The sequence below is a fragment of the Emys orbicularis genome, chromosome 1, assembly GCF_028017835.1.
Source record: "Emys orbicularis isolate rEmyOrb1 chromosome 1, rEmyOrb1.hap1, whole genome shotgun sequence".
NCBI lineage: Eukaryota > Metazoa > Chordata > Testudines > Emydidae > Emys > Emys orbicularis.
In genome coordinates this window covers 251091038-251159371 of record NC_088683.1, presented here as the reverse complement: position 1 = coordinate 251159371, position 68334 = coordinate 251091038, and the positions used below count along the sequence as shown (strand labels likewise).

The 68334-nt window shown below is 42.6% G+C and overlaps 2 protein-coding genes across 2 annotated transcripts; one reads left to right on the top strand and one right to left on the bottom strand.

The window, feature by feature from the left end:
• The first annotated feature begins 15949 nt into the window (after window positions 1-15949).
• MFSD9 (major facilitator superfamily domain containing 9) lies at window positions 15950-25367 on the top strand. Its single transcript, XM_065406068.1, has 5 exons — window positions 15950-16037; window positions 17069-17112; window positions 19076-19205; window positions 20553-20762; window positions 21337-25367. The coding sequence occupies exons 1-5, from the start codon at window positions 15968-15970 to the stop codon at window positions 22122-22124; spliced, it is 1242 nt and encodes a 413-aa protein (XP_065262140.1). The 5' UTR covers window positions 15950-15967; the 3' UTR covers window positions 22125-25367.
• Window positions 25368-29043: 3676 nt separating this feature from the next.
• SLC9A2 (solute carrier family 9 member A2) lies at window positions 29044-66798 on the bottom strand. The gene is made up of 12 exons (XM_065406054.1): window positions 66534-66798; window positions 57898-58361; window positions 55103-55353; window positions 45741-45958; window positions 43039-43241; window positions 42068-42157; window positions 40681-40751; window positions 39492-39653; window positions 38543-38639; window positions 37505-37636; window positions 35705-35795; window positions 29044-29414 (listed from the first exon to the last, which is right to left on the bottom strand). The coding sequence occupies exons 1-12, from the start codon at window positions 66796-66798 to the stop codon at window positions 29044-29046; spliced, it is 2415 nt and encodes an 804-aa protein (XP_065262126.1).
• Between the last annotated feature and the right edge of the window lie 1536 nt (window positions 66799-68334).

Below are 68334 nucleotides of genomic sequence, written 5' to 3'. Positions count from 1 at the left end.
AGCCTGACAGATGGAAAGGCCCTTCTATTTTAGGACATTGATGGAAGAGCTTTACTCTGTTTCTCTATCAAGGCGTGGCCAGTCAAAAATAGCTGACCTTCCCCTAACTATCCAGAGAGACAGGGAGTGACTTGAAATATTATTGCAGTTGGTGCATCAACAACAGTGGAAGGGAGATGAAGTTGCAGCGCCCTCATCATTCCACCTGGGCTGGATTACAGCACATAGTTACAAGCACTTCCAATGTGTAAATTTGGCAGTGAACACTTCTCTTGCCATTAGCAGGAAAGAGAACACACACAAAATCCCAACTTGAATGAAAACTTTTGTTGTAAATTCAGTTTGCTTTAAAAGGGAATATTTTACAATTAGCTTCAGTTAATTATGCTGGATTAAGTCTTCAATTGCTTTACTTATTTATTCAGATTTATATACAATATTTAATAGCACCTATCCAAGGCACTCAGCCCCCTATATATATTCAACTGCAACACTGTATAACGAAAGCAGTCTCCAAAACCAGAAAGAGAATCAAATCCCTGCAGCCACAGGTCCCAGTCCCTGCTGCATAAATGTTAGCCCTTCTAAAAATGCCCTGAAGGCCAACTGAATATGACAAGGGAATGAATTCCTAAATTCCAAGTCCCTCACCGAGAAAGCCCCACCAGCACCCTTCTCTTTTGATGCCAAGTGAGCATTCCCAAGAATATATGGCACAACATGAGTACACGGAACATTCCCAAGAGCGGGTGCTGATATGGCACAATGCACCAAATCCTCCAATCCTTACTCAAGCAAAACTCCATTGACTTCCCATCCTGGGAAACCGTGAAGTCAAGGGAGCTATGACAGTGTACCCCAGCAGAGGATCAGCCCCAGAGAACCCTTTTATTTTGGATAAGCTAGCTACCCCGCCACAGGGTCACTGCTGTCAGCAATCTTTCTGGATCTTCCACAGGCGTGTTTGGGGAAAGAAAGTGAAAGAGGCTCCCAGTGCCAACCAACATCAAACCCATAGCAGAAAAACCCACCGCTGAGTGGTAAATGTTTTTTCAGTGTCTTTCAGGATAAGATTTTACACAATTAGTATATCTAACCAATGCCACATCTGCAGGTTGTTAGAAGAGATATTTACTGCAAACCTGATATATATTTATAAAGTTAGAATAGTGCAAAATGTAAGTGTGATATTCTTTTATGGCAATGGCCCTTTTACATTGGACAACTTAGACACATGAAAGTAAATGCATTTTTCAATCAAACAGATTCTATGTCAGTATTTCCTTTTCTTTAGAATCACTGATACTATTTACTTTGTCGCACTACAAAGAGGCCTGTGCAGTGAATGTGGTTCAATTATAAAAGAAAGTAAAGCAACTTTTATTAAGGGATTAGTCCTGGATTAGAATGGTGTGTTCTACTAACAGAACCATGGAAAGTGTCATGAAACAGTTATTTGAAGTTAAAGTTATCCTATTACCTTGGGAACTATTAATTTACAAATCATTTATGCCCAAAGCTCAACAAATCTTGATCTCGCTACCACTGAAGTCAGTGGGGGCAGGGGTGTTGCCATTGACTACAGTAGATCTAAAATCATGCAAGTTCCTACCATAAGTAAAACTTTCCAACATTGTCTTACACATATTCTATTATTTGTATTCTTTTTTTTTCCAGACTGATGAAATGTGTTGTAATACAATCTATTATGATGTAAAGCTTTATTTAATAACTGGACACAAAAGGTCAAAGTGAGCTGATGTGAAATTCATTTTGATTTGCTGTACATCATAGATTGCCTTAAAGAATATTAATTCCCAATTTTATGAAATATAAATGTATTTCCAATTTTATTAATTTATCCCATCAAACATATCAGTTGGACAACACTGGTGCCTGTATTGAGAAGTATCAGAGGGGTAGCCGTGTTAGTCTGGATCTGTAAAAAGCGACAAAGAGTCCTGTGGCACCTTATAGACTAACAGACGTATGACAAAGTGGGTATTCACCCACGAAAGCTTATGCTCCAATACGTCTGTTAGTCTATAAGGTGCCACAGGACTCTTTGTCGCTTGTATTGAGAAGGTGAACAAGCCTGAATTTGGTCTTCTTTACGATATTACTCAGTGAAAATAATAATATTAATACTTACAGGGGGTCCCCGGTATACTTCGGGGTTGCGTTCTTGAAAAGGGTGATGGATATCGAAACGACAGATACCAGGGAATTTTTCCCCATAAGAAATAATGGCCCACCCTGCCTCCTTCCACCCAGCCACCCCTGCCCCGCCTCTTCCCACCCAATTCCGCCCTCTCCTCCAAGTGCGCCCCATCCCTGCTCCTTCCCCTCCCTCTCAGCACCTCCTGCACACGGGGGAACAGCTGTTTCATGGCGTGCAGGAGGCACTGGGAGGGAGGTGGAGGAGCACGGCCACTGGCAGAAAGGAGACTCTGGGGAGTGGGGAGTGCTGGCTGCCAGTGGGTGCTAAGCAGCCACATAAAAACCACACAAAAGGTGAAGCGACGGATATGCAGATCGGGACCGACGTTAATCAGAACACATTCCCCTACTGATGAGCAATGGATATGTGAAATGATGGATAAGGGGGAGACGTATACAGGGACCCCCAGTATATAGTTGATTTCTTCCATACATCTCAAATCATTTTATGAAGATGGATAAGCATAATTATTCCTATTTTTACAACTGAGGAAAGTGCAATTGCTTATCCAAAGTTACAGAGTGAGTTAATGCCAGAGCAAGGAATAGAACTCAGGTCTCCTGACCCCAAGTTTTGTAAAGGGTTTTGAAAGTAATAAAATGCTTAGTTTAATTCTTGTTATATAAGCCTGTGCAAGAGACACAGGCTAGGAGCATCTTCAGTGCCTCCCCTGCCCCTCCATTTGTTAATTTTTTTAATACCTTATTTTTATGCATTTATAGCCCATGTCATGACACTGATGCACAACTTGCATGCATGATTTATCCCTGTCATATAAGAAGATAAATTTGCATGCTGGGATATGTAAATCTGTATTTATTCATGCCATATATACACAAATAAAAAAAATTCGTTTCCTCTAAGCTTACAGAAACTTTTTTTAATTTTAAGAATAACTAAAATATTCTAACATCAAGAAATTTAACTGCGCACCAACATTGGGTTGACCAGTATTTAATAATGTTACAGTAGGTGACAGCCTTGGAATGTTAACCCTAGCCCTTTTGTTCAGAAGGTCGCTTTTCTCACCTTTGCGCTGACAAACTGAAGCACAGCATCAGAGAGATCCAAAGACTGGCCAATAGCATTTTCAAGCAATAAAATAGCAAGCCATGTCAGTCTCTCATTAGCCATCATTGAGCGAAGATATGTTTTAATGAGCTTGTGCTTCAGAAAGCTAGGCTCACCACTCGCAACTGTGACTGGCAGCATGAGCAGAGTCCTCAAAGCTATCCACACATTAGAAAATGTGTCCTTCAGCTCTGCATCATGAAAGAATTGGAGAACTTGAAGTGGAGAGTGCTTCCCGTGTGGCAAAATGTGATGGATGTTGTCCAATTCTACATAGACATCTTTGTCATCGACATCCAAACATTCCCCATGTGTCAGCATCCAATGAAGGTCCATACAATTGTTTAAGAGTGTTTTCCTGTCCGCCGTCAGCTTACTAAGGTCATACCAAACCTCCCAGATCTTTTCTTGGTGCTTCATTTGTCTGAACCTTTCTCTGATGGACACTCGAGCAGTGTCAATGAGCGAGCAAAAAAACTCCCTCTAGAATTTTTCTTCCACGCTTCCCATCACCTCAACTCTGCCCTCGTAACCAAACTGTCTCTTCTTCCAATGAATACGAGTTTCCTGGAAGACAGGCTCAACTCCCAAGTTTTCCGCCATTCCTTTGCAGCAGAGATGGCATCTTCAAATCCATTGTCTCTGTAGGCCACAACAAAATTAAGGCAGCTTCTCATCAAAGTAGTAGCAGTTGCGATGTCCACTGACTGAGTTTGTAATGCCTTGTTTACAACATTTACTTGTAACAGGATATCGTGCCAAACCACAACTGAGACCAGAAATTTGAAGTTAGTGATCTGGTTTGCCAGCCTTTCCGCTTTGTGTCTGATTTTGGCCTCAGCTTTACTTGACTGTGCTAGTTCCATCAGGGCATCATAGATCTCAGTCACTTAGTACCTCACTGGCCTTATGCTGTCAATGCGGCTCTCCCATAGAGTGTCACTTAGCAACTTTATGGTCAGATTTGTAACATTGTCCATGAGGATCTTCCACCTGATAGTTGATGCTGTAAACAGGATGTATACCCTTTGCTGTATTCCGAAGAAAGATACGGAATCTACAGAAGATGAAGCTGCATCTGACACAACCAGGTAAGGGAATGGCAACCAGAAGGCATGAAGAAAGATTCAGCACGAGGATCCTTGCCTGGGTGCCACTGTTTCTTCCCTTCATGTTCACACCACTGTCATAGCCTCAATAAATCTGCTAATTCCTTAGTAATAGGACTTCCATCATTTACGCTTCACTCCTCAATTTCTTCTGCATGAGACAATCACTCCTGCCTAAAGCGCAGTCTATGTTGTTCTGTTTCAGATATTGTCCCATCAAATTTGCCCCTTGCTGCAAACTATATTGCAATTGAACTTTTCGCTTCCTATACGGAGCTCCTGAAGGTTTCTTTGGGGGCATCTTTTATTTTCTGTGGGGGGAAACAGACAGTATGAGGGAGAGCAAAAGTCTATGTTCCGCAGTCTTAGAAAGTCATTACACATTACGTGTTAAGCATGACAAAAGAAGTAACAGTATTTCTTTTATATTGTTGCATAGAAATGGGTTTGATAGATATCTCTAGCATCTCATTAAATATGTCCTTTATTAGTCGCTACTTATACTCTTCAATTCTTAAAACACAAGTACACTTTCACAATTACACAATAAAACAAGGTTCACAATATTGCAGCTGGGCTCTTGCTTCACTTCAGTTCGTCCTTATATCTCACTGACTCACTGGACACGCCACGCCACGCCCCTTACATACCTGCAAGGGCATGGATGACAATATTCTAAGAGGTTCAAGGAAAATGTAGTTCTCAGAAAGTCTGCAAGGTTCCCCAAGGTTCCCCAAAGGTCCACAACATTCTAGGAGGTTAGTGAAAAATTAATCCACACATGGAATACCTGAAACATTTTACCTCAAACATTCTATTTTCCCTTTTGTTGCTAACAATAGAAACAACACCCTAAGCCTGGCACCCCCCAAGCCCAGCACCCCAGGTGATCGCCTGGGTCGCCTGCCCCTAAATTCAGCCTTTCTTGTAGCAGAAAGAAGGAGCGATACCTATGGCTCTAATCCTGCAAGCACTTCCACATGTGAGTAACTTCACTCATATGAATAGTTCGGTTGAACTCAATTGACAGCTACATCATTCGCTATGCAGTTCAAGTGTTTATTTTTAAAATACTGTACATGTTGTGTTTTGGTTCTTAATTTAGAATGTTCATTCTGAGAGGCCCTAATTTAATTATTCTCTTCTTTATTTATGGCATGTTCTCTGGTGTTCATATCTTCCAAATACTCTAACATCTTTGGTATTATGCCTTTCTAAATTGGGAATGAATCAGAAGCCATATTAAGACTTGTTATGTCCTAATGAAAATTCATGTTGTCCACCACTTGAATACTTGCATTAAACCCTGAAGGTTCATCATTAGAAAGTAAAATCAATCAAGGCAAAGAAAAGAATCTCAGTCTTATCAAAATAAAACAATCATTCTTTTGAATCTTATTGTAAGGTCAGTCATTGATTCATAATATCTAATGCCCATAAGTGTCTGTAGTAAGACTAGGATTTTAAAAACAAAAAGTTAACTGGGCCAAATTCATCCCTGCTATAAAAAATTCCACTGAGTCAAATGAGTTTATTCTAGGGATCAATTTCTCCCATTATGTCTAATTTTTGTTAACTGATTTTGTTACTTTTTTAGTGTGGCAGACTGTAGTGAAGGACCTAATAGAAAGGATTAATTCAGACATATCATTTAAGAAAACTGACAACATTTTTATGATTCAGTCTGTTTTGAATAAGCCTACAACTGACTCCTAACTCTGCATGTTTCTATCTATTTATGTGTTTCTATGGCTCTACTGTAAGTGCAGCATCTTAACACCTCCCGAGAATTTAGAAGTGAAATAACAATAGCAGTCTGCCTCTTTTTTTCTTTTCCAGTCAGTAGGAGAAATGGCTTGATTAGTCCAGTTGGGGAGAGGGGGTATTTGTTTGCTTGTTTATGTTTGTGTGTGATTGAGTCAATGTTTTGTGTGTATGTTTAGATTTGGCAAGCAGCTCCTTATCTGTGCTGGCAGATACATCCATGATCTAAAAACAGCATTTTATACTGGCTTGTGTCTCAACATATACCAAGAAACTATTATTGCAGTTGCTGAGAAAATTGCTCCTGCAGTTGAATCCTCCGAGGACCTCATAGCCCATTAACTGCTAAAGAAAGACATGTTAAATAGCGTTGGAAGGTCTCGCTTACTCATACAGAAACTAGTCCACAGGAACCATCCCCGATTGGATTATATGTTATCCATTCCATCATATTCAGAATACTGGGCATGCACGCTGGGTGAAAATCATCTGGCCTAGGGACCTCTTAATGTCTATGGAGTTAGGCTATAAGTCATTACAACAAGGCTTAAACAAGAATGAAGTGGTGCATAGGCTGTGTGCTGGTCCTCTGCAACAGGGTGAATGTAACCCGTTCACATAAGGATTTGCAAGTGGTTCAATCCTCAGCCATGCTGAACTCATACTTGATGCAGCTTATAAAGAAATAAAGATTGCCCTGAAGTTCCTTTATTTTTCCCTAATCCTGGGCACAAAACCAGCCTTCTATACAAGTTAAAGCTGCTCTAACATGCATCAACAGGAGATCAGCAGAACACATCACACTTTGGCCCTGTCCCCGTCACATCCCCTCTCCACCCAGGGATACCCCACTCCAGCTGGGATGCTGGGGGAATCCTCAGCTGCCTCTTTGCAGTAGCTTTAAGATCACTTGGCACTGTCTGGAAGCACAAAGTGACCTTTGTCAGACTCAGGATCCTTCCCTATATGTTTATATGAGATAGGTATCATAAATTGGATTAATATTTTGTGTAGGCACTGCTCCCAGCAAATGCCACTGTGGGCACTAGCTATCTGACAGGTGAAAAGTTTCCCAGTGTGAATCCATGTTATAGCCATATGCAAGGCAGATGTTAACAAAATGTGTCTGAGAAGTGAAGACATTAATACTCCTGTGATGGAAGTGGAACTGCTCTGTAATAATTTATGAGTGCTGTCTGCTAACCTGATTACTGAATGAATGAATGTAGGATGAACAGGACTACAGCAGTTTCAAAATGGTTGAGGGCAAGTTGTTTGGGGGAACCAGATTAAGACACAGGCACCTGCTGGGATGTCTGCCTGGGCTACCATCAAGGAGGAGTAATACTTCAGGTAAGACACTGTTATTCTAAAGTCCTTTCTCACTAAATGTTTTGTTCCTATTATTAATACAAACAATACTTTGGTTTAAGCAGGCTGTCTGATCGCTATATACTGCTGGCCAAAGACTCCCACAAAGAAGAATCACAGGTGTCTGAACTCAGTCAGAGATGCCTGGTAAGCACCGTTGATACACGGAATACTGTAGCCCCAAGCCCAGCCTAGGAGTGGGAAAATTGTGGAATTCCACCCCAAGATAGGTAAAGGCAGAAAGCCTGACGCCTGAGGTGTGTTCATAGCGTCCAGAAAACGGGCAAAAGTGCAGCCCTGTAATCATGACAACTCTATCCTAAGATGTCCTTAAGATGCTTCATGAAAGTTTGAAAAGTGACACAATCTATTTGCCTTCCTGAAGGATTATATTCTGTTCAAATAAATGATTAATAAATTAGTAATGTCAACAAAATAACGTAGCCTATTTAGTTCAGATTTGTGTTGCTGGGACAAAGAGGGTTTACTGTTGTTCTTTAATCTCTGAGGTAACATAAAATTTATCTCAGATCTGTAGCAAGCAAGAGAACAGGCAATGTTGTATAACACCTCAACCTCTAGAAATCTTAATGATCTAACTGAAATGTAGTTGGAGAAGCAGGGCCTGCAACAGCTCATACCTCAACTGTTGAAACATTGTTGATATCATGTACCAATCGCTTGTACCCAAGCTATTATTTCAAAGGTACTCTTAGGCTACCTTTAAATTTTATTTTTGCTCATCCAGCAACTCTGCCCTAGAAAAAGTGGCCATAGTTCTCAAATTTTGTTTTAGGACAAGCACATCCTTTGGTGTTTCTAGGACTGTAGCATCATTCCATAGTCTTAACTATATGCTTGGGACTCTAGGATTTCCTGGTTGTCCTGTCAGAGATCCCTAGATACCATCTTCTGATGTGATATGTGACATGGAGTCAGCAGGATCCCCAGAGCTCCAAGCATAAAATGCACAGATTCAAGGTGCGTAGTTTAAAAAAATAGTTCTAACTTATTAACACACACAAAAATAGATAAAGAGACAAAAGTTGGTTCCCTAATTGGGCCTAGATCCCTTCAGTGTCTGCAGCCTACCTAATTAAGCTTCTTCTGCTAGGATTTCTCTTTATACACAGGGAAGATTCTCATCATGCCTCACTCCGAAAAGGCACTGTCATTTCCCTGAAGGCACCATTATTCCCTTATGCAGAACTCCTGAAGAACAGAAGTATGTTGGTTAATATTTTTGATAGACATAGAAAAAGAAACAGAGGACAAAGGTAACTGCTATACTCAACTCTAGTTACACTAGGAGTGAAAACACCAGAAGAGGGGAGAAAGCTGAACTGGGCTATATCTGTGAAATAATTCCTTCCATTAACCAGATTTTAAAAAAAAAAAACCTTCTAAGTCACTCTGTCACTAGAGTGACCACCAGTCCTGAACTGGGCGGGACAGTCCCAAAATGCAGAGTTCAAGTCCCAATGCCAGGCTGAATGATGCCAGGACTGCATTTGTCCCAGATTCCTTGTAGCGCTGCTCTGCGCTTACCAAAGGCTCAGGGTCGGTGGAGGGAGGGGAGGCTGAGGTGAGCCTTAGCCCCCCTCGCCACAAGGCCCTGGCCCTGCTCCTCCTCTTCCCCCTGAGGCCCTGCCCCCGGCCAGACCAGAAGCTGGAGGTTGCCCGGGCCGTGATAAAAGCTGCCTAGGGAGCCCAGGCCACTGTGGGGAGCTCCGGACCTTCCACCTGCCCTGGGCGATGGGCCAGGTGCCTGAGGGTAGCCCCCAGCCCATGTCCCCATCCCCTGGGGTGTGCTGCCCAGGGAAGGTGGAGGGTCCAGGGCTTCCCACAGCGGCCTGGGCTCCCTAGGCAGCTTTTACCACAGCCCAGCTCCAGCTTCCAGCCTGGCCAGGGGGTAAGGCCTCAGGGGGAAGAGGAGGAGCAGGGGGCAGGGCCTCGGAGGGAGGGGGTCAGAGCTCCTGCATGTATCCCACTTTGCCTTTTGAAAAAGGGGTCACCCTATCTGTCACACTCACCAAAATGTATAACTTTGAGGTTGCAGTCACTAAAAAGACTAATTTTCATGTCTCAGATGTGTAGATAAGAACATAAGAATGGCCCTACAGGTCCATCTAGCCCAGTATCCTGTCTTCTGACAGTGGCCAGTGCCAGGTGCCCCAGAGGGAATGAACAGAACAGAACAGGTAATCATCAAGTGATCCATCCCCTGTTGCTCATTCCCAGATCTTTTAGAAAAGATTACTCTTCAGATACTATTAGTATGATCAGCAGTTTTAAAACTCCAATCCATTTACAGTGCCTCAAAATTTTCTGGACCAGTGGATTGTAAGTTTTTCTTCTGGGCTCAATCTGTATATGAAAAGTTGAAATGACTGCTAAATACACCCTAATGATTTGAAGTTGTAAACCAGAATGAAATAAGTCATTGTTAGATTTGGTAAGTTTGATGATAAATGGTACATTTGGGGGTCTTGATCTTGCCTATTTGTAATGCTGAAATCCAAGAATATGTTCCATTTACTGCAATAAATTGCATTCGTTGTCTTAGATCTGTCTCACAAAATGATTTTAAGAACTTTAGTTGAAAATTTATAAGGCTTAAAATGTTGTCTCTCTTGCTGAGGGACTGAATATGTTCTCAAAACTTTGTTAACTGTTAGGATGTGACTGTGATGGGGGTTCTGAGGGCCGGGCAGTGGTTAGCGCACCTGACTTCCAGCCTTTTGCCTCTGTCAGGGCTGTAGAGAAACCAGTTCCTGATCTCAGGGTGGGAATCTTCAGCTTTCCACCCACATCTGGGCCTCCTTGGCCCTTAAGGTTACATATCTGGGAGTTTGGATTGTCTTCTTCTTATCTTCAGGTCTTGTTCTCAGAAGACAAACACAACTCCATCTCCTACTGTGTACCCTATTCTTGATCAAGACCGTAACTCTGTAACTGACTGTTTAAAAACACATGAAGATATATTTTATCGAGTTCGCAGGGACACATCAATTGTTCATTTCTTTTGTCAAACATCAACTTCCATTCATGGTTTTACCAAGTGGCTAGAGTAAATTAGTAAACTGATAAGGACTGACCCAATTAATTTAGGAGGACATATTCTGTAAGAGAGGTTATGGCTAGTGAGGTGATGGTAATAGGTGTTAGGACAGATTGTATCCTGAAAGATGCTTCAGGTCCAGAGGACTCTTTAACCATAGTTATAGCACAAGCCTAATGTGGAGTCTAATTCTTCTTAAGACATTATTGCAGGCTTTGAAGCATTGTCCAAGACTTTAATATTTTAAAATAGGTTTTGTTTTATAAAGAGTTTATGCTTAAAGTAAAAATATTGAGCTGCTGTTCCTTCAAATTTCTTAAGTTTTCAGAAAGTATAGCCTTCCTGGTTGATTCCTGACCAAGTGGCTGAATTAGGAAATCTCTTCTGGTTTTAACATAATAATAATACTTTGCATTATATAGCAATTTTCATTTTAGGATCTCAAAATGCTTTACAAATGTTATTTTATGTATTTGAATTGAAAGGCAGCAAAAAACAATGCCTACCAAAATCTTGACATTCAGAAATAAATACAAAAATACAAATACAGAGCCAAAACAGCAGCACAGCTTCTGTATTACAAGCCAGAACAAGATGAGAGCCATTTCAGATTACTGGGTGGGAGGACATGAGAAATTTTCTACATAAGAATGGCCATACTGGGTTAGACCAAAGGTCCATCTAGCCCAGTATCCTGTCTTCCAACAGTGGCCAATGCCAGGTGCCTTGGAGGGAATGAACAGAACAGGTAATCATCAAGTTATCCATTCCCTGTCGCCCATTCCCAGCTTCTGGCAAACAGAGGCTAGGGACACCATCCCTGCCCATCCTGGCTAATAGCCATTGATGGACCTATCCTCCATGAATTTCTCCTCAAGGAGCCAGACTTATAGGTTTATAGTTTGTGTGGTCAGATTCTTCTTTTCAGGGCTGGGTGCAAAAAAGTGTGTATGCGCTGGGGGAGGGGTGGCTTTAAGCCATCTTTAGTGCCCCTTGAGTTTTGGCTTCAGGGCTGCTCTAAGATGTATTGGCTCCTAAGGACCATGAGTGTGCTGTCACACACCTTTACAAACTAGCTGTAGCATAGTGTGCTCTCATCAAGACCTACTCCTGCCCTTTCTTTTCTCCGACACAACCCTTAAGCCAGAGCTGTTATATTGACCCACAGAGAATCCCCACACCCCATGCTGGGGGCCATCAGCACAGCCACAGCCCGGTGTTTGACATGGGTGCAAAAGTGCAGGGCCGGCTCTAGGCACCAGCGTTCCAAGCAGCGGCGGCTCCAGGCACCAGTGCTCCGCGGGGGGCGCCCTACCGGTCCCTGCGAGGGCGGCAGTCAGGAAGCCTTCGGCGGCTTGCCTGCAGGAGGTCCGCCAGTCCCGCGGATTCGGCGGCAATTCGGCAGTGGGTACGCCGAAGCTGCGGGACTGGCGGACCTCCCGCAGGCATGCCGCCAAAGGGGCGGCAAAAAAGCTAGAGCCGCCCCTGGTTCCAAGCATATGCGTGGGGCGGCATTCCGGCTTTTTTTTTTTTTTTTGCTTGGGTCGGCAAAAAACCTGGAGCCGGCCCTACAAAAGTGGGACTGCAGGAAGTGAGAAAGGGTACGCACAATGGCATCCTTTCATCTGGCCTAACAGGTGCAGTCTGGTGTTGGACACCTCAGGAAGGTACTGACAAGGTTGGTCCCCTCCAGTGCCTGGTATCACCCACCTCTTAAAGCCCCAGCTCCTGGAATCCTGGGGCAATCCCAGCGGGGGTCCAGCTGCTGGGCAGGGGACTAGAGAAAAGCTGGCGAACACGATCCTCAAAGGCTTCAAGCCCTGATGGCAAATCAACCCCACCTCCACTTATCACTCGTGTGAGATCATAGTTGACCTGATCGCTGAAGGTCTGACCGCGGCGGCTGTACCGGACCGCCCGGGCTCAGCCAAGCCGGGGCCCTTCCCAGCCCCGCCCCGTCCCAGGCCTCAGCCCGCCCGCCCTCCTCGCGCTGCGCATGCTCGTCGCCGGGCCTGGCTGGAGAATGGGGGCCTCGGAGCCGTGGCCAGCCCCGCGGCCGGGCCCGGCGGCTCCTCCTGCTCCGCGCGGGGCCGGGCCCAGCCGCTTCGTGCGGTGCCTCTACCTGGTGGGCTTCCTGGTGAGTGCGGGGCGTTTGGCAGGAGCATCAGTCACCTGCCTGCCTGGCGGGGGGTGGGTGTGTCCGTCCTGCCCGGGGGCTGTGTGTGTGTAAATGTAAAAAAGCAAATACTATCTGGCCTGTAGGTGAACCAGGGCCACGGTGGTGTCTCTGCCGCTTGTCTCCACTGGAACACTCAGAAACCCCTGAGACAGGATCCTCGGCTCCATTGCCAGGCCCTCCTGCAGCCCATGGCAGATCTTCTCTGCTGTTTGTAGGGGTGGGGAATGTATAACAAATGTGACCTTAAATATGTGTAATCCACATATAAAATATATTCTATCCCATACTGTAAATGACCCTAGAGCATCCGGGTTCGAGAGCTGCCTTTTTATTGCCTGTCCGGACACCACCCATTTCTCCTGTGTTTGTATCTAACGTCACTGTCATGGTTGAAGCTCCCCTGGCCTTGACAATAATAGCAACTACCTGGCCAAAAAAGCCCTGAGATTCCTGAGGGAGCCCTAAGGGACTGGAAAAATTCCTCCAAATGTCTGAGCATAGACAATCTGTTCTGTTCAGTACTCAAGTATTCACCGCAGTGGTGTGCTGTTTACTCTTAATTCAGTTTGGACAATGGTGTCTCTTTCACTTTCAAGTTGGCTTGCTAATACTGCAGTGCAGGGTTTACTTCCAAACAAAAAAATTTGTTAATTGGAGTTTACTGAAGACAATTTGTCAGACACTTTTATTGAACTAAATCATGTGAAATCTTGCTTTCAGAGCAGCTCTTGTTAAGGGATTGAGTGGTTTGTTCTGTGGACTCAGAAAGGGAGCTGCATTCAGGAACTCTTCAGTTCTAATCCAGGCTCTGTCACTGACTTCCTGTGTGGCCTTGGATGAGTCTCTTAAGTTTTCTGGGTCTGATTCTGCTTTGGCTGTAGAACTTCCAGCCCTGCCCTATTTCCAAATCTCCCCCTGCATGCAGCCATGCAAGATGCCCCTGTTGAGCGGAGTATTCTGGATGGGGAGTGCACTCACCAAATTCTGTTCAGCCCCTTGGAAAGTGGTACCACAGTGGTTTCATGCAAAGAGAGCCATCTGCACATGTAGGAGAGACATAAGGATTTGCCCTGTTACTAAATTAAAGTACTATGTTTATACAGTCTATTAACATAGGCAAACTAACCATTCATGTTTGGGACCTTGAGTGCTTTCAGTTCAATTAGCCAGTGTGATAGTTTAATTCAGAAATAAGCATTTAAGATTGATAAAACAGGGGGGAAATGTTTTTGTATGTGCATGTATTACTGCAAGTTACTTTGTTTAAACTAGCCGAAGAGAACTGACATTTTTCTTTCATATCTTTTATATTGTTTTCCCATCATTTCCGCCCTTGATAAATCTGTCTCATTTTTGCTTCTTTTCCTTTGTGCTTCCTCTTTGGCTCTGTCTTTCTCCTTACAAGTCTGAAAAAGCAGTAGGCACTAGTGCTCCATAGAGCTTGTCTGTTTTGCTTTAAATAGATAATGCTTACATTTATATTTGCAATGTTTCATAAACTTTCTTATACTCATTATAGGTAATAATTAGAACCCTTCAAATACTGAGGTAAATTTACTCTGCCATAGAAGGCAATTGGCACATTTCTAAGGGTGACCGCTGTGAATAGTAGCTGAAAGATGTCACTGAGCTGTTGTCTGCTACATAACCTTCCCATAGCCAGTAAATTAGAGTTTAGAATAACATACACTTCTCTCTTTAAAATAAGAAATAATTACTGTTCTTCACTGACATGCAAATGCTAGTAACAATTACTGGGCTTAAAGATTGTGTTACTTAAGAAGTACCAGGGATCAACTATGGGTATTATTAGACTTATGCTAATAAATATTCAATAGTTTTGTGAGTGTATGTATATATAAAAATTAGCCATGACTGCTTAATGAGGTATTTGAAGCATTTGACTGAATGGTATATATAATGACATCTCTATTCTAGTTTTGGACGGACTATTATGGACGTTTAGTCCAACTGCAGTAGTCTCTCATAAAAGGTGATACTGCTTCAGTAGTCCCCTTCAGCACAGTTCCACTCTGATGTAGAAGTGGCATGCAAGCAGCATTGTACAGTAAAGAATTAGCAGGTCAATGTGGTAAGTTAACAAAAGATAAAAATTTGAAAGGACAGGCCTGGAGATCCTTGTACAGTATAGGAGTGTAGAACCCCCACATGCTGTCTCGCCTTCCTCTGATGCTATTGAGGAAATCTCTGCTTCCCTTATGCTTTGCCTTGCCTCTGTACTGTATCCTGTATAACACTTTGCCATTGTAATGCAAGAAAAATAATGTAATCTACTTACAGGAGTGGGCTGTCTTGAAAGCCTCTCTTCCCATTGTAGATGATGTTTTTCAACTGAAAGACTGTACTTTACATGCATTTTTCAAAGTGCTTTAAATGTTTGTTTTCATAACTTAATTATTTGTACAGAGAGGAGCTTTTCTCATATTTGCATGATACACCAGACTATTTATATTGCTGAATTAAAAATGCTATTAGTGCAAACCTATCATTTTGAAAATTCAGAATAATTATTCAACTTCAAATATATATATTAAGCATTAAATATTTCTTAACTAGGTCTTCTGAAAGAGTGTAGCTTTCTTCATGTATTTAGAACCATTCAGAAGATAAGTAGTTCCTGTAATAGTTTTTAGCTTAAAAAATTGTAGTTTGTGAACATACCAGTCAAATTGCAAGGATTATGCAATGCACCACAACACTTTCTCTGTCATGCAAAACTTTTTATTTCTTGTAGACCAGGTCTATGTTACAAACTTTTGGTCATGTGTGTGATGAAAGTGTGATTTGTGATCAGCATAACTGTGCCGTCTAGAACCCCTAGTGTAGATGCAGTCATACCAGCAAAACTGTGCCGTCTAGAACCCCTAGTGTAGATGCAGTCATACCAGCAAAACTGTGCTTTTACCAGTATAGCTTGTTTCACTCAGGGCAGCTAGGATAAGCTGCATCCACACTAGAAGCACTTGACCAGGATAATATGCTGGTATATCTGTATGGGTGGAGCCTTCCAAATGTAGACCTGATCCTAGATTTTTATTTAATTAAAATATTATACCCTTTTAAAATACAGAATCACTTATTCTAAATCTTGACTTTCTGTATCTTTGTAAATATGCTCAATTACTGAAACTCCATTCTCCCTATTCTTTCAGGACTTCTTTGGTGTAAGTATGGTTGTGCCTCTGTTAAGCCTTCATATCAAGTCTCTAGGAGCAAGTCCAACTGTTGCAGGAGTAGTAGGTGAGTACAGCATGGGTACTGATTACCCAGGACATGAGGTAGAAGTCAGATATGTATCATAACTAACCTTCAGTAGCCACACAGTGGAAAACAATGGCAAGCTCTAAGCAAGATAGACATTTTTCTGCAGCTGATTCTTCCCCCTTATAATCATGATTGTCCCACTATTAAGTAATTGTATTTCTTCATAGTTGTCTTCAGAAGCTACTGTATGGTGGGTTCCAAATGATGACCTTTTTGAGTTCTGTAGCTTCCTCTCCTCCACTGAAGTGATTCTGGGGTGCTGGCTTGTAACACAAATACAGGTCTAGTGCACTGTTTATAAATAGTAATGATGATATAAATGTCGTCTTTATATCCAGATTTTTTATATCCTGCCTTTTCAGTTTGCCTGGAATAGAGCTCCTTCTGATGCTAATCCCAGTTCTGAGTTTGGTTGACAGAAATGTTTTTTATGCAGTAACTTTAGTGTACAGTATGTTATCACCTCTACGCTCTGCATTGACTTTAAGCATTCAAAAAGCCAGGGAGCTGGGGTGTCCTTTAATCAGTAAAAGAGACTGACAAATATTGTACTGTTGGCTCCATGCTGGAATTGTTGTTTTCTTTCTGTTCCTTCTCTCCTACTGCCAATTGCTGCTAGGTTCTTACCCTTCATTTTGAAGGGTAGGATTTGCAATTTCTTCCAGGCCTACTGCTACAATGCCCTGTCATGTTTGGTGTAGGATGCCAAATGTCCCAGTTTCAGTTATTTCCCCTGGCAAAGCAGCATACTTCTGCTTCCACACTTCTCAGTTGAATAGTATTGCAATTTTGAGACACCCAGTAAAAGAGGAAAATTCATCCATCAAAGTGGTGAAACTCTTTTTCATGCTGTACCCCGCCCCTGCTTTTCCCTATTGCCTCTTCCTGTACTTCTAATGAATTATTTTGTTAATTTTCCCACTTTGCAGAACCATTTTAAAGCCAGTTTCACAAGTCTGTTCATACTTAATTCTCAGTGTCTTTTTTTTCCACTATTTTTTTATTAGGATCTTTTTATGGTTTACTGCAGCTCTTTTCCAGCACGTTTGTGGTAAGTTTTGAATACTGAATCTTAAATATATATTGGTGTTTCTATTAACTTTGTAGGAAAATTGATAACATTAATGGTAATATTTTGGGGAATGTGAAACTGTACATTTGCTAGTGTAACCCGCACACCTCCTGTCCCATCTAGTGGCACTGAGACCACTTAGAGAGAGAGAAAGAGATTGAGTCTGATCTACAGCCTTAGCTAACAGCCAGTTGACTTTTGGCTCATGCACTAAGCTCCAGAGGTCCTGGGTTCGATCCTGCCTGCCGACGACCGAGGTCTGTCAGCGTTACACTAGTGTTTACACAAACCCTTGAGGTTGGAGGAACTGTTCTTACTCTCTGTGGAACTTTTTGTTTCAGTTATAGGGACTAATCAAATCCTAGTACACAAGATGAAATTTTTAGCTGAAAACCAAATCTCTGCCTAGATTTGAAAGTAGTAGTTTAAGCATTCAAATATTACTATGCATCAGTCATGCAACATTCTGTTTAATGTTGTGTTGCTATTAGAGCAATTTTCTTTAACGCAGTAGTCTAAATACAAGAAATAGCATCATGGACCAGATCTCTGAAATTATGTTATCTGTGTTTGCTATTCTGTGATTAATATGGAGTCTGTTGTAATTTGCCAGATAGCCTTAATTTATGCAATGTCTCTCAAACTTTATTTTTTCCCCCATAGGTTATGCTTTTCCCTCTACTTTCCCAAAACAAATATGCACAAGGACACAACCCCAAGGCCAGGAATGTATACTGTACCTGCCAACATTCAAATCTGTACTTTGGAGCCAGTGCTCCTAGGTTTCATCCACCCGTTTGGCACACAGTCACCTTTTCCTCTGTCTCTTGCAGCTTCCCTGAACTTATGTGTAAGGCTCCTACCCTTCCTACTTAAAGACCCTGTTCTGCCATGCTGCATGTAGTGAATTAAGCTGACTTATTGTATATAGGTTACCTTTTAATTTCCCCCTTCCCATGACCTCTCTCTGTTTGTCTGCCCTCAGAGTGATATCTCCCTCAAGCCGGGACTGCCCTCTCTGAGTGTTTGGCAGGCATCTAGCTCACAGTAGTTACTATTGTAAATAAATAATAGTGGTCAGTGCAGGGCCGGCTCCAGGCACCAGCCTACCAAGCAGGTGCTTGGGGCGGCACCTGGAGGGGGGCGGCGCTCAGGCCCGAGAGCGGGGCCGCGACTGGGCTCGCTGCCCTCCCCGCGGCGCTCCGGCCACCGGGGAGAGCGGAGCCGCAGCGGGCTTGCCGCCCTCCCCCGGCGCTCCAGCCGGCCGGGGAGAGTGGGGCCCCGGCCGGGCTCGCCGCCCTCCCCCCGGCGCTCCAGCCGCCGGGGAGAGCGGAGCTGCGGCGGGCTCGCTGCCCTCCTCCCGGCGCTCTGGCCGGTCGGGGAGAGCGGGGCCCGCAGTGGGCTCACCGCCCTCCTCCCGGCGCTCCGGCCGGTCGGGGAGAGTGGGGCCCGCAGTGGGCTCGCCGCCCTCCCCTGCCGCGCTCCCCGCCGGAGGGGCGGAGGGGGCGGCGGGAGGCTTTTTTGCCTGGGGCGGCAAAAAAGCCAGAGCCGGCCCTGGGTCAGTGTTGGTGTGATGGCATTTTCATTAGACTGTCGCCCATGATATTTCACTAAATTGTCACGAGTTTACATAAAATTAAGATGAGACATTAAATTAAATTAAGCTTGGCTTTCATATCTCATCTAGTAAAATTAATTCATGGTGCAAGCAGGTGCTTCTCCCATTGACTTCAGGGTTGAATTTAGTCCGGGGTGTCCAGCATCTGGCATCTAGACGCAATACTATTATGAATGTTATCTAATCTGTTTATGAATGTTTCCACTGATGGTCCCTCAGGGACCTCTCTTTTGAGAGGAGAAGTAATCAATTTAATTCAGACATGCATATTGTTCACAATGGGTAGTTCAGTACTATAAAAGCACTCATTTATTGTCTTACCAGGGCTGCTGGAGTGATGTAATAGGAAGACAATATTCCCTGCTTGCCTGTATCCTCTTCAGTGCACTGGGTTATTTGCTACTTGGCATGTCCACCAGTGTGTGTTTATTTGCCATTGCAAGGGTACCTGTAGGTGAGTAATTGACTTGGTACTTGGATTTATATTCAGTCCAATGTTAGTTTGAGAATTATTGCTGCGGAAGTTATGATATTTAGATATGGGGACAAGCTGGATAGCAGCTTTGAACAGTTTTACTTATCACAGGTGCAATGGTTCTTGGGCACCTATGGAACCCCAGCTTTGAAAAGACCTCTAAGTTGATCTTTTTACTGAATTTTTCATTTACTTTTTTTTTTTTAATTGAGAAATGTACCAGTGATTTTTCAGGGCTTGTGGGGGTTTTTTGAGGGTGGGGGAGGGGGTGAACAACTTCTGAGACACCTTAGTGCAGGGACTGTTTTTTCAAAGGGATGGGTGCTTATCACTTCCTGAAAATCAGGCCACTTTAATGTTTCTCAAGTTGAGCACCCAAAGTCACTAGTAACTTCTAAAAATGTTAGTCTGTGTGCACCACATAATATGATATATATTATCTTCAGTATATTGTTGTCATACTGAACATATATTTCCAAATAGGAGATCATCTAAAAGCTTGGCTCACTACTTAATGGGCTGTGTATGTTGTGTAAAAGCATATTTGTTAGTGCCACTAACACTAAGTTTCCATCAACATATCTGTATTATAAAACTCAGATAATAGGTTTTTAAAATTCTGACTGACTAGCCTCATTCCAAAGAAAACTTTTTTGTTTCCTTGATAGAGGAGGCAGTGGTTTTTTTGGTATGATAAAGGAACTTCAGTGGTTTGTTTGATAAATCTTTAAAATTTTAACTACCTCTTTAGAGGTTTTTGTAATGCTCCTATATTGCCAATGGTTGTGGACTGTGGTGGTGTAAGGTAATCCTTTTGTGAGGAAGGAGCAGAGAGAGAGATTTTATTGTGCACGTGTGGCATTTTTAGAATGCCCCAGAATTCATATTAATTACTGCTTCTCTCGGCCTGTCAATACCTACTGTTTAACAATCTGGGATTGTACTGTACCAATTGCAAGTATCTGTAGCCTGCCGTATCATTCTTTCCCCAGCACTGACCACAAGATTCAGTGTCTCTGGCAGTTGCCTCACCTCTACTGGGATCCACCATTCAGAGGTGCTGCTTCTATTCTATTTGAGCTGTTTTGCTCACTTGACACAGATCTCTGTTTAACATGATTCCTAGGTCCCAACCCTCAACTAGCCGAGGGAATGGTTGCTGCCAGACTCGTCACATGCCCAGGACACAACCTCTATAGCTCTGGCGTTGGATAATTTGTAGCTTTTGGAATTTTCAAACAATAATTAAACACAACCTTATGAATTACATCACATGCTAAATAAATATGATATCGTTTTCCTGTATGTTTTTATGTTAACTTGCAGGTATTTTCAAACACACACTCTCCATTTCAAAAGCTCTTCTTTCTGACTTGGTTTCTGAGAGAGAGCGCCCTCTTGTAATAGGACATTTCAATGCAGCCTCCAGTGTTGGTTTCATCCTGGGTCCTGTAGTTGGTGGCTACTTCACAGAGCTAGAGAGTGGCTTTTACCTGACATCTTTCATCTGTTCTTTTATCTTCATTCTGAATGCTGGTAAGTTGTATGTAGTATTTTGTGCTTCAGGCTTTTTCAAGCGATACGTGTTCATGCTGTTTGTACAGTAATATGATTGTAATCCCCTTCTGTTCTGTGTATTCAGACTGCTCTTTGAATGTAAACTTCTTCTGACTTTTTGAAAATAGTTCATTTAAGACAGCCCTCCCCCTATTTATTTATTTTTTACATCCAGATACAAGAGATGGAGTGTTGTTTTTGTGTCTAGAGCTGGAGAATGGGAGTTTGAATCCTGGGTTCAGTTCTCAGATCTGCTATGTATATGCTGCATGAGCAAGTCACTTAACCTTTCTCTCTCTCTTATTATAGAGCCCCATTTAAAATATGGGGAAACCAATAGTAACTACATGGGTTATGTTGTGCTTAATTTTTGTAAACTGTTTTGTGATTATTTTAAGATGAAATGTTGCCAACAAAGTGCAAAATACTTTCATGTCTTTGATTTCTACAATTAGAGACATCATTAAAACATAACAGTAACTTACATGTTTGAGTATGGGGTAAAGAGCGTAACTGTCTACAATTAACTGATTGTAATGCTTTACCTCTACAGGCCTGGTCTGGATGTTACCATGGAGTGAGGAACACACAGATAGTAATGAAAACGAACAGACCACCAGTAACAGTAAAGTGACAGCAAAGGCAAACTATGACCTGCAGGTTCAATCACTAGCTAATGGAACAATGAAATATGATACTCCCCTCCAGTCCCTATGGATTCCAGTTGTGTCAGTGCTGAAGAGGATTAAAAGCATTGCATGCTCTGATCTGTGGGATATATTTTTAGTACGGTTACTAATGTCTGTAGCTGTAATGCTGTATTATAGCAATTTTGTTCTGGCAATTGAAGAGAGATTTGGGGTGAAACCTAAGCTCACAGGGTACCTCATAAGCTATAGTAGCACCGTTGGAGCACTTGCTGGTTTTCTACTTGGACCAATAACAAGACTCTATCAACATAACTCTTATGCACTTTTATTACATTCCACTGTTCTCACCTGTGTATTGATAATGCTATATTCCACAGCACTCAGCATATGGGCGGTCATTTTATCGTCAACATTTTTAGCGTTTTCAACCACTGTAGGACGCACTTGCATCACTGACCTTGAGTTGACCCTGGGTGGGAATCAGGCCAGTGGCACGCTCATAGGAGTTGGTCAGTCTGTGACATCTGTGGGACGCATAATTGCCCCTCTTCTCTCAGGAATTGCACAGGAGTTCAGTCCCTGTGGCCCTCCAAGTCTTGGTGTGGGGCTGGCACTGGTGGCTATTCTGATAATGCTCATGAACACACCACGATATTGCAGTGGTAGAAATGCTAAATTAAAAAGTGAATAGCAGCTTATTTTGGACAGGCTGGTGCATCGTCAATAAAATGCAAAGTAATTCAAATAGCTGGGGATACTTTATACTAAAGAATGGTGAGCACTAAAGAAACCTGTATTGCAGCAACAGGCTGTTTTCTAAAAGAAATGGTACAAGTTCAAGGGGAGGCCAGCCTGACTGACCCCTCAGATTCATACAGACTTGTCTGCTGCAGGATCATATGTCAATACAGGAATGCTCAGAGCTGTAGTTCAGAGAAATTCTCTTTCAAAGGTGCAGATATCATTTAAAACCTTTCGTAAATTGAGCGTTGTATTTTCTTTGTGCTAATAAGGTTGAAATCCCTTCAAGAAAAATGATTCTGACTCTGAATATATAAATGGCTGATGAATAATCCAGTTTGCAGCCCCACATTGAAGCATGATGGTTAGACTGATAGGCTCTTTGACTGAGAGAGACAGACAAGTGAATTTTTTATTTAAACAAGTAAAATTTGTTATGTTCACTTATCAGTATGAGAAATGAAGGCTGACCTGGATAAACCATTGGCCTCCTGTGACAATGGTTTGTTGATAAATCAGAGGTTCCACATATAACTTGTGACGCATGCTCTGCCTAGAAGTTTTCCCATGCAGCATAATTAACCATTCCCAACTGGCTGACTGACATTCTGCTTTCACTCCTCTGTCCCAGCATTTCTGGTAAATAGAGCTGTGTATGCTCTAGCACATATGTTTCTTTTATATATAATATAGAAGGTAGTTTAAGAGAAAATGCCATCGTGCAGAGTAAGGGTGATTGAAGATGAGACAATGTAAATTACAGTGAAATTTGCACTAGTGGTACCTGGACTATTGAACACCTCCATCTGGCAACCTTCTGTCTTAAGTGAGTATTTTAAGGAACTCCCAGAACTTCCTGTGCAATTTTGTTCCATCTTCATTTTAAGAATAACCGCTCCTTCCTGTTCTTTAGATGGTTGTTTAAGACACATTTTGGAAAATCTAGTGATGTTTTAAAGTGTTCGTTCCATGTAGGATTAATCCAGTATTTTTCATCTCTGAAGACATACATTTAAATCCCAGTTTAGGTAACCAGGGAAAATGTGTGTGTTTGGCAGCTTAGTCTTTGTTTGTTTGCATCCATTTTAGCAGGCCAAAGCTAATGGAGGTTGATGCAGGTAAAGATTGAAATGCATTGACAGACTTATGGGGATGGTTTCCATAGCAGTGACCCATACTATACCAGGTTCAAGTCAGTGTTACTAGTCTGTCACTTTTCTGAGCATTACATTTGATCCACTAGTTTAAAAAAAAGTTTGTTCTTATAGTGCCTTTTATCTGAAAGTTTCATAGCACTTCCCGTTTAATTATTTGATGTAGTATACAGAGCCTCTCTGCTGATTTTTTTAAATTGAATTTAGCATGTATGATGTGCACATGCAACTTTAAATGTTACTTTATAGCCGTCACAGATGGTGTTTTGTAATTTTGTTTTTAAATCAACTTTTCCTTCCTTCTTACAGAGTGCCTGTTCTTGTTTGAAATCGGTGGCAAAATCCCATTGATCTCAGTAAAAGCACAATGGGAGCACATACATATATTTTAATTACTTGAAATTGTATAGGCGGACACAGTGAGACTAGTCTATATATGTGCTTGTTTTTGGGAGGTCCCCTTGATTTCTGTATGAGAGTTAAGCTTCATGCAGAAAATGGAATCTTCTCATTTTTAATGTACTGTAGATTTCATCTTATTTTTTTGTGACCTGGGATAAAGTTTTGCTATGTGACTTAGGTGCTTAGGAGCCCAAGTCCTATTGACTTTCAATTGAGACTTAGGCACCTAAGTCACTTTTGAAAATTTTATCCCTGGTGACCATTTAAGCAAGAGCCTCAAAACGTCCCCACTAATTCTCGTGCCCTTTTCCCCTCCACTCAGGAAAGACACATCATTCCCCAGAACAGGGACCTTTATCATAGAATCATAGAAGATTAGGGTTGGAAGAGACCTCAGGAGGTCATCTAGTCCAACCCCTTGCTCAAAGCAGGACCAACTCCAACTAAATCATCCTAGCCAGGGCTTTCTCAAGACGGACCTTAAAAACCTCTAAGGATGGAGATTCCACCACCACCTCCTGAGGTAACCCATTCCAGTGCTTCACCACCCTCCTAGTGAAATAGTTTTTCCTAATATCCAAACTATACCACCCCCACTGCAACTTGAGACCATTGCTCCTTGTTCTGTCATTTGCCACCACTGAGAACAGCCTCTTTGGAAAACCCTTCCAGGTAGTTGAAGGCTACTATCAAATGCCCCCTCACTCTTCCCTTCTGCAGACTAAATAAGCCCAGTTCCCTCAGCCTCTCCTCATAAGTCATGTGTCCCAGCCCCCTAATCATTTTTGTTGCCCTCCACTGGATTCTCTCCAATTTGTCCCCATCCTTTCTGTAGTTGGGGGCCCAAAACTGGATGCAGTACTCCAGATGTGGCCTCACCGCCGCCAAATAGAGGGGAATAATCACTTTCCTCGATCTGGCAGTGCATCTACTAATGCAGCCCAGTATGCTGTTAGCCTTCTTGGCAACAAGGGCAAACTTTGCTTTGCTGCTGCCACTTGGAATGAAGTGGAAATAAAACATAGTGGACTGGTTTTTGGTATAAAGGATTTAACAACTTTGGTGGTCTTCTTACCCAACAACCAACAGATAGAAAGTCATTCTAACTTGTGACACTGATAACAAAAGTGGGGGGCTTTCTTAGACCAAATGCACCATGAAATTAGCTAACACTAGATTTAACAATTGTCTGCATACCACTCTCAGGGGTGATAGGACTCAACACTTCACTTTTTATGTTTATGCACAAGCTGAAACACTGTGTGCTTTCCATAACCAAATTTTATTTTATTTTTATTTTTTCTTTTAATATATGAACGATTTTTGGTTTGGAAGATGTATTTTTCTTATTGTCTAAATCTGTATTATGGAAAATTAATATTTGGCGTGAGAAGCCTGTGAAAGATGTGGTCTCAGGGACATACTGTAGCTGATGCTACTGGACAAAGTGGCTTTTATTTATAGCAAAAAGTGATTCTGAAGTACTTTAGAAAAGATTACTCTCTGTAGTGTTAGTTACAAAAAATGCACTAAAATTTTCTTTTAAAATGCAATAAAGTGAAATGACATTCCATTTTTATTAATGTTTCAGTAATTGTCTTCTGTTAACTTTATATATTGTTCCTTGTAATGCATTTCAGAAGACAGGTGGCCAAGTCAATGGAGTTGGATGGGATGCACCTCCAATGCAGTATATTTCGTTTCCGTGACTGCCTTCTCTCAATTCTTTAGTCTTCCTCTGCCTGATTGACTTACTGAGTCAAGTTGACCTCTTGTTTCCTGATCAGCTAGGCACCCATTCAGGAAACATCTCTATTCAGGACATCATGTAAGCATGTGCTTAACTTGAAACGCATATGTAAGTCCCGCTGCCTTCTGTATGTCCTTAAAGTTAAACATGTGATTAAGTGATTTCCTGAGTTGGGCCTAAGAGCAGAAGGAATTGGGGAATGGGGCTGGGAAGTCAGTTCAGTTGCATATGGTAGCTGAAGGGAGTGCAAGAGGGTTCTCCATTCCTTAGGAACGGCTTGTAATACCTTCTTGTTCTCTTATTCCTGTAGTTCCCAGATATGAATGCACTGTCTCCAACCCTGTTGCCAGCTTCCCCTGCCAGTCCAGCTCTCCTCTGTTTTCTGGCTCCAATCTATGCACCTACCTGACCACACCCCCTTACACAAGAGGATGCTTTTACTAGGGCAGGGATCGGCAACCTTTGGCAGGCGGCCCGTCAGGTGCTTACCCTGGCGGGCCACCTGCCAAAAGTTGCCGATCCCTGTACTAGGGGCTGCTCCTACCCTTTGCTCCCAATTTCCATGCTGTTTCTGGCAGTGCCTGCATCTGCGAGGTTTTGGATTCCCCTCTGCGGAAGGTAGTTGCTGCTAAATGCTATCTTTGGAGATGCCAGCTTTCACTTAAATGGCAAATGGGATTTGATCTCTACTTCACCCAGGAAGGCAGGGCCATCAATGGTTACAAGAGAAACAAAGACAGAAAGGGGAAAGAGTTGGAATGCAAGTTCTGAGACAGGGAGTCCAGAGCCACCATTTCCAGTGCCTAGGAAAATAAGCTTGGCATTTTACCATTCTCACTATTCCCATCCCCATGAGTCACACCTCACTGCTTTTCTTCTGCCTTGAGTCTTGTCTTGGGGGGGGCGTGGGGAGGTTGGTTTTGCAATTCACCTCTTGAAGTTTCCTAACTGTCACTATAGATCCCACAATACTTTTCACAAGAACAAGTGTCTTCATTTCATCATCCTGGCCAAACTTCAGTTGAATTCTGTCTCCCTAAATTTCTCCCTTCGCTTCTGTGTGACAGAAATTATTCTGTCACTGCAGACTTGTTTTCCTTGAAGGGAATGAAAACCATGTCTATAGTCAATAAATCATTTCCGCCAGTAGATGGTGCTAGATAATAATAATAATTAATGGAGATATCCCATCTCCTAGAACTGGAAGGGACCTTGAAAGGTCATCGAGTCCAGCCCCCTGCCTTCACTAGCAGGACCAAGTACTGATTTTGCCCCAGATCCCCAAGTGGCCCCCTCAAGGATTGAACTCACAACCCTGGGTTTAGCAGACCAATGCTCAAGCTTCTAATTTCCCAACACCCACAAACTTTCTTTGACATTGGATGACAAAATCCACACTGCAGGCTGTAGCTGAAGGTGCTGATTAGAAAGTCTTAAAGATAATGTTCCAATTTACTTTTTCCCTGTAGAGAAAAAGGCAGTAGGAGACATACTTCAAAATATAATGATTCTGTAAGTGTATGGTGTGCATTTACTTACTGCTTTTCATTCATGTATCTCAAAATGCGTTTAAAAATAAGGATTATCCTGTTTTATAAATGAAGTAATTGAAGTACAAAGAGGTTAAAACCCAGGTTTCTGAAAATGGCCCCTAATTTTAGGTGCCTCAGTTTTTGGGTGTGCAATTTAAACATTTGGGGCTGCCTTTCAATCACACTGAGTACCCACTACTCCAGTTGAAGTCAGTAAAAGATGCAAGTTCTCAGGAGTTGGACGTCCTGGGCCACTGGGGGCGTCGAGAAGCCGCGGCCAGCACATCGCTCGCCCGCGCCGCTTCTCGCCGCCCCCATTGGCCCGGAACGGCGAACCGCGGCCAGTGGGGGCCGCGATCGGCCGAACCTGCCGCGTCAGCAGGTAAATAAAACTGGCCCGGCCCGCCAGGGTGCTTACCTTGGCGAGCCGCGTGCCGAACATTGCCGACCCCTGTTGTAGCATCATCTCACTCCATTATAAGCCAAAGAGAAGAAGATGGTTGTGCACAGGTGACTGATTCCCACAGTAACTAAACATGGCCACGGTTTTTTGCAAAAATCAACATTTCACAGTAGAGAAAGTATCTTGACGTGGGCCTTTGAGACTTTAAAAAGATCATGGTTCCATCTGCACACAATTTAGAATTTGCATTTGACAGATACGAGAACTCCGCATAACCTGAACAGTAGAAAAGGATTACAGTAACTGCAGCAAAATTTAGGAAAGTTTGAGACATCAAAAAACAAAAATAAAACCAACCCTCAAACATAAATAAAACTAAAATGGCCAGCTCTAAACTGAGATGAGAAAGACAGGGATGTTTTAGTATAGTAATAGTAGTAATTTATTTTATGGTAGTGTCCAGTGGCTCCAACTGAGATTGAGGCCCCATTGTGCAACATGCAGTACAAACAAAAATAGGAAATCGTCCCTGTCCCACTGAGCTTACAATCTAGATAAAGACAAAACAGACAAAGGAAGGACTAATATCCCTGTTTTACTGAGGAGATACAAAGAGACCAAATGAGCCACCCAAATTCACAAGCAAAACTCAGAACTGGACCCACATTTCCTGAATCTGACTCCATGCCTCACCGTGACACCATCCACCCTCAGCCTGTGACTAGTGTTATAACAATTCTGCTGCATTTCCACAGTAGCCACAAACAGACACAGTAGCCAGTTCTTCAAACAGATCCTTTTGATGTGCCTGCACCTCCTCCTCTGAGGGCCCAATCCTGATAGGTGCTGAGTGCTATCTACTCCCATTGACATGAATGAAAGTTGAGGGCATTCATCATAGCACTGAAGGTGCTCAGCACCTTTCATTGGTTATATGCTGGGGGGGAAATGCAGATAGTATGAATCAGGATTACTCAGGAGTTAGTGCCCTTCACCTGATTTTACAGCCCATTTTCCATGAACTGAATTTGTTTCAGAATCTGCTTCTGCAACTAGGTCTTCTTTTTCTGACCCTGTTCCAGCCTTCCCAACCCCTAACGGCATCCTCCTATACTGGCCATTCTAACAATAATCTGCAGTGATCCATGTATTTGTCTTGTAAGGTCTATGGGACGGGCATAGTGCAATTTTCAGTGCTAGTCACATTAAAAATCTGATCTAGACAAGCAAAATTCAATCATAAATAAAATCTTAAATGTACTAGAATATGTTTAAAGGTTCTCTTCATTGTAAGAGTTTTTAAAACATTCTTAGTTGGATAATTAAATATCGAACTTGGTTTATTTGGTTCCAGAGCTAATAGTGTGATAAAAGGCACATCTTCCCCTTAGTGGTTAAAAGAACATAATTGTCAGAGCATTGCTAAAAGTTATTCATAAAAGATGTTTTCTTTTGTGTCTTGGGTTTAGTATTTGCTGTAGTATTTCATCCAGTTAATTAATGATATGGGCATGCAACCCAAAGGATCCACACCAAGTTTTAAAAATAGATCCCATTGTCCAGTCAGATGGTTTAGAATGCTAATTTAAATCTGTAGTTTATTATTGATAGTTCTACTTCAGCTATTTTCAGTATGGCTGATTCTGAGATTTATTTTTATGCCTTTCAGCTTCTGATGCCCACCTGACTATTCGTGGTGGTGGCTTTGGTCTTGTTGATCTAACATCTTCAGTCAAATTTTCTTCACTCACTGTTCCAAATCTTGGTCTCGATAGCAGTGGTTGCCTGAACCCTGTGGATGCTTGAGCTTCATTGTCCATTTCTCTGCGATCTACCCTTCCATCATGGTCTCCATTAACTTCATTCCTCCACTCCAGTCTAAATTGCTGCAGTGGCTGCTGCTGGCTCTGGTCTTGCAAAATTTTTCGTGCTCTGGGTTTTAAATTGAGCACTGTGGTAGGAAGCTCCAGTTCAGAGTCACTGCTGTCAGCACCCCCTACTGTTAATTGAAAACAAAATTAAAATGTTAGTTGAAGAATATCACTGCCTATACAGTGCTGTAAAACAAAATAACTGAGCCATGCACAGTATCAACCACAAGAAATAAAAAGGCTTATCTGTATTTTGAAATTCACAGCCATTTTGCCTGTTTTCCCACAAATTTGCAGATAGAATTTTGCATTTGTGCTCAGTTGGCTGAATGTTTTCAAAAGCATTTGTGACATTTCCTTATACATTTCCAGTTGTTCTAGACAGCAGTCTATCTGCTCCTTTCCACTTACACGAGGGAAAGGGAATGCAGACATGTGGATGGGGCTCTTGGGGTCACAGGGCTTGGACCGTAGGGCTAAATATTGCAGCGTGGACATTCGGGCTCAGACTGGAACCCAGGCTCTGAAACCTGTGATGGGGGTGGGTCTCAGAGCCCAACTGACCCAGGCTCTGAGACTCAGTGACCCGGGTTTTTTATTGCAGTGTAGATGCTCCCATAGGCTACATCTACACTTCAAGCTGGCGGTGTAATTCCCAACTCGGGGAGACATACCCACACTAGCTCTGATTGAGCTAATGCACTAAAAATAGTGTAGCCGCCATGGTGTGAGCAGCGGGTGAGCTAGCTGCCCCAGTACAATCCCAGCTGAAATGCTAGGCATGTACTTGGGCAGCTAGCCCCTCCCACGGTGTGCATCACCACAGCTACACTTCTATTTTTAGCACACTAGCTGGCTTGGAGGGTATGTCTCCTCAAGCTGGAATTTATACCTCCAGCTCAAAGTGTAGCAGTGTCCATACTGGGAAAGTGTCAGGTCTGCTGCATTTACTCCCTCCCCAGCCCTGAAGAACTCCCACTGGGAATGTTCCACAGATATTACTTTGGTAGGGTTTGTATGGGCAAGAGGGGTGGATAAACTGCTTTTTGCAATGTTTTGCCCTCTCTGTGCAGCCGGTATTACACTGGGCATCCTTGCCTAAGTAAATAGTAATCAAATCACTAGTAACTCAACCTCTGTGTATGCATGCTTCTCCCTGAAGGAACTGCATGGCCCAGGATGGAGGAGGTCCAGAGAAGCAGCACGAAGGGACCAACCCTCCACCAGACAAAGGATCTTCCCTGGGGATCTGTGGAGGTGGGAGGTCATGTCTCCTACCTCTCTACGCCACCAGAAGGGACAATGTCGAGGAAACATCGTGCAATATATCTTAGTTTCCAATCCCTCAAACCCCTTCTCATTGGTCTCCCCAGGGCAGAGTACAAATTGTCTCAATGAAAGCTGTGGTAATCTATCCACAAATATTCTTAAATGGTCACTGTCTGTTAGTTGATATTTATTCCTAAAGATAGATAGATATAGATCAAAATGATTTTCCCTTTAGCAGCATTCCTTTAAATTTCTTAATATTTTCCTCAATATTTGCATACTTTCCATAATTTTAATACTTCCATATTTTATAGCATTTACTATTTACAAATGAATTGTGGTATTTCCTATATTTAAGTCAGTTACGGTGCTTTAAATCTATTTTTAATAGTATTTAAGAGGAGTACATTGTGGGACTGTCATAGGAACGGTTCCCATTAGTACTCTTCACAGCATTTCTCTTGCACAAAGGAGGAAGAGGTCAACAAAATATATCCTCATATAATTGTCCATCCACCCACATAATTTCATAGAAAGAAAACCTTCCTCCATCTCTGGTGGCAGGCTTATTGCTTTTTTTTCTAAATGTGTCAAATTATATATTTTTTGACAATTGAATAATCTTGAGGCACATTTCCTTTTCAATGTTTAATTCTAGGTGACAGTGGATGACCTCTGTAGACAGAGCTACAGAATAAAAGGCATCACTATACTCCAGGAGAGCAAAGACATAATTACCAACTTGCAAGGACATGATCCATTGCTAAACTTGTGTGGGGGTCATATTCCACTAATTATGGTGGGCAGTATGGTCTGGAAATGTTACTGAATCTAAATGTATTGCATCTTCCCAGGGGTAGCTCTTGATTGTTACTTTACGTGGAAGAGAATCAGATGGAGCAGGTTCTATCTACTTATAAATTATAATAAAAATCATATAGAGTGCAAGCCAGAGATGTTCCATTGAAACCATTTTTCTATGGAAAACTCAGATTTCAACAAAACGAAATTTTTCACAAAGGCTGTCTACTTTCCATGGAATATTAAAAAAAAATTTGTGAGAAACCGAGAAACCAAATGCCTAAACACTGGTTTGGCAAACACTGAGATATTTGAGGCGTGAAATACACTACAATGTCCAGAAAGAGACATGACCCAGAGGGTGTCAAATTCATCCATGGATCAGCGTTCTGGGCCAGTTGCCATAGTAACAGTCAGCTTGTCAATAGTGCTTCATTTATAGCACAAAAAGCACTTTGTAAAAGAGGGTAAGCAGTATCCCCATTTTGCAGATTGAGAAACTGAGGCACAGAAAGACTCAGTGATGTGCCCACGGTCAGTGGCAGAGTTGGGAGTAAAATGTGAGTGTCCTAACTCCTACCAGATGTTCAAATAGCCTAGCCACTGGTTATGGCTACTGTTCACCTGGTTTGGACTAGGTGTTCTCTTTGGACAATAGTCTGTGGATCTAAGATTTCATTCTTTCTAATACCCGTGACAATGACTCTTATGTGTGGGAAGTAATGCAGAGAAGATTCTCATTTTTTAGCATCAAAGTTTGGGGTGAAAGGAGAAGCAGACAAGCTGTAGGCATCTCACCCCATGGAAATCTTTAAAGGGGATAATCCCTGTGGTGAACATATAGGCAGAGAAAGTCATAGACACTGAAACACAACAAGAAGCCAATCCTGCAAACCCTCACTCACATGAGTAGGCTTGACTCATATGTGCTTGTTCCCACTGAACTAAATCCTAATCTCTCATTGACTTCAGTGATACAGAACTGCTGCCATGAGAAATCTCACTGACTTTTATGGGAGTAGTTATATTAGGACTAGTCTCATGAGTAAGGGTTTGCAGGATTGGGCCTTAAATGCAGATATCCCCTTCAATAAGAAAAAGGGAATCATGGGGAAAATGTGTATTTTGAAGACATGTGAATCAAGGACTAAATATTTTGCTTTCCAAATCTTTGTTGCCCTGATTTATTTATTTGTGTTGTTTCTTCTGACTCCCTTTTCAAATGATGTGACCATTTTATCTTACTCTCACCCATAGAATACAGAGAGTGGAATCGTGCAGTCAATGACAGAACTCCCACTGGCTTCCACGGGGCCAAGATTTCACCCACAGAGTCCAGGCTCTTGTTCTCACCATTTCCCCCTAGCTTGCCCCCAATTAAATATATTTTGCCACCACTAAACTTTATTGGAGCAAAAAAGCCACTTCTAATTAATTCTGCTAATTATCAATAACTTACTCATAGACTTTAAGGTCAGAAGGGACCATCATGATCATCTAGTCTGACCTCCCGCATGATGCAGGCCACAAAAGCTGACCCACCCACTCCTGGAATAATTCTCTCCCTTGACTCAGCAGTTGAAGTCCCCAAATCATGATTTAAAGACTTCAAGTCGCAGAGAGTCCTCCAGCAAGCGACCCCTGCCCCATGCTGCGGAGGAAGGCGAAAAACCTCCAGGGCCTCTGCCAATCTACCCTGGAGGAAAATTCCTTCCCGACCCCAAATATGGCGATCAGCAGAACCCCGAGCATGCGGGCAAGATTCTCCAGCCAGACCCACATTGCCCATTGATCCTAATTACCAGCGATGGCACGTTATTGATCTATTGACTAAAATCACGTTATCCCATCAAACCATCCCCTCCATAAACTTATCAAGCTTAATCTTAAAGCCAGAGAGGTCTTTCGCCCCCACTGTTTCCCTCGGAAGGCTGTTCCAGAACTTCACCCCTCTGACGGTTAGAAACCGTCGTCTAATTTCAAGCCTAAACTTCCCGGCGGCCAGTTTATATCCATTTGTTCTCGTTTCCACATTAGTACTGAGCTGAAATAATTCCTCTCCCTCCCTGGTATTTATCCCTCTGATATATTTAAAGAGAGCAATCATATCCCCCCTCAGCCTCCTTTTGGTTAGGGTAAACAAACCGAGCTCCTCGAGTCTCCTTTCATACGACAGGTTTTCCATTCCTCGGATCATCCTAGTGGCCCTTCTCTGTACCCGTTCCAGTTTGAGTTCATCCTTTTTAAACATGGGAGACCAGAACTGCACACAGTACTCCAAATGAGGTCTCACCAGTGCCTTGTATAGCGGAAGCAGCACCTCCTTATCCCTACTAGAAATACCTCGCCTAATGCATCCCAAGACCGCATTAGCTTTTTTCACGGCCACGTCACATTGCTGACTCATAGTCATCCTGCGATCAACCAGGACTCCGAGGTCCTTCTCCTCCTCCGTTACTTCCAACCGATGCGTCCCCAGCATATAACTAAAATTCTTGTTAGTCATCCCTAAATGCATCACCTTACACTTCTCACTATTAAATTTCATCCTATTACTATTACTCCAGTTTACAAGGTCATCCAAGTCTCCCTGTAGGATATCCCGATCCTTCTCCGAATTGGCAATACCTCCCAACTTTGTGTCATCCGCAAACTTTATGAGCCCACTTCTACATTCGGTTCCGAGGTCAGTAATAAATAGATTAAATAAAATCGGACCCAAAACCGAACCTTGAGGAACTCCACTGGTAACCTCCCTCCAACCTGACAGTTCTCCTTTCAGTACGACCCGCTGCAGTCTCCCCTTTAACCAGTTCTTTATCCACCTCTGGATTTTCATATCGATCCCCATCTTTTCCAATTTAACCAATAATTCCTCATGCAGTACCGTATCAAACGCTTTACTGAAATCGAGGTATATTAGATCCACCGCATTTCCTTTATCTAAAAAATCTGTTACTTTCTCAAAGAAGGAGATCAGGTTGGTTTGGCACGATCTGCCTTTCGTAAAACCATGTTGTAATTTGTCCCAATTGCCATTGACCTCAAGGTCCTTAACTACTTTCTCCTTCAAAATTTTTTCCAAGACTTTGCATATTACAGATGTTAAACTAACAGGCCTGTAGTTACCCGGGTCACTTTTTTCCCCCTTCTTGAAAATAGGAACCACATTAGCTATTCTCCAGTCCAACGGTACCACCCCCGAGTTTACAGATTCATTAAAAATTATCGCTAACGGGCTTGCAATTTCTCGTGCCAGTTCCTTTAATATTCTCGGATGAAGATCATCCGGTCCGCCCGATTTAGTCCCGTTAAGCTGTTTGAGTTTGGCTTCTACCTCGGATACGGTAATGTCAACCCCCCCTCCTTTATTCCCCTCTGTCACGCTTATTTTATCTTAATTTTTAATTAGCACTGGCATGTCTTAATAGCCCCATAAGAGCAGTATTTGCAATGGCAAAGTAACACAGTACAATCTTAGGCAGTGGTCCACAAACCATGGGGCACGCCCCACCGAGGGGGGCATGGAGGAACATTCAAGGGGGCATGCGATGGGTTCTGGGCCAGCTCCCACAGGGAGCAGGGAGGGAGTGCCATCCAGCCCCATGCTGCTCCCAGCCCAACTCTGGCCCCAGCCACAGCCCCACTCCACCCCCAGCCCAGCTCCACCCCCAGCCACAGCTCCACTCTGCCCCCAGCCCAGCTCCGGTCCCAGACGCAGCTTCACTCCACGCCCAGCTTTGCCCTCATTCCTTCTCCACCCCCAGGCCAGCCCCTCCCTTATCCCCAGTTCAGCCCCTAGGATGACCAGACAGCAAATATAAAAAATCAGGATGGGGATGGGGGGTAATAGGCGCCTATATAAGAAAAAGACCCAAAAATTGGGACTGTCCCTATAAAATCGGGACATCTGGTCACCCTATTCAGCCCAAGCTCCTTTGCTGAGCCAACTGTGCATAATGGGGGGTTGGTGCAAACAGATTCCGTTACTGGTAAGGGAGTGGGCGGGCATGACAGGAAAAGTTTGGGCACCACTGCTCTAAGGTGACATTTCAAAAATACTTACAATAGCCGCTTTTCAGCTGAATAGTGTTGAGGTCTTAAAAACAACTGAAGAAGTTACTGAATCTCTAGTTTAGGAGCAAGGATATGGGCACAATCCTGCAAACCCTCACCCAAGCAAGTAGTCCTTATTCATGTGGGTAATTACATTGATGTGAATGCAATTGCTTGCACGCGTAAGGATTACTCATATGGGTAAATGTGGCCCTATCTGGGGAGTCTGTCCATCCCAAATATACAATATACTAGGCTGTGCTGCCGTTGGTATCAGAACACGTTGCATTACCTCTAAAAGATGTTTTATTCCTTATTCGTAATTTCTCTGGCAGTTTAGCATCTTTAGGCAGGGACAGAAACCGTGTTGCTTTGGTGATAGCCTGTATAAATAAATGCAGGAAGTGTTAAATTATAGTAGAGGGAAATATCACATAATGAACACCAGAAACACAAGCGAGACGTCTGAAACGGTTTGCCTACCTTAGGAAAAGAGCTGAAGGCTAGGCTGAGGTTAGCAAACACATAATAGTTAATCATGATCTTTTCCCACCACAGACCTAGGTTAATCTTTTGCCTCAGTTTAGCTGGCTGAGGCCTACCCTAGCCAATGGGAAGCCTAAGGTTAATGTCAGCCAGCTAAACCAAAATAAAATATGTTAATATGCATCTATACTAGAGAAAAGGTCTGGATAGGTCAGAGTTAGTTACATGTTCATTAACCCCAACCTTTCCTTGACCACTTTTGCTAATGTAGGAAAACCCAAAGTCTTTCTATACACAATCCCTGTTTAGAACTTTATTACTCACTTATTAAAATTAGCTCAAAGTTGAAAGTTGGCTTACAAACTCTCAGAGCAAAAGAAACTTGAAATTGAAATCCATTTCCTAGCAGACATTTGTCCTCTGGATATTGTAGTGCTACCCATGAGCACTGAGCTGAAGGCATAATGGTTAAGTAAAAAAAATAATCCAACATTATTTAAGAAAAATTATTTTAAAAATTACTGTCTGTGCATTTTGACAATCTGACTTGGACCCCCTGTTTCTTTTCCCACCCACAAAATTTCTTTGTCCTGTATTTCTCTCTGGTATCCCTGGCTAGTAAATCAGTTATTTGCATGACCAAGGCAATGTGTAGCCATGGCTGCAGTGACAGAAAAATATTGTGCTTCCAGAACAAGATCCAGTGTTACACTAAATGCCATGGTAGCCTCAATAATGATGATAACCAAATACAGTGATTCTTGCAGATGTCACTCTGACCTCAGCTGTAACAATGAGTACAGCAATTACCAAGTAACCATGGAATGCGAAAATAAATATTCAAAGAATGGTTAATTTTCCTTTCTCCTAAAGTGGGTAGATGGATTGATTTCAAAGCAGCTGCCAGTGTGGCCTCTACTGGAAGACCCTTTCCCCCTAGTCTTTCAGATATGACCTGAAGTTTGTGATTTTTGCAGTATAGGTTGACTCAGCCCTTCAAACGGCATCATTTGAAGAAGAATAAATTGCATACCATGCAGTTTACTTGGCGGGGAGAGGGGGTCCTTTATGTGCCTCCTCAAAGCTGGAGGTCTTATGTGCCCTCTGTGGATATTGCAGAACGCCTGGCACTTTTCAAATGAGGGGGGTGGTCTGCTGAGCTTGGTCAAAATTTGTCCTCTTTACATTGTTGCGGAGCATCCTATGGACAGATTTTCTGCCTCAGTGCCACTGTCTATCTCAGCCAAGCAGGCTCTATTAACATACAGATGCACCTTCACAGTGAGAAGAGAGAAGTCTGTAGTGCTATGTGTATGAAGTTTGTGAAGTTCTTTGTGGACATTTTGGATGACGGCGGCAATAGAACCTCACCCTACAACAGATGCAACTGCATGGAGCTCTGTGGAGGTAAATGGGGCTTCACACAAGCTCCAGGGCTCGTGCACAGAAGAAGGTGCAAGATCAGAGCTTAAGTGTCAGTATTACAAATGACTGATTTTTACTTGTTCCCTTGCACATTCAAGTTTTCCTGTGTTTCAGGGGGACATTTTGCATGATATTTAGCTATGAAGAGTTCTTTTCTACAAACATACTAAAATGCAAATACCGGTCTGTCCCTAGACAGGCTGCGGGTTTTCTTTACACTCTCCCGGAGGCTGTGCCGGCGACGGATAAGAATTTCTTTGGCCTGTTTTTCACTTGCATCTGCAGCCAGGCTGTGTCTGTTATATGACATCGTCTGAAAAACAAAGGCCATGGTAACATTTTCAAAAGCACAATGGCAAATGCATTGACGATTTACAAACAGCACAAAATGCACTCTTTGCTTTAACATTTTATTAAACGTCACAAATATCTTCCAAACCGAATCACATTAAAAATTGATTAAGGACAATCCGAGTGATTAGGTCAGTGTTTGTTTAGTCATTTGTTCCACAGGCGTTCTGTTTGGCACCTGCCTTTGTTAAACCTGCCAATATTTATCATGAAAAAGAATTGGGGGAAAATAGCTTAATACAGTGTTTATGCCAGATTCACACTACCTCATTCAATGTGTCAATAGAGGACACTCATTTGAAGATGATAAGATCAGTCACCAAAGGGGGGAAATATTTTCAGCTCCAGCGAGCTGAAGCCAGCGCCTCATTTGAACACTTTCCAAAAACACAGACACACAAACATTTTAGCCACAGGAGGGTGTAAGTACAGTGTCCTTTTTGCTTTTATGTCATGACTTTCTCAGCTCATCAATTCGTACTCTCAATAGAAACAACCACACAACCACTGAAAATGAGAAGAGCAATCTCACATCATGAGCTGACCAAAACACTGGCATGACAGAACTGGGACAAAACTGGGGTTTGGTTTCATGGGGTTGTGTGCACATGACCCTTCAAAAGTAAAGTAAATAAGCTGGATGTAATGTAACAATAATATTTAGCACCCATACAAAGGTATAAATGCCAGTAAAGCCCTTATGGCTTATTGTGAACATAAAAGGGACAGATCCTCAACTGGCATAAATCCAAATGGAGCTCCACTGATTTTCACCAGCTGAGAATCTGGTCTGAGAATGGATTTTACAGATGATCTTTACATTCAAAACTGATGTGGGACATTCTATTAAGTAGAACTTCACCCTTACTCGATGTCGTATTTGATAGAGATTCTTTGTTAATATTTCTCGCATATTATCCATTTCAGCAGGGGAAAGCGGCCTTACTTTATCTTCCAGATAGTCACTGTTGAAAAGTAGAAAAAAAAAAATAGAGATAGAAAGAGAGAGAGAGAGAGAAATGCTTAATACCTGATCATACAAATTAAAATTACCAATTTTCTTCCTTAGAGATAAAAATAACATTTTACATAGGGGGAATTTTTTTTTTTTTACAAGATGAAGGGTTTAATCCTGACTCCATTGAAGTCAATGGCAAAGCTCAAAACTCACCCAAAAATGTCATGCTCTCTCAAAATTCTATACAGGTTGGATTAAACTACAGATTTGATTGAGGTACTTGTCAAAGTGCCCCTGAAACCTCCTTTCCAGCTGCTGTACCCAGGGCCGGCCCTAGACCAAATGGACCCCCTCCCTCCCAATTTGTTAAACTTTTGAATAACTTACAGCAACCTGAGCCTCAGTGCCCCCCAAGCCCAGCACCCCGGCTGGTTGCCTGCCCCTAAATCTGGCCATGGCTGTACCAGCTGCTTTCAGAAGGGCAGGCACTGTCTCAGAATTTAGACTCAGCTCCCTTTGGGAATGTGCTGCACTCTGGGATACTTGTGCCATCAGGCTCTTCAACCTGGAAGAGCAAAGGTCACCTTCAGTCTCTGTGGGCTGAAGGTGAAACTGACCAACAATGAATCCCTTCACTTCTCTTAGTGGGCCAGTGCCCGAGCGACCCCAAAGCTACAGCCACCACTCCCGCTGATGGCATTCATTTCAGATTCATTGTGGGGAAAATGGTAATTGCACTGTCAATGTCAGGCAACACTAAGATACCAGCCTTACGAAGACATGATCCCTGTACACAAATGGTGTAGTATAATAAACCCACACACCTACATGGAGATTCATCCACACTGGCTTTACTCACTTGAGAGAAGCTGAGGATGGGACTGTACTTATCATCCCACTTTCTGCCATCTCAATGGCATGTTTGATTTCCAGCTTCTTGTACAGGGAAACAATGCTGGATTTGGGCTGGTTCTCCCGGATTAGAAGTCTCCGCAGGAATTTATTGTCAAATTTTTTAAACCTGTGGGGAAGGCAAACCAAACCGACCAGTTAGCTTCTGTTACAAATAGTTCGGGAAAGCAAATATTCCACGGCTGCAGTGATGGGGATGGAGGTTACTCCCTGCAGGATGGATTTCTGGCCACGTCAATCAAATATCATTGAATGAGGTAATCAAGGATCAAGTAAAACTTTCTCTGCTGGGACTGGCCTCTGTTTGGGCTCATACATTCACCCTCTAACAGTGACCTTTAGCTTTTAATTGTGTTGGCTTATTGACAATTATTATTTTTAATTAGCCATTTGCCTAAAAGACAATGGGAGCAGTAAATATTACTGTAATAGCGCCAAAAAGGCCTTGGCTTGAACTCACTGCCTTTCATGCTCTGAACTTTTAATGGCCCCCTGAAAAAGAACATTCAATTTTGTTAAAAGTTCTCGCCTCTAGTGTAGCAATTGGATGCTTACTGAACCACTATTGATCCTTCTTCTCCTTACTAAGTTTGAAATAAAACCATCAAGAACCACGCAATAGACAATCTGCTGTTCTGATATTCAACTCTTTCAGGCACCTCAAAGTCAACTAGTTCCTGAGTCTTCCTGTGATAAGATCCAAAGGACTCTGATTGGTTTCCACCAAGCAAGGAGCTAACCCTGTCCTTCAACATTACAAAGCTGTACAGGCTGGAATAGCAAAGCAGGCTGGGGACTACAGGTTTACACAAACTCTCAAAGGCCATACAGAAAACATTGCAAAAACAACCAGAAATGGGGAACGAATGGTTTGAGATGATGGAATTCCATAGCTGGGGTCAGAGGGCTGGGTTTTTACCCAGCCTTAGGTATTTGTTCTGTTTTCTTGTGATTTTGTAAAACTATTTGGTCTCACTGTGTAACCCACGCATGCTAAAACCAAAGCAAACAGGAGTAAAACCCCGAGGAGTAAATCTGCTGCCCAACTGGCTGCTTTTGCTGTTGCTGAGCCAGCTCATCCATTCAGCCAACTTAGTCTCCCTTCTACCGCGAAGAGTTTTAAATAACATTCTTACTTATCTTTCCAAAAGTTGTGACCCCAGTGTCCGCACACATCTTCAATTCCAGTCTTCACATGATCAAAGAACTAAAGGCAAAAATACAGATTCCTTATGAATTCCCATGGACATCATTTAGCTTGCTCTTAGATATGACACTTTAACGATAGCTTAGTTAAATCACTAAAGTCTTGTCTGTATTAGAAAAGTTGCACCAGTTTAACTCAATCAATTCAAAAGTCAATTGAGTTAAACCAGTGCAAATCTGTAAAGTAGAATCACAGAACTACAGGGTTAGAAGGGAGTGCAAGGGTTAATAGATGCCCTAAAACCTGTTTAGTCTGTGTTTAAATTGCTTTAGGTTGAGTGGAAAGATTATCGAGTGATTCAAGCACTAGCCTAGGACTCAGGAGACCTGGCTTCAATGTCCTACTCCACCACAAACTTCCTGTGTGACCTTGGGGCAAGTCACTTAGGGTACATCTATACTGCATCTAGGAGCAAGCCTCACAGCCCAGGTGCACAGATTTTTGCTAGCGGGACTCATGCTAGCGTGCATAAAAATAGCTGTGTAGACAATGCTTTGATGTTGTAACTTGGGCTCTCAAACCGGGGTGGGTGGGAGGGGCTTAAGAGCCTGAGCTCCAGCCTAAGCAGCAACGTCTACACAGCTATTTTTAGTGTACTAATGTGATCCCCGCTAACAGGGGTCTCTGGACTTGGGCTTGGAGGCTCGCTCCCAGATGCAGTGTACACATCATCAGGGTTAGACCCTCAAAGGTATTTAGGCTCCTAAATTCCACTGAAATCAACTGGAGTTAGGTGCCTGAACACCTTTGAGGATCTGAGTCTTCATCGCTCTGTGCTTCAGTTTTCCATCTGTAAAATGGAGATAATAGCACTTCTCTACTGCTCAGAGGTATTCTGTGAGTAAATACGTTACAAATTGTGATGCACCCAGAGTGGGATTCACATACATATTTAGGCATCTAGCTATGGGAGTATGTATCTTAGATTCAGAGAGAAACTGATGTACGGTAGGGTTAAACTGGTTTAAGTGTGTCTACATTAGGGTTTGCACTGGTTTCACTAGTTGAATTTAATATCAGTTTAGTTAAACATGTGCCACTGTTCTAGCATAGGCAAGTCCTAAAACTGCAGCAAATTCATATATAAAGAGTAAAAGGAATGTAATTTTATCACAGCAGATCAACAATTTAGAAAATGAACAATCCAAAGGCAAATTCTCTCTCTCTCTCTATATATATATATATATACATATAAAATAAAGTTTATCTCCTTGTGGCACAGGCACATTACAGGTCAAATCTGGTCCTAGTCAATGGGAGTTTTGCAATTGTCTTCAATAGAGCCAGGATTTTACCCTGCTAAATCTATGGCATACCCGATTGTAAATTTCTTCACCGACAGCTGGCTGCTTTTTATTCGATCTTTTAACATCAAGAAACTCTACCAGTGGGCGAATTGTTATTCCCTGTACAGAAAACAGAAAAAAAAAATCCTTGTTGACTCATAGACATAAAGGAATAGAGACATACATTTCAGTCATTTGCCTTCTTTTTTTTCAGTCAAAACTGTGACAACCAGCCTGCGGGTCTTCCTGGCTCCCCAAAGACAAGTATGGTACAGTAGTTTCAAATATGAATTCACCCCTGTAGTTAGCAAGTGTTGCATTTAGTCAGCAATGTGCTCCCTCACATAATACAGTCCCCACTAGCAAAGCAGAAGTGAAGGGAATCTCCAGACTATGATTGATGTCCATAAAAAAAAGGATGCATTCATCTGACAAATCCTATTAGTGACTTGCCACTTGCTAATGGCAACCATTTTTTTCCAATAAAAGTTTTTCAAGAATTGCATGATGAAGAAAAACAATCAGCTTTTGAAACCAGAAACAAATCTTTCTTAATTCAAACACAGATTTGCAACATGCTCCGTCAGCTATTGTTTTAGAAATTAAAATTCAGGGCTGACTAAATAGTAATATGGAAATTAATATTGAAGAGTAGGTGACAGTGGAATTTTTGGTTAGTATTTATCCTCATTTGGTTATTTTAAGAGAAGGCACCAACTTCTGGCTTGCCCAATATGCTATATTGGCTTTTAACATTTACTTATGGAGGAAATGTCTTCTTTTTATTTTAATGCTACTTACACATTAACATAAGCTGTTAATAAATACCTGACACACCTTTGCTGCCTGGCTGCTGGCTACACTGCATTTTTAGGTATGGTCATATGACAAAACCCTCTGAAAAAGGCCCATTCAGGCAGATTAAATGTTTTGATTTTCTTCTCAAATGCTTCTTCACAAAACATCTGGGAAACAAAACCTGACAGGAGGAGAGTTCTCACCTGAATGAAAACGGTAAAGAATATCACCACAATAGTAGCAGTAATGAACAATTTCTTTCTGGGGATCACAGCAACAGGAAGCAGAAATACAAGAGAAAAACAGATGGCTCCTCGGAGACCTCCATAGGCAATAATGAATTGGTCCTTAAAAGTTAGAGGAATTGTCCGGAACATGTTAATGATCTGAGTCAAAACAAAAACACCTGAGGAAAGGATGAAGACAATAGTCAAAGGGAAAACTGAGGTGACATGGAAAGCCTCATCATTGCTGATGTTTATTTTTATGACACAGTGTTTGTTTGTTTTTGTTTTTTTTAAGAAAGGAAATGTCTGTTTACCAGATTGAGAGATTTTTAGTTTAAAACATTGGGTAACATTTTCAAAAGTGCCCAAGAGACTTAGGAGCCCAAGTCATATTTTCAAAAGTGATGTAAACACTCCAGTGGCTGAAAATCCATGGACTTTAGTCCTAAGGGCTAGATTTACAAAGGTATTTAGGCACCAAGGTGCACCTGGTGAAATGTATATAAGCATCAAAGCTGGTTAGGTGCCTAATTCCCACTGAAAGTCTATGGGAGCTCAGTTAAACTCCTAAGGGCTAGATTCACAAAGGAACTTAGGCATAGTGGTGCTGTGTGTCACAACACCTAACTGTTAGACAGCTAGAAATCACCAGCATTCACAGTCAGTTCCCCAGCCAAGCTAGCCTATGGGAGATGCTAAGGAGAGGGTTGTGTCCTAAGCCCCACCTTTCTCAAGCTCAAGGAGTTCGACACCTAAATCCACATTGGACAGAGGCACCTCCCTCTGCTTTGGATTCTCAGCTGTGAACTCCCTTGAAATTCACTTCCTATGTTGTTTTCTGCAAGAAGCCAGCGGGGAGAAGAAATAGGAGCTCCCTCATAGCTTTTAGCCCAGTGACACGATACTCACCTGGGATGTGCAAGACCCCTGTTTCAAGTCCTCCCTCCACCTGAGGGGGGAAGAAGGAATCTGCCACTTCTCAGGTGAGTGTCCTAGTCACTGGGCTATGGGACATTCTGATAGGGGGTTCCCTCACTCTCCTGTTGAAGCTGTTCCACTGTTCCATATAATTAAAGAGGCATTGAAGGAGAAGGACAGGACCCTGGGTCTCCCACGTCCCTGGTGAACTCTAGGTGTCCTAAACACCAGACTATAGAGTCATTCTCAGCTTGTGTGCTTTCACTCTCTCTGGTCCAATGACCCTTTAATTATTTATCCGCTGTTCCACTGTGGATCAGATCAGAATACCCCATAGTCAGTGGTTAGAACACTCACCCGAGAGCCAGGGGATCCCTGTTCTACTCCCTTCTCCTCTCAGGGACAGAGGAAACTTAAGCTGGGCATCTCCCACATCCCAGATGTGTACCCTAGCCACTGGGCTAAAGGTTATGAGGGAGCTCTTCCTCCTCCCCCTGTTTAAGCAGACTGGATTGGGCCTGCAAGCAAGTTAGGTGGAGAAGCACCTATCCTTCTCTGGTACGTGCACTGCTCCGGAGTTTAGGCATCCGGACACCTAACGTGAGGCTGCAGTGCACATGTGCAGAGGTGGAAACATAGGTGCCTACAGAACTTTTAATGCAAAAACTCAGGCACTGAGCTAGTTTGACACCTATAGGGTTTGGTGGCAGCTGAGGGAGGTGGGGCTTTTGAATCCCAGTGGGGCCTGATTCTGAGATTTAGGTGCCTAAAGAGGCAGCTAGGCACCTAACTCCCTTTGTGAATCTAGTCCTAAGTTACTAAAGCACTTTTGAAAATCCCACTAGACACTGATCTGCATCTTTAGGTGCCTAAATACCTTTGTAAACCTGGCCTTAAGTGCCTAAATAACTGTAAAAATGGGACTTAGACACTGTCAAAAATGTTAACTGTTGTCTCCAACACACAAAGGCTCAAATCCTGGAAACAGTCACATGCTTAACTTTACCTGCATGAGTGATGAAGCCAATGGGTTATTCAAGTGACTAAAGTTAAGCATGTGCATAAATCTTTTTAGGATTGTGGCCCAGAACAGGAGAAGCCAAAAAGACTCTTTAAAGGGTTTGTTTCTTCTCAACATACAGAAGACACTTTCTTCTTTTCTGGTTTAAGAATCATATAACACAGTAAACAGAAATTTAACTATGGTATCCCCCATTGTAATGCTATTGGTATTTCCGACCATGACTGACTTGGGATAAACATACAAGACATTAACTAACTCTTATTTGTTTCCTTTTTGCAATGCTGCCAATAATTTTGGGAATTTTTTTTTCGTTTTTTGTTTATTTTTAAACCACTTTCAAATAAAATGCTTGTGACAATGATGACGCTTTAGTTTCAATATGGTTATGGGAATCTATGGACTCCTACGCATTTCATGAGCACAAGACTGAGCTGAAAGTAATCTTTGGAAAGCAGACTAACCTCTTTGAAATAAAGGACACTTAAATGTAAGGAGACCACTTTGTGACCTACTGAAACTCAGCTTTATTAATCCCTAGAGCTCAGACCTGAAGTCACCTGCCAATAGTGAGGCAAGAAGTTATTAGTTTCCCATATCCAGCACAAGCAGATATTCAGCTTTCCCCTATCCTATGCAGATTAGCTATTACTTCTTCACAGGTCCTGTGCCACAAAAGATGCACATTTCACTTGTAAAGAATGCTCAAGAACAAAGTTGGATGTCAAGACTTTCTTACCCAGTGCACGCCAGATCAAACAGAAGAGGAGGGTGAAGCTAACAAAGGCCCAATTCCATTCATGGTTTTTTCCAACCGTGGACACTCCCATGAAAATAAAGATCAGGGTCTCACTGACACTGCTCAGCATCTTCATGAAATACTTTATGGTTGTGTAGGACTTCTGGGAAACATTCTCCTCCACATACTTGTTCATGGTCATGGCACAAGCTGTTATCCTGCAAAGTTAAAAGTTAGTGTTTAGTTTATTTTTTAAACCCATTCATCTAAAGAGAACACTACTGCAATGTTCAGCTAGGAAGGGCTCCCTTTGATATTGGTCGTCTCTTAAATAAAAAGCATAATTAATTCTACCAACTACCTATTTTCAATTATATATGTAGAACGTATTTATAGAGGGGTTTTTTCACGAAGGTGTGTTTTCTAAAGAAGTGTTAGTGTGGAGAACCTTTTCTCACAGGCTGATCCACACAGCCAAAATGAAAGGCCCTCTGCAGGGTCACTCAAGATTCTAATGCTGAGCTTCCAAAACAATCCCTTCAAAGGGTACGTCTTCACTTACATCTGGGTCCGGATGTAAGCAATCGGTTTTCTGAGTTCGATTTATCGCGTCTGGTTAAGACGCGATAAATCGATCCCGGATCGATCCCGGAAGTGCCCCGGATCGATCCCGGAAGTGCTCGCCTTCGACGCTGGTACTCCAGCTCGGCGAGCGGAGTACGCAGCATCGACGGGGGAGCCTTCCTGCCGCGTCTGGACCGCAGTAACTTCGGACTAAGGTACTTCGAATTCAGCTACGTTATTAACGTAGCTGAATTTGCGTACCTTAGTCCGAAGTGGGGGGGTTAGTGTAGACCAGCCCTCTGAAACACAAAGCAAGACATCACACCTGTCCTTCAGCATACATACATTGCCAGTATGAGTGAGTGAAATGGGGATGCTCGGTACAATCATCCAACATATGAGGGAGGAAGCAAGGCTTACTAAGACAGACATAGACAGCAAGGGCCAAGGACCTAGCAGTTTCTCTCTATTAAAGAACAACATCCATGTTTCTCCCTTATTCCTCCATGTCCTCTGATAACAAGTATTTCTATGTCCTTGTCCATGATGGTCATAACTCAGTATAATGATCTATTTCTGTTCATGGACTGACTCTGAGTAGGAAAGAGATGACAGGGGCCTTGGGTAAAAGGCTCAAAAAGGTCTTAGTGATTTAGGTATCTAAGTTCCATTTTCAAAAGTAACTTAGGCACTCAGAAACCTAAATTTCACTGAAAGGGTACGTCTTCACTTACATCCGGGTCCGGATGTAAGCAATCGGCTTTCTGAGTTCGATTTATCGCGTCTGGTTAAGACGCGATAAATCGATCCCGGATCGATCCCGGAAGTGCCCCGGATCGATCCCGGAAGTGCTCGCCTTCGACGCTGGTACTCCAGCTCGGCGAGCGGAGTACGCAGCATCGACGGGGGAGCCTTCCTGCCGCGTCTGGACCGCGGTAACTTCGGACTAAGGTACTTCGAATTCAGCTACGTTATTAACGTAGCTGAATTTGCGTACCTTAGTCCGAAGTGGGGGGGTTAGTGTAGACCTGGCCAAAGTCAATGGGACTTTGACTTTGAAGGAGTGACACTTTGATTTCTGATTTCAATGGGATTTAGGCTCCTAGAAGCTTTTAAAAATCCCACTCAGTACCTATCTGCATCTTTAGGCAACTAAATACCTTTAAAAGTCTGGCTGAAAGACACGTTTGAAAATGGGACTTAGGCACCTAAGTCACTTAGGTGGTTTTGAAAATCTTACCCCTTGTCTACAGAAGGACTTCAGCTGCCAGCGTAGCTGCCCCAGGGCAAATCCCTAATAATGCATGGCTATGTTTTATTGGTACAGGATGATTGGAACCAATGTGGTTTAATTCCAGCCTCAAAACCACAGTAACCTACACTTGTACTAATCATACTGCACCACTGAAAACCATGTCAACAGTTGTTTTTTTGCACTGGTACAGCTACATCTGTGACTGAAATCCCACTGTAGAAAATACCCTATTTCTTTCATTCTGTTTTTCATATGTTCTGTCAGCTGGTTTATTGTATCACAGGTCAAATGTCCAATTTTTTTCTTGTGCTTTGTGGGGATCACTCCTTTAGGGCTTAGCTTTTCCCCAGGTGCCATCAGATGAACATCACATTGAGATTTTGAGGGCAGTACTCTCATACTTTCTGTGGTTTAATTTGACAACATGAGTGCTGCTAATATGTTTTCCATGGAGCTTACTATACTAAAACTATTGCCAGCTAATAATGCTTGTGATTTAGGGTATGTCTACACAGCAAATCAGCAGTGAGTCTCAGAGCCCGGATCAACTGACTTGGGCTTGCAGGGCTCATGCTGTGGGACTTCAAACAGCAGTGTACATGTCTGGACTTGGGCTGGAGCCTGGGCTTTGAAACCTGGTGAGGGAGGAGGGTCTGAGAGCCAGGGCTGCAGCCCAAGCCCAAACATCTACACTATTATTTTTAGTTCTGCAGCACAAGCCCCGCGAGCCCAAGTAAGTTGATCCAGGCTCTGAGACTTGCTGATGCAGGGCACTGTTTGCTGTGTACATGTACCCCTAGTGTCTTCCAGTTTTCAGATGGTACTGTCCCTTCAGTATTCTGCAGGCTGCTCAACTGAACTTTTAGTCGCTCAGCACTTACGTCATAATGGAATATTGCAACCAATATATGAGCAAGCAAAGCGACATCCAAATAGATGGGCATAAGTATAGGAAGCTAAGTGGCCAAGTATTTACCTCAAGTGTGTGTGTTGAGAGCATGATCCCTAGCTGAGACTATCAAACAACTGTCCCCCTTGATTTTATGTGTTTGTGGTTAAAGGGATATGCTACCACCAATACAGCTCTTTGCTGATTTCCCAATTAAAAACTGGCTTCATATAAACCTGTATAAGAGTTTTTGGTCAAAGCACATGAAGCCCAGTGGTTTGCAGATAGAGATGGAAAGCCATGTATCCATTTTGCCTTTCTGCATGTGGCCCCAGAAAAATAGCCTGCACTAAAGCTGCACATCCCAGCATGTGACCATAATCCACTTCCTTATACGTTTAACATGTGTGTTACAACACTCAGAGTCACAGAAAATTCTGGCTAAACGTGGACCTATACTCTTCATCCTTCTGGTATTTGGGACATTGTTTTCTGTTCTCCAGTAGGATGATGCCTCTTGTCTGTCTGTTGGAGAGACTTTCAGGGGAGAGGGCCCTCAACTGAGAATGTTCAGCCCCTAGTCACAGAGTCCCATCTTTGAGACAGCCTTATCACCCCTGTCAGTCATAATCGCCCCACTGGGGCACGAAGGAGTGGCACTCATAGAGAGAGGTCAGGCCAAACCCATTGAGGGCTCTAGAGATCTGCATCAGCATCTTTATACACATCCAAAATTGAAAGGAGAGCCAATGCAAGGTACAGAACACAATGAGACAGCATGTGCTCCCTTTATTTCTCTGGGTTTGGGGCTGCTGGAAGATAGATCAGTTTCACTTTCTGAATAGACTGTACTTTCTAGCTGAGGCATAGTATGCTGCAGTCGTCCAGTCTGGAAGTGGCACTATAGGATAACCAGGACTAGGACTGTCTTCTAGTGGAAAGAGCAAACTAAATGTCCTTGAAAACCAAAGAGGGAAGGAGGCATTTCTGGTGATAGATGCTATTTGTGCATCCAAAATCAGCAGTGAGTCCAAAATGACTTCAGAATAATGCACGACCTTGAGCAGCTGTGAGAAGATGACAATGGGGAAAGTTGAGGTTGTAGTTGCTGACACTTTCTCAAAATGGTACCCTCTCCTACTAAAACTGCTTCTATCATTTCCTGATTTAGCTTGATCTTTTGTCCAGATTCCAATTTCCTTCAGATACTGGGAGACAGTGTTGTTTGCTCTGGATGAGAAAGACTAATAGCTGAATATATTAAGTCCTTGACTCCTCTAGGATCCCTTGTCACAGCCAAAGCCATAAGTGGCTGATGAGTCTTACCCCAGCGTGGGGGAATCCAACTCTTCCCTCTCCCCATGACAGGCATGATGGAGACTGGAGGGGCAGGGCTGGAGCACAGTGTGCTCTGCTGATCCCATGAGAGTGCAGTATGATGAGTGGAACTGGAAAAAGAGGGACAGGTTTCAGGAGGGAATGAGTTTAGTGTAGAAATGGGTGCCCAAAAATGCAAGTTGCGTGGGGCTAGGGCTAGGCCATTACCATTCACACAACAGATCCTCATTGTGCAATACTGGCCCCAGCATGCTTAATAACAATTTCTTTCCTACAATGCTGTCTTCCTGCAATCTCACTTATTGCTAATGAAACAGAGACCAGTCAGTGCAATCTGGAGCAGCCATTTGGCACCTCTAATGTGCTTTGAGGGCTGGCTCTGTCCCCAGACAAGTTGAGGATGGAGGAGGAATAAAGTTAGTTTAGAGCTACCTTTGCATCCCCTGGCCCTCATCTGTGCTGAGCATGAGTTTGACATTGGTGAGGATTGTGTCCAATATCTCCTTATTGTATCCCCAGTGTTTTTATGCAGATGTTGAGTAAAACTGAAACTAGGATGTAGTCTCTGGGTCTCTACAACTGTGGGCTCTTTGGGAAAACAAGCTCGGCATGACAGGCCGGGACCTGTCAGAGAAGAATGGTGAAGATCTCATTCTTCCCTCCTCAACACCTTTGGTTTGGCCTGAACATATTGTCCATGATAATGTAGCCATTGTCTTTTGCCAGGACTCATTAAGGTCAGCCTGAGACCAATCCCAGAAGGCTATGTGAAGCAGGGTGTCTAACCAATATAACATTTCACCTTCCTGACTTTCTGATTTATTGGGAAGCCTGACCGTCACAGTGTACAAACTAAACAGAAAATGAAATTAAATGTTAGATTCTATTGATTACCCTCTAAAACTTAATTCTTATCATGATTACAGACATGTAGGAAAGCCCTGCAGCTCCAGGGTGAGTCAGCCAGTTTTGGGAGCAGTTTGTTTTTGGATCCTGAGCTAATGGAGACTCTGTGCACGGATGTCTGAAAAGAATCTGTCACCAGATTAATTTGTCCCTCTGTAACTTAATCCATCTCATATATTTAACCACTAAAATTTAAAGGGACAGCATCCTCATTTTTTATATATTTTTTTCAATACAATATTACTTTCACTTATTGAATGTCAGTAACTGACTTAATTCAGTAATGTACCGAGATTGAGCAGTGCTATAAATCTTCATTAATCTTCAAATGATGAATATGCTACAATTAGCCAATGTGCAATTTTGCATTTGATAGCTCTTTAGATTAGTTACTTCTATTTGAACAAAAAATCCTATGTGAGTTTCTTCATTTGGAAAAATGAAATTACAAGACAGCTACCAAACTTCTAAAAGATGCAAAATACAAATATTATTTTAATATTTTCTTTCCAATGGAGGTTAATATTGTCAACATAATCTGTGAGTGGGAAAGCCTAGGTGTTCTCTTCATTTTGTTTTGTACTTCCTGTTCACATCCAATTTACATGTAGCTCCTGCATTCTTTGCTCTCAGCCTGCTGACTCTGCTATGTTAAAATCAGGAAAAGAATAAAGGACTGATTACCATCAAATTGTATTTTGTCTCCCTTCGACTAATGTAAATCCATTTGCACAAACAGTGCAGTTTCTGTTGTGGCTGGAATAAACTAGAGCTCTGGATTCAGTCCTCAAGTTTCTTTGACCTACTAAACTTAACTGTAGTTTAAGTGCATGTTTCTTTTAGGCTGTTCATTCACTGTTGCAAAAAAAGAAACTCATATTAATAGTTCTGCTGTTTCACAGCCCTTATAAAAATTATAAACAGAAAATGTAGTATTATCATTTGAGGTGGGACTAGACTGAAAAGTTCAGCTCCACTGCTACTGTTTCTAGTTCATAGTTTTGATTCAGGCCCAGCTCTAATTACATCATAATACATTTCCTCGCCTTCAGAAGAGAACACTCTAATAGGGACTATCTAGGAGATGATTAATCCATTACAACCTACTATTTTGATGAGTCATCTGGCCAGGAGTTATAAATGGCTGTTTCAAGAATAATTTGTCCCCATGACAAGTATGTTGCATGGGATATTTTGGGTAAAAGGAAAAGGCATTAACTCCTTTTTTTCCTCTTCTCCTCTGGCTTCAATCAATTTCCCAGCTGCACACAGGTGAGGAGACAGGGTCAATACATATTATTTATTTGATAATACTGCATTTTCCTTTCCAGTAATTTACCAGTGCCACAACTTTAATATGTCAGTTTCAGTGTTTCTTTCATTCAGGTAAATGGAAACTGGATTTTAGAAGTTCAGAGCTAAGTATCTGTGATGCATGAAAACCTAGAGCTCAGGGGTGTGGGTAAGAATTTATTTGAAAATAATCTGAAATTAATCTTTGAAACAGCATGTTTTAAATTAAATGCACACAGCCTTCCATCTGCATTGGTACAGTGATTCACTGTTCACTCATCTCTGGCACCTGCAGCTATCATGTATGCTTCAGACATGTCAACAACCTTTTTCCCAAAGTGTAAGGATCCAATACTTTTACCTGGATGATAGAGTAAACACCACCTTCAACCTCATTTTCAAAACAGAGAATACTCTGATTTTCTAAATAATACAGTATAGGACTGTTCTGATATTTCATAACTTCTGTCTGGAAGCCACTAGACAAAAGTGGCCGGGGTTGAAAGTCTTCTACAAATGATGAGACGTCTGGCAGTGCTGTCTTCTCCAAGTACTGCACTGCAGTGTCAGCTCTCACTGTGAGCCCAAGTCCTGCTGTGGGACTGAACCCACAGCCTTCTAGGCTTTGCTGTTCAAGATGACTAAATAGATGTCAGAGGAAAACCTGGACCTGCTATTAAAATTTTTATTTCAGTGCCATACACCATGTGCTTTTTGTGCTTTATTAAATGAAGAGGTAGACTATGCTTTTGCCCTCTGCCCAGTGTATGGGGCAATGCATAGCTGCACTGCCCCCAGGGGCCCTCCGCCCATATGCTCAAGGGGGAGAGAGGAAGAATAGATGCCCAGTGTCTACTTATCCTATCCACAACTGGAAGGCCCAAGTAGACGCCACAGAAGAATAAAGGGGGAAGGAAGCTTACTCCCCACATGGGCCCACAGGTCAGGCTATAAATGATCGTTATTAATCTATTCCAGAAATGACCAAACACAGTATTATGGATATGGCGTGTTATGGGAAAGAGTAAAATATTTAATAATAATTAATATGTATAAAGTATTATAAATATGAAACAAGTTTAGAGTAAAAACACATTCAAGATACATTTGATGATAAATATTTTGTGGTCAAGTTGGAATATCAAATAGTAATAATACTACCTACCACTTCCTCCATCTTTCATACCCACGCAGGAGCCAATCACATGTTGACACTAGGGCTGTCATAGTAATGAATATTTATCCATACAGCTGTATACTTTCAGTATTATTCTGCACCCATGTGCTTATTCCATTTATACGTTAGGAGACATGCAGTGTAATTAGTTTTATATTAGGCTCACAGTGTCCAGTTCAGCATTTTCATGCAAACTATTATGACTTTTTTATATAATGCTTCACTCCCCTTTTTGATATGGGAGCCCTTTAAGTACATGATCATATGCTGCCAATGACATTTGACTAAGAACAGGAGGAAACTGGAAACCACACAAATGCTATGAATAGCAACCAGTGGAAGAGATGGGTCATTTCAGAACTAGGTCAAATTGGATTCGTATGTTACTTTATTTCGGTTCATATCTGAGAAAGAAACACATGCACCCTTCAGTTCCTTACGTTCATTAGCATTAGCATGCCTTCCACTTCTTTCTCTTCTGCTTTTTGGGGGTGTGGAGAATATTTCTATGTTTATAGTACTTAAATAATTAGGGTTGTTTTCCCCATTTAATTGCTTCTTAGCCCTGGAAAAACTTAAATTACCACAACAAACAAAAATTTCACCAAATATTAGGGATACTAAGTAGTAACTTTTAAGTTTCATAAAATGTTATCGCTTCTAAAACCTGACTGCCTCATGTTTGTCACTAGAACAATGCAATACTTAAGTGAAAGAAGATTGTTCTTTACACAATATTGCTTGAATCACAATAAACTGTTTTAATTTATTTGATGTCATGATGGTCTTTTCTAAAACTTAGGTCATTACAGGTCATTTATGCAGTACAGGAATGGTGTCTTAGTTCTTCCTATTGAAGTGCTATGGGGGAGCACTATAATACTTTTATCTGTCAGAAATAACAGAGAAAATATTATTGTTGTATGTAATTACACACACACACACACACCCAAAGGGTTAGATTCACAAAATGACTTAGGAGCCTAACTACCACTATAGGTGCCTAAATTCAGGAAACAGGCCCGCTGGGATTCACAAAGCCCCTGCTCAGCTGCCTCCAAGCCCTATAGGCATTTAAACAAGCTCAGAACCTAATTTTTTTGCAGTAAAAGTTCCCTAGGTGCCTATGTTTCTGCATGTGCATTGCAGCCCCATGCCAGGTATCTGGACACATAAGTCACAGAGCAATTCATGAACTGGGGAAAGAAATGCATTCTTATGTGGCCAAATTCAATAATCACACTCAGAGTTCGCATGCCAGACTGGGCCCCTATAGACAAGCTTATACAAAACAGCAGGGGGCAGGGGGAAGGAGAAGGAGGATGACCATCTTTCGCATAACTTATAGCAGCAGTTGGGATACAAACACAGGACGTGTGAAACCCCTGGTGCAAGTTCCCACTCTACCGGATGGGGAGAAGGAAATTGAACTGGGCTCTGTCACTCAGGTGAATGCCCTAGCTGTGGGGCTATGGGATATTCTGCTTCAGTGTCTCCTGCTGAAGCTGTTCCATGGTGAATAAACAATTTGAAAAGTCACAGGGCCAGAGAGAGAGAGAGAGAGAACACAAGCATGAGAATTGCCAGGAATGGCAAACCACGGCCACTGGGAGCTGCATGGGGCCGTGCCTGCGGACGGCCAAAGTTAGCAAAATGTCTCGCAGCCCGCAATCAGATTACCCTGATGGGCTGCAGGTTGCCCACCACTGATCTAGCCCCAAGAAGCAAAGATCAACGGTTATTACTCCCAATTTAGTAAATGGGAGTTTTTTCATTTAACATTAATGGAACAGCATTGTCTCCATTCAACAGTACTTATTCAAACAACTAAGTACTACTCATTGTGAGGTACAGGCTGCAGAATCTAGCCATCACTGATGTCTGGCTTTGCATTGCCATTTGGTGCTATTATTACTAAAGTACCTTTTTTGTATACTTACGCCATAATGCCTGAGAGGTGAAACATTTCAGCTGTTATGTATGACAAGTAACTGTAGAGGAAGACAAAAAGTGGCTCAATCACTCGGATTTTATGGGTGAAACGGGTTGTAAATGCTGCCACAAATCCCAAAAAGATTCCAATTAACACTCCACCGATCCCCACCACAACGAATTTAGCAATTCCAGCAAATACATCAATGGTCTCAATTGTGGGCATCTGGCAGAAAGTCTTGAACAAATTGTACAGGACCTACGGAGAAAAGAAAGCACATTTTCAGAAGCCTTTCCAATTCCTCTCAGTGTCACTGTAGTCCTGCATTCTAATGGAAGACTTTGTATTTTTGTCTTTACCTTGAATTCACTTTAAAAATATGCTAAATAATTAATAATCAACTTATATACTTATAATATGTATATATATACTATTTTTCATCCATAGATCTGAAAGTACTTTACAAAGGGGGACAAATATCAATATTCCTGTTTTGCAGATTGATTTTGCAGACACTGAGGTACAGAAAGGCAAACTGACTCAATCAATTTCACCCAGCAGGTCATCGGCCACGCCAAGAATAAAACCAAGTTCTCCAGATTGATGCAAATTCCTGTGTCCCATCTATGCTGCCAATCATTTTCAGACTTCCTAACTTCACACTTTCCCTGCCCAAGGCAAGATTTTTCAGACTCAAAATGCAAAAAGAAAAGAAAAGAAAAGAATGATTTGTTTGATCACCAGTAAAATCAAGTAATTTCATTAGACATTTGAGGCTGTGAGACAACATGTCTGAAAATATATCTGCTCAGCCGAACTGTGACAGATGCAAACCCTAAATGGCCACAATGCCTCTTGCTCCTGCCAAGGTCCGTTTAGAACAATATGCAATGTGATCACCTGTGTTATATTTTAAATATAATCAACTGATTAGAGCTGTGCAAAATCATAACCAGAAGCCATGAGTAGGTCCAATGGCAAGGCCTACTGGGCCTTCTAACAATCATTCCGATATCTTTAAACACTCACTGCCTCTGAAGCGGAACTGAATTGATTATAAACTCCCATTGACTGCAGATATTCTGACTCCGGAACATTTCTGGATAAAAATAGAAGCCCAAACAAAGTCTAAAACAGACCAACAAGAGACTTCAAAAGAGCTGCAAGGTGAAGTTGTTAGCATGGTCAGCTCATCCGCTGAATCAGGCCAGTTGGCCTCATTCGGTAGATCCATAAATTGTGTCCTCTGTATCTGACCCCAGGAGGCTCAAAATCTCTGTGATAAATGATTTCTTTAGAAGCAGGTAGGCAAACATGAAGACTGTAACAAAGATCTGCAGCCTGGTTACAGCACCACCACTGCAGTGTATGTCCAGAATGGTGGGTGGGAGTCAGTGTCATTTTGATCATGGCACACGTATTTCAGGCCTCAAAAACAGTGGGCTTTTTAGCAAAGTGTTCTCATCTGTGTTTAGGTTAGATGCTGTTCGAACTGTAAAGTGATTGTTTTTGTTGAAAACAATTACACAATGAGAAGGCTCCATATAAACACGAAGACCAGCCATTCCCCAAATATTGATGCAAACAGAAACACCTTTGCATGAATGATTGTTAAGATAGGCATAGACATGTCTGAACCAAACAGCCATTTGGAATTGGAATTAATATTTGCCTGCGCTGTTTTTGCAGTACTGTGTTTGGCCAACCCTAATACCATCATAGACATGATAGAGAGATTCAACTATAAACTAACAAGAAGAGTCAGGCTTTAAGATAAGCTTTAAAGAGAGGATGTGATTCAGTGGCTGGGAAGGAGGCAACATCAGGTAGATTGGGAAGTGTAAGTGGAAAAACAATATCCCAACTGTGGAGGATCATGGGAAGGGAAAGAAAAATGGCCAATACTGAAGGATCAGATAGAGTGGATGGGGGATATGAGGTCAGTGAGATAGACTGGAGAATATCCTTTAAACGTTTAAAAATCAGGAAGACAACTCATTGTTGAATTAGGAGATGAATAGGAAGCCAGTGATGGAGAAAAGAGAGAGAGGTGGTTCTAATTCAAGGAGCTGTCTGGTCCTTATGACATGTGGAAAACCGGAGTTACATTGATCATAAAACAGGACATTACAGGAATGACGACAGGAGATTATTTATACATGGGTAAGGATTTCAGGAGAGATAAGGCCAGGTAAGAATAAATGCCAGTAATATTCGAGATACAGTGACAGCGGATTTACACATGGGGAGGTGGATGGCTCAGGGAAAGGGTAATGGGCTCTGCAGACTTTCATCTCTAGGTCAGCATAAGAAATTCAGCTCAGCTGGTTAATCATTAGACATCTGATGGCTGCTTGGTGTCCTATAGGAAATACGTTGGTGATCTCAGTGCAGCTCCAACTGGGCAGGTGCCCACATCAAATTAGCACTAATTGGAAACTGGGCTTGTAGTCTCCATGTGATTTGCACTATTTCTGGGTGTATCCATGAGAATCCATGCTGAACACCTCTTCTCTCCTCCTCTCCCCCACAGACATTTCTGCATCTGGGGAAAACCTTTACATTGTTATTAAAAATCTGACAGAATTCAGTGATAAATACCTGAAGACTTCAGATATTAAAATCTATGAAATATTTATATGCCTCCATTAAATATTAGCATGTAGGTCTAGTGTAAAGAAAGAATTTGATAAACTGGCTTTGGCTCTCAGTAGATAGTGACAACTAGATAGAAAGACATATGGCATGATGGTGCCATGCAGTCAAGTAGCAGCAACAATAATTGTTTGTATAGTAACTTACCACTGTTATGGCATCATTCAACAGAGACTCTCCAAACACTAGGATGTAAAGCTGTTCATTGACATGAATATTTTCAAAAACAGCCAGCACTGCCACAGGATCCACAGCTGAAATCAAGCTGCCAAAGAGCAGGCTCTGCAGCAAAGTGATATCGGTCAAGCCAAATATTTCAATCTGGCAAATTCCAAAGAGGGAAAGCCCAATGCCAATAGAATTCCAGAGTGTGCCCACTACAGCATACCAGAATATAGTACCAAAGTTCTCAAAGAACAGACGAGTTGGCATGAAATATCCAGCATCAAGTACAATCGGTGGAAGGAGATACAAGAAAAAAACATCGCTCTTCATTGCAGGTGGGGACTTTTCCTCGGCTCCAAAAATAATTCCACCCAGTAGTAATCCAACCAGAATAAGGAGGCAGCTCTCAGGCACGATGGAGGGCAACTTGTAATAGAGATGAAAGCCTTCAAGGGGAGTTCAAAACACAAGAAGGTAAAATAGTTACTTCTCCAGAATCTACAAGCAAATTATGTTATTGTATTCTTTATACTAAAGAAATAATAATCACATGATAACTTTATTTTCACTTCAAAGAAACATTCAGAGAAGCAGAAAACAAACACACATAATCTCATTGTGCAGCAAGAGGTGGGGATAGAATACAGGTCCCGTTTGGCAGATATGTAGATTTGATAGTCATCTCCCAACCTACCCATTCACCAGGCAAATCCAGACCATGCAGTAAATACACAGGTAAATGAGCGGTAAGAGATCTGACTTGACATTTGTGCACAAGTTTACCATGGCTGTGCACACAGTTGTGGTAATTGTGCACTCTAATTAGGCAAGAAGCCACTTAACATTTTGCATTCACAATTCTTAAAATCTGGGCCTTAGTGCCTCATTATTTCACAATTCTACTGAACACCCAGTGTGCTGTCTGCTGTACAAATACATAGAAAAATTCTTGGAAGAGATTTTCAGTGGTGACCTAAAGGTTCTATAACCTATAGGCCAGGGCCGGATTAAGGTAGGGGCTTTAGGGGCTGCAGCCCAGGGCCCCAACTCAAGGGGGTCCCCGCAAAAATAAATCACAGGCAGCAATCTCCGGGCCACTAAAAGGGGCGCTCAGGCAGGCTGCCTGTATGCCGTGACCCCACGCCACTCCCGGAACCAGCCAATGGGAGCTACAGGGGTGGTGTTTGCAGGCACAGGCTATGCACGGAGACCCGCTACCCCCCTCACCCCAGGAGCCGTAGGGACATGCTAGCAGCCAGTCGCTTCTGGGAACGTCATGGGGTATGACAGGCAGGCAGGCAGGCAGCCTGAGCCCTGCTGCGCCACCGTCCGGGAGCCGCCTGTGGTAAGTGCCTCCCGACTGGAGCCTACAGCTTGCACCCCCTCCTCCACCCCAACCCCCTGCCCCAGATCAGAATCCCCCTCCTGCACCCAAACTCCCTCCCAGACCCCACACCCCCTCCTGCACCCCAACCCCCGGCCCCAGATCAGAATCCCCCTCCTGCACCCAAACTCCCTCCCAGACCCCACACCCCCTCCTGCACCCCAACCTCCTGCCCCAGGTCAGAATCCCCGCCTGCACCCAAACTGCCTCCCAGACCCCGCACCTCCTCCTGCACCCCAATCCCCTGCCGTAGCCCCCTCCTGCACCAAACTCTCTCCCAGAAAAAGACTTGTATACAGGGGCCCCACAACATCTAATAGCCCTGAGCCCACAGGAGAGTTAATCCGCCCTATCTGAGGCATCCAGACAGTTTGGTTTTGCTTTTAGGATTTGACATGAATGTACCTCCTACTCACCAAAGATACATTTCAGGTTCGGCAATGCCAATCTTTTCCATACCACCCTTAGCTATATTTAACCCTTGTAATTATTCATAAATGGAAAATAGGGCTTGTTGAAAATCACAAGATCTACAATTCTTGGCTAACTGAAAAGTATTGCAATGGTTTTAAATGGGTGTTACCATTCATAAATATGGTAAACTTTGAATGTGGTAGTAAACATCATCTGACTCCCCACTCTTAGAAGATATGGTAATATAAATTGATCTAGGTCCCAACTGAAGTCAATGGCAGAGCTCCTATTCTCTTCAATGGGCTCTAGATCAGGGTTTAATGAGCCTCTGACACCTCATGTTACATTTTGTGAATTCATTCCATAGATGCCGACTTCCTCCGTTCCCAGAGGGGTGCTCGACCCCTGCTGTGCCCCAGGCCCTGCCCCCATTCCTCCCCTCCCACCAAGTCCCCATCCCCACCCCACCCCACCCCCATTCCACCTGACCCCACACCCACTCCAATCCCTTTCCCCAAGCCTCCACTCCTTCCCTGCCTCTTCCTGCCCCCGCTCTGCCCCAGCCCCACCTCTTTCTGCCCCCCTCCGTCCTCCCCCTCTCCCCCAGTGTCTCCTGCAACCTGCTGAACAGTTGATCGTGGTGGGTGGGAAGTGATGGGGAGGGAGCTGATCCATGGGGCTGCTGGTGGGTGCTGATCACCCACTATTTTTTTCCTATGGGTGCTCCATCCCCAGAGCACCCACGGAGTCAGTGCTTATGACTCATTCTATTTAGAAAATAGGGTTTTTTTCCCCTTGCAAGTGTATTTCTTCTGTTTCATTTTTCCTCCAAAATATCAAGAATGTCAAATCTGATCAGACTTGGCTTCGCTGGAGGATCTGTTGGGGACTCAGGGCTCTTTAGGTAGCCCCTCTCATTCCTAATGCATGGGATGGAGAAGTTGAACCTTTAACAAATACATCAAGAAAGTGTTCTTCAGTCACTGAAGTTTAATGGCTGTTAACATACACACAATTTTTTAAACAGCCTGACTCTAAATCCCTTCCCCTCTCAGAGCTATTTACACACACAAATTGTACCAATTTCACTATATTAGTATAGTTAAACCAGTACAATCCCCCTACTGTGGGTATAGTTACACTGGGATAAAGGGCTATATTTCTATAGCTATTCCCATACAGGAAGGGGAATAAGCTAAACCAGTATAAGGGCTTGTCTACACTTGTCTAATGACTTCAGTGAAGACACTACCTATGGTAACGGGGGGGTCCTCCCATCAGCGTAGGGAATCCACCTCCCCAAGACGTGGCAGCTAGGTCAACAGGAGAATTCTCCTGTCAACCTAGCACTGTCTACACCAGATGTTAGGTTGGTTTAACTGCATCACTCGAGGTATAGAATTTTCATACCCCTGAACAACACAGTTATACCAACGTAATTTCCTTCTGTACACCAGGCCTTAGATGCCTTTATAGAGACATAACCACATCTCTACTCCAGATGGTACTGATTTAACTATTTCAGTAAAACTCACACCCACAAACAAAATAGTTAATTTGGTACAAAAACTTTGTGCACACCAGGCCTCAGTTGCCCAACTTTTGATTTTGTGACATATTTCACTAGTTTTCTGGTCCTCATAGAGTCGTCCAGGGTAGACAAAGGGTGTGGGTAAATGAATAGTGAATGTGTGGCAAGCTGGGATGTAAATCTAAGTCACACTAGCACACTACAAACTAAGTATCTGTATGGATCTTGGTACCATGAACTATAAGTTCCCTAGTGCACTTTGATCTACTCCCATTTCAAACAACACTAACTGTGCGTCTAGACAAGCCCCATGTCTGAATTTCTCATGTAAAAAGCAAACAGAAAAAAACTACAAACAAAAACCTTACAGGCCTTTTTTATTATACACCATAAAGATATTTTTAAACTAAAAGGGCACAAGCGTAATTATTTTTTTCTGTTACAGGGTACCAATATAGCAAATTTGCCCTCCAAAATAAATCTAGCTCACGTAAATTCAGATTTTTTTTTTAATTTCAAGAATAAGAATCTGAATGAATGTGGAAGAGCTGTCAAACCCACTCAGTATAACCTGCAGTAGGACACCTCCAGTTTGCTGCTTGGTCACAACAGGTGAGGGCTTTAAGGGACATGAGAATGAGCCATTGGGGACCATAGGTGGTGCTTTGCACCTTCCAATCAGTTCCATGTTGAATTGTCATGCTTCGTACTGGTTTCTGCCATGACAGAAGACCAAACTTTCCAATAAAGAGAGTGAAATCTCACCTGACCCCTAGAGTCAAGTTTCACAAGTTTCTGGAGCTTGCTCCTCCCAGAAGGATTTCAATTTTTCCTGCTAGTTATAGCCCTGCATACTTGTCGTGATCAACTGAATCAAAAATTTTCTTTCTGACACCTGGATTCTGCACAGGTAATATAAAATCACAACTATGCCTTTATTGCTGCAGGGTGGAGAGCCGGCAACTCCTAGCTTTCATGAATTACCTTTCATTGTACATCTGTATTTTCACAGGCACAGTAAGTGGAAATATATTGTACTGTGTATACAAAGACATTGGGCTAGGTTTACTGAAACTAGCAGAAGACAATGGAAACTGCACCTCAGTATGTCAGCACTGAAAAGAAAGACTTTAATTAATGAAAATTCCAAGTCTTAGTGATACTGCTATTACTGCCACTTAAAATATTGAAAACTGATTAAAGGAGATTTGGGTAACATTTAGAAAAGTGACCAAGTGACTTAGGAGCCTAAGATCCATTTCCAAAAGTGACAGTCTAGATCCAAAAAGGGACTGAGGTGCCTAACTGCCACTTCAGATGCCCAAGTCCAAACTTTAGATCTTCAAAACCTCTGCTCAGCTAATTAACCCTGGACGTGCCTAAATTTCTGCTAGTGCAAATGTGTAAAGCCACTGAAGTCCTACCACTGCAAATCTGCTCAGCAGCTAAACTCTGGCAGATTCTCAAACTAAGCATTCCCCTGTCTATCCTGCCTGTGGGGCCCAATCCAGTAGGCATTCTCAGAGCACACCTACACCACACAAAAGACATCCAGAAGGAGGCTCCCCAGTGGTTAGAATACTCAAGCAGGATGTGGGAGTTCAAATCCCCACCCTGTCTAATTTGAAGCAGAGATTTGAAGCCAGATCTCCCCCAGAAATGCCTTAATCACTGAGTTATAGAGCTATTTGGGATGGTGCTCTCTCAATTTCTCCTCTGGAAGCTGTTCCACTGGGTATAAATAATTAAGTATTCTTTGGGCCATAGAGAATGACTTCATAGGCCCACTTTGTATAAAATATTTAAATATTCATTGGAGCAGGGACTGGAACCTGCTCTCCCAGGTGAATGCACTGACCACTAGGCTACAGAGTCATTCTCACACTTTCTCTGGCCCACTTTTGGAAATTTTACCCCTTAGGCCCAATCCTGTAGTTATTATTAATACAAAGTAAAGCTGGTGGGACATGAAAAAGCTAATTTCATGAAAAAATTGAAAGGTTGAAGTTGTTTTAATTGCCGAGAGTTCAAAGTATACGCATTTTTCTGTTTTGTTTTGTTTTTTAATTTGTCATGAATTTTCTTCAGGAATGTTTCAAAACGTTTATCAGAAAAAGTATCAAATGCCTTATTGAAATAGACTCTCTAAAATTAAAACTTTTGAAAACCATTTCAATAACACATTTGATTAAAAAAATCTGATTTTTTAAATGCATGGAATTGCTCATAAAAACTGAAACATTTTGGTAATATCAATAGTTTAAAAAAAATATTTTGAAAAAGACCATTGTTTTCATTCTGCGATGGAAGAAAACAATACCTTTTATGAAACAGCATTGTGTCAAAATGCCCATTTTTCACTCAGAAAGCTCAGATTTTAGATTCTGTGTTCTCTTACTGTTTCTGATCTACAGTGACCAGATGCCACCCAGGCCCTCTGAAACCTTCCAGATGAAAACACTGATGAGATCGACAAGTTCTCTGCGTAGCATTTTGGCTACAACAAAACTGCATATTTTGACAACACTACATATAGTCAAAAATATTCTGACCAGCTCTAGTAATAACAGCACATTTAAATATACTTGGCCTTCAGGTTCATGAAGTTCTGTTCATATGCAATGAGAGGTTATGAAATTTGATCATATCCTATGAGCTTGAGTAATTTTTGAAAGGGTCTTATTGTTTAGTGCATTTTTTTAATAAAGCAATGTTCTGTATTACTGTTAATGCTTTAGATTATTACATCTGAAAACGTTTTTAAAATCTACTTTATTCCTCACGGTTTATGCAGTTTGTTTACTTTTTGCATTGCATTCATCTTAGAAAATAAAACTAGACTTGTCTTTTTCACCTTCTGGAGTCTTAAGCATTAACAAAGTACTGCAATATTCAGATTGCAAACAGTCCACCAGAATATTTATGTTTTTAAAATGACATCATTGGAATTATAAAAACAATCACAGAAATATTTCCATTGGTCTTAGCTTCTGCAAGACTTTTTATTATAAAATCTAAATTTTGGCCTAAATCAACTTTACAGTACTCTTTTAAATGAGGAGAGATGGATACAAAACAAATGGCATATGTTTATATCAGGCGATTAGTTGTAATACATTGGTGCTCTATATATCAAAATTAAATATATAGACCCTGAACCTGCAAACCTTTATGTACATGCTTGAGATTAACCACATAAGTAGTCCCATTGGACAGAACCTCAACGGATGTAATTGCAGTAGCTCTGTTCAAGTCAAGGAGACTATGCTTAAAGTTAAGCACATGCTTTAAGTGTTTGCAGGAGCAGAGCTATATGGCTACTAAGCAGAATGATAGCTAATTTGGCTCAAGAAGCAGTTATCCACATGAATGTATTCATAGTTTTCAGTGAAATGTGTGATCCAAAAAAAGGCATTTGAAGTCAAACAAACATGGTAATGGTATGTTTTCCCATTTATTCCTCAAAGCAGGTTCTTCAAGACTAAGATTCTCAAGGACTGCTTAGAAAGAAACTTAGTTAAAAAGAATTTCACCATTTATACATGGTCTTACTGATTTTTACACAATTCCTAAAATCCTTTGTTTTCCAGATCACGCTGTTACTAGTTTTAGTTTTCATATTTTATTTTAACAAGAAATAAAACAGTTCATTCAAAAACAAAAATATATTTCCCTAATAAAGAGAACACAACACTGTGGAACTATGCAATACAAACTTTTCCCACATCAGAGAATGAATGACCTTTCTAACCACTCAGTGTTTCTCATCTTTCAGGAACTATTCACAGGACATAGCTGAGTGGTAAAAAAAAAAAAAAATACTAAGGGGAGGCTTAATCCACACTGATTAAACATTTTTGTTTGCTTTCCATCAGTCCCTTGCCATACATTTTCTTTAGCTGAAATTCTTTATTAAAGATAAATTATATAATTGCCTACCATTATGTACTGTAATATTTTATGGAAAGGAATAGTGTTCATAGACTGTTCTTGTAAATATGTATCTAGAGACTCTAGGGAATGTGTTTCATGTATACACAGAAGGATGAATGAAACTATACGTTTTTTAGTGCTACATTTTTAATATTTTGCAACCAAATGCTTTAAGCTTTACGTTTTGTTTAGGCCTATTATGAGGGACATTTTCTAATGGTAATTTAATCTAATGTTCTCATTCATACTGTTTCTCTTGAAGAAGCAAAAAAAAATTGCCAAATCATGCCAAAGGCTTCAAATTACATCACTAAGCAATAGAAGATAATCCCCCTAATGGTCACTTGTCAGTAACTCTAAAAGTCAGCTACCACTCTGTACCTGACCTATCAGTCCTCATTTTCAAAGGAAATCTTCACAACACCTTCAAAAGATGAGCCTGGGGTTTAATTCATAACTTTGCTAGACACTACCAATCAAGGACTGAAAGAGATGCTGGATTTATGATTAACTGCAACAATGTATAACCCACTAACAACCCCTCACAAGCTGCCTTCCCCGACCTTTTGCATTTGCCCCATGAAGGGATGTAAAAGGGACATTTCACTTGGAAAAGTTCCTTAAATATGCTAAACAATCTGTTTCACCTTGTATTTAACTGTGACACTCTGAGCCCTTTCCCATACCTGAAGAAGAGCTACAAAGCTTGTCTCTCTCACCAACAGACGCTGATTCAATAAAAGATATTATCTCACCCACCTTATCTTTCATCTGAGGAGTTTTCACTGAACTTATCACACTGAAAGGTAATTCACAGTGACTTGCGTCTATTTTAGTAAATCAATGTTATTCACTGTTTGTCTTAAAAAACCAAGCAGGGTCATAGTGAAAGCCACTGTTAAGTTAAAATCTAGAATCTAGGTGGGTGTTTGCCCAATGAACAATTAGGGAGTACATATATAAATGAAGACATAACTTGGGGACTTTCTCTGCTTTTCAGGGATTTCTGAACAGCAGTAGAACTCTGAGTGAGAAGTAGCCTTATGTATCCGCATGCTCACTAGCCCTCGGTGTATAAATAGACAGGGAGGGGCACATTATCTACCCATATATTTGCCCTGTTTTTAACAGTGAAATAAACAGGCAAAGCGTGCATTGCAAGGCTCTCCCGTTGCCACACTTGTAAAGCTCCTGCAGGCAGCTTTCCCCCGCCGGTGAAGTGCACAGGGCACTGCCCCCACCCGCCCGCCGACTGGGCTCCCACCCAAGCTCCCTTTGGCTCACACAGCTCCGCTGGACTCAGGGGCAGTCGCCCAGCCTCTGCCTCCCCATCGCGGCTGGGCCGGGGGCACTCACCGATCTTGGCCAGGGAAGCCAGCAGGATCCAGAGGGTGATCTCGAAGGGGATCTGCACGTGCGGATAGTCCAGGGTGAAGACATGGAGCCGGGTCTCCTCTAAGGGGGTCCCGCTCGGCGGCGGCAGAGTCCCTGAGCTGCCGGGGTCGGGGCTGGCGGTGCTCATCGCGGCTTCGGAGAAGGCAGAGACCGCTCCGGGCTCCAGGAGCCAGGCGAGGAGGAGGACGAGGGGCCCGGCAGGTAGCCGGGGGCAGCGGCAGCCCATGGCGCGGCTTGTCAGGGTCCCCCACCGCCACTCAGAACATGATCCCCTCTGCCGGGCCGGGCCCCCGCTGCTGCCCCGCTCCCGGGGACGTGCCAAGCCTCGCTCCCCGGGCTCTGGATGCGCCCCGCCCCGCTCCCGCTGCCCCTGGCTGCTCACCTGGGCCCCTGCCCGGGCCGCCCCGCGCACCCCTTCATCCCCCAGCCTCCGCCTCCCCCGGCCGCCTGCCTCTGCCCCAGGGCCAGCCCCGCGCTCGCCCCGGCAACGCCCCTCGGCAGCCGCCCCGGGCACAAGGGCGCTGGCTGCCACCGCGCACCTGCCGCCGGCTCCCAGGGAGCCAGCCCGCTCCCGGCGCGGCAGCGAGCAAGGTGCGGCTGGGCCCAGGAAATAGCCAGCCCCGGCTCTCCGCATCTTGCTGGGCAGGAAAGAAAGCGCCCAAAAGCTCGGTTTGGGGACAATGGGGAGCCGCTAGACCGCCCGATCTGTGCGCGCCGCATGGCAGAGACCCACCCCAGCCGCTGCATTTATGGCACCCTTCTGCCACCTGCCCCAGGATCCTGCCACTGATTCCTCCTCCTGGGACCACCTCACCTGCACTCTGCCCACTAGGCTTCCTCCCATTTATACCAGCACTCCGAGCTTCTCCCAACCTTCCCTCATCTGCCAGCGATGAGAAACCAGCCAGGGAAATGTGGAACCCCTCCGCCCCCCCCCCCCCAAAAAAATTATACTGACCCAAGGCCCAAGACAGAACGTATTCAATCATGCCCCCCCTCCCCGCCTTGGTGATGTCTCCTGGCCCCCATAATGCTTGAAAGGGGGCCAGGAGGGCCATAATACTAGCCTCCTAGTAGAACATCTGCCATTTGATCCTAACCCTGGAAGGTCCCAAGGTAACAGATCTTAAGACAGTGACATACATGTATTATGTATGAAAAACAAGCTACCCGCGGCTATTTTAGAGGTTTACATGACTACCTCTGAGTCCTGTACAGTCTGACTCATGGTAACTGGGCCTGATCCTGCAGACATGTATGCATGTGCTGAATTATAACATAACTTTACTACTCATGTGCTTAAAGTAAAGCACATACATAGGCGCATTTGCAAAGTGGGGAACCTAAGACATTTGGCTTTACAGGTGGATAGATATTTTTGGAAGCAAAAATAGTCCCAATGTAGTCTTGTAACTCACTACAATATATTTTAAAAGATCTGAAAATATGTATTACATATACAGAACACAGGTGAAATATGGTCCTCACTGACGGCCATGAACTTCAAAGAGATTTGCCATTGACTTCAAAGAGGCCAGGATTTCCCCAAATAGTATGGAATACATTTTTTACTGAAACTTACTGGGATAATCAGCATAACTTTCTTCTGGCTTCCCCATTAATGAGTAATGTAGTATTTCAAAACTCAGACCAATAGAAACTTCATCGTGCACAATCTAGTATTCTCTTGCTCTTAATAGTAGTTTAATGCAAATACCACCAAAGAGAGCAGTAACAGCTCTTTTCTTCCTAACAGTGATGG

Coding starts and splice junctions, on each gene's coding strand:
- MFSD9 (XM_065406068.1), top strand. CDS start 15,968: ATGGTTGTGCCTCTGTTAAGCCTTCATATCAAGTCTCTAGGAGCAAGT. Junction 16,038..17,068: donor AACTGTTGCAGGAGTAGTAG/GTGAGTACAGCA, acceptor TTTTTTTATTAG/GATCTTTTTATGGTTTACTG. Junction 19,206..20,552: donor CATTGCAAGGGTACCTGTAG/GTGAGTAATTGA, acceptor GTTAACTTGCAG/GTATTTTCAAACACACACTC.
- SLC9A2 (XM_065406054.1), bottom strand. CDS start 66,798: ATGGGCTGCCGCTGCCCCCGGCTACCTGCCGGGCCCCTCGTCCTCCTC. Junction 43,242..45,740: donor TTTGATCTGGCGTGCACTGG/GTAAGAAAGTCT, acceptor TCCTTTCCTCAG/GTGTTTTTGTTTTGACTCAG. Junction 37,637..38,542: donor TCTATCAAATACGACATCGA/GTAAGGGTGAAG, acceptor TTTGTTTTTCAG/ACGATGTCATATAACAGACA.